The following is a 72089-nucleotide window of genomic DNA, read 5'->3' on the forward strand; positions in this document are numbered from 1 at the left end:
ATTTCTTTCAATATATTTTCAGTGTATATCTTATACAGCATAATTAATCAATGTATTATTTTAATAATCCCATTAAATATGCTTCATCTTCATGTACTTAAGCTTTGCATATTTTTATATGTTTTAATTAAAAATTTAATATTTCTTTAAAAATCTTTCATATAAATAGTAATATGTCACTTCTGACTCTGGCCTTTTCTTCTGATAATTTATATCTGTTTTAGGTTTACTATTAGATGATGTCATTTGTTTATGGGGGTTTTCTTTTGAGGTAGGTTCTTTCTATGAGGCCAGGGCTGGCTGGGAACAAACTCACTCATGCCTCCATCTGAGTGCTGTAATTATAGTCATGTACCACTATATCTAGTTTATGTGTAAATACAAACACAGCCATTTCCATATCCCTAGGTTAAACTTGGGATAGTATTCAATACATAATTTTATGTTTGTCTGACAATTTATTGGGATGATCTTATAAATTTACAATCCAATGCTAGAGCAATGAAAATAAACACAAACTCATAGAATATCTTTTAAGGTTATACTACACTATTTTGCTTTTGTGTTTGATAAAATGATGAAGTAAATTTTATCCTGAACATACTATTATAGATATTTTTCTGCCTCATGCTATTGTAGCACCTTTTCCTCAACTTAATTTACATTTACAGATAGTACTTTTATTAGTTTGTATATATTAGACGGAATAAAATACAGAGGACAGTATCCAATATAAAATACTAATAACAATAAATTAAGAAGACATGATTAGTTTATTTCAGCAATATATATATACATATATATATATTTTAGAATTATGAACAGTGAACTAGGCAAACTTGGTATCTTTAAAGATAAATAATATTTGTGGTATATGTGTATCGATGTACGTATGTGTGTATATGTGTGTGTGCATGTGTGTGTATGTGTGTTTATATATGTGTGTGTGTGACCTTCTGTTCTTGTGTGTTTTATTGACAAACACAGAGAGAATATAGATGCAAGAATAAGTGCAACAGCTTTGTTTGCCAAGCTAGCTCATTTTCCTGATTAACTTAGATATGTAGTAAGTGTAAACTAAATTTTCTCATTAATATAATATAATTTATTTACTTACTCTTAATGAGACATTAGATTAATGGAAACTTCCCAAGGTGAAGTCAGTACACACTCTCATAATTATAACTGTGAACCTATCTAATTGGACTGTTAATAAGATAAGTTAATGATTTACATAACTTTTTCTCACTATTTTCTTGAGAAAATTTACTTTTAAAAGTCTATATAGAGTTTTTTTTTTTAAAGTTCTGTGGCTGGTCTTTGCCCACATTCCCAAATATAAATAAATAGGTTGTTGATAGATACAAATGCCTTTAGAAATAAATTTTTGATAAAACAGAGAAAGCAGGTAAACGAAGAGTTCAAGGTAGGTTGATATTCTCTTTTAACTACAGAAAGATGAACTTCTCTTTAATATACATTAACGTTGTTGTATTAATTCTGCATTTTCAAATTGACAAAGCTCTATGTTTTTTTAGCTACATAAAACCTGATTTCACCTCCTTTGATAACCACAAGCAGTCCTCACCCACTAGCTCAATACCTGTCTTTAGTTTTTCTAAACTGGGATCTAGCTGAATCTAGCAAACTTGTCTCGCTATCTTCCGCTGATTGTATCACTTCTCACAGGGTTTTCATGGATTGATAACTGTCACATCTATGATATATTTTTTTTTAAAGATGTTACTTTCTGGAATTCTAGGCAAACTTTGCATTTCAAGAAATGCAGTCAGTGCATGATGGATGACACTTCTAAAGTGACATTGAGATTGGCAATGTGTCAAAATGCAGAGGAGGTGTTTGACAGGTGAGCAGTGTGGATGTGCAGTAATGCTAGAGTGAAGCAGGAGTAAAGAGAGGTTTTTAATACTTCTGAGATTGAAACTCGGATCAGCTGAACCCAAAGGGAGTTGTATTATATTCTTACCAGTTTGCAAGCACAGCTGTGTGATAGTCGTTGGCCACATTGCATGAACAGTGGCGTTCAGACACTTCTCACGTTTCAGCTCATGAACTAGCCGACTGAACTACTTTAGTGGTGTGAGCTCTATCTTATACCTGAAGCACTCATGACCTGGTGTAAAATACTTTATCTCTCCTCTTATTTGAACTCATAGACATCACCTTAGTCACAGTCCAAACCTACCCATTTGACTCTCTGCATTAATGTATACAAATAGCCTCCAACTTATAACTTAAGTAGGAAATAAGAAAAGCCATCCTCACCATTTGTCTGTTCTTCAATTTCTATAACTATTTGTTTGGTTGACAAGTTTATCTCTGGCAAATCTCTCACGCTCATCTTTGGTCACATCCTCACGGACACTGTTTTAAGTTGGAAAATTAACATCTATGTTCTAAACTAGCTTTCTGACTCTTCTATTTCCCAAATTTCTATAACTCATTTCTATTCTTTATATTTCCAATATTTTTGACAAAGCACAGAAACAGTATTGGTAAATTCTGTATAAAATAATGGAAACAACATTGAATTGTCCGTTGCTAAATTCACAATACTCCAGGAGAATAGGGAAGGTTGACAACATTGCCTCAACTAACCATGGGACAATACACTGTTTTCCAAAGGAAGACTTTAGCTGCAAATACCATGAACCACCAAAACACTCCATTGGCAACATTTGAACCACAGTTGCCTGGGGATCAAAATCAACAGCAACCTAAAATCCTCATTTACCAAGTTAATTAATCTGTTTAACTTCATTATTTTTCAGGAAAATGAATTTGGAGTTGGTTTAGAGAAAATTGTTATCATCCTGTGTGTCTTCAGTGCACATGAGAATTAAATTAAATAACTACTAGGCAGTGGCTTTTCCCTTTTACGACCTGGGAATCAATGAGAGAAACAACATGTATATCAAACAAAAATTCTTAAACACATAATCTAAGAGAAAGGAGATAAGAGATGGGAAATCTAAGAAGTGTTTTTTTTTAAGCTTCCTTGATTATTCAGTTGCTGATTTTTCTATTTGCATATTTATTTGTCTAAATGGAAAACGTTTATAGCCAATGAAAACAATTACATTGTTGGGAAGAGTTAAAATAATTCTAGTAAGTGCTAGGTAAGAATTAAATTAAATGCTGTCAATGTTAAGTACTTGAAGAGTGGCATAGCTTTTGAAGTTTTGTTACCTACAGAGAGCTAGTTATATATCTTTGTGACACTGAATAATAAAATTCAACAAAGTTGTCACAGGACAGTAGTACAGTGCTTCTTTCTATCACTCAGCTTCAGTTTATTTTACATTTAACTTCTTGACATTAGCTCAGGAAAGACTTTTTTGTCTGCAGGCATTACTGGATGTGTCGTTACAATGGGAGGTATTTTCTTAGCCAGATGTGAAGTGAAGATAACTGTGCCCTGTCCTCAACCTTTACCTCTCCTACTCATGACTGCAAATTAGTCTCTCTAAAGAAAAATGTCAAGAAAATGGCATGGGTTTTTTTTCCAGTATTAAGACTATATATAACTCTGAACATTGAAAATAAATAGGCTGTGAATAATTTGTTGCATCCCCTCCCCCACCAAAGACCAATAGCAAATATGCTTAGTGTTTCCCCGCTCTTCTAATGCCAATTCATAATCATGCAGCACGTCTCCTGTAGTGTCGAGACTGTATTGGTAATTTTTGTCAATGTGTAATCAATCACCTAAGAAAGGTAATTTAATTTCTGTCTTATGGTTGTAGTTCACTGACAGTGCTACTGTGTAGAATGGTTGAGGCCAAGGATTCAACTCTCTGTGCTACAAACAAACAAGAAAAGTATCCTTTACTATGTTTTTAAAAATTGTCTTTTTCCCAATAGGATGTCCTCCCCTCTGTCCCAGTTTCTTGGTTAGTGAAGACTTTCAGAGGCAGGATAGCAGGCTACCAAGAAGAGACTTGATACCCTATGAGCATATACAGGGGGAGGAAGTCCCCCTCAGTCACAGCCATAGGGGAAGGGAGAAAGGGGAAAATGAGAGGGAGGGAGAAATGGGAGGATACAAGGGATGAGATAACCATTGAGATGTAATATGAATAAATTAATACAAAAATTGTCTTTTTGAAAATCTGAGGATTAAAAACTGTGATGTCATAGAATTTTGCATGTAATGGGGACTTCTTTGAATAAGGATGTCAGCAAAGAATCCATAAAAGATACCAGTTGGACTGGCATCTGTATGACAAGAACAAAAGATTGGTCTGAAAGCTCACAAAAAGGGCATCATATCCAAAGAGGGGCAGGGCAGACTGGGAAGTGGGAATGCATCTGAGGTGGCAGAAGAGAAACAAAGAGAATAGAGCAGTTTTTCCACTTCAAATGTAGCTTCAAGATTAAGCAGACCATAGTAATGTAGCCCATATGGTCTTTTTCTGCTCTCACATGTTAATGTACCATTGTGTTCTCTATAGATTAAAAACACAGTTATTACAATGAATTTTCAAATTAAGAATGATCCTTAGATATCATGTATCTTGGCATCTGTCTTAAGTAAAGACTGTAGCATTGCTTACAAGAGAAATATCTTCAGTTACAACGATGAGTACCCTAATATGTTACATGCCGTTTTATCAGAATCATAGGACATACATTTCCACTTAATAACATACAAATGATGTTTCATATCAAAGGAAATCAACTCTTTCTATTGGTTCTTTTAAACCATATGAACTTAATCTTATATGAGGGCTTATCAGAGAAGACTGTGTTTTATTTCAGACTGTCTTTTTGTCTTCCCTCTAGGAACTTGCAGGCATGTGGTATTTGACTTACTGCACAACTTTCATGGCCATCACTTGGAGCAGACCTTCCCTTGGAGATGTTGAGAAGCCTATCAGTAATGGATGGAGTACAGTGGGGATTAAATCAGTCAGTGACTTGCAGGATGTTATTGTAAGTCAATATGTAAGGTTCATCAGTGCAGTATTGAAAGCAACAGAAATTGACTTACAGGCCCAGGTGCACTTCAGCATTGCACCACAGCTCCATATGTCAATATGGAGAAATGAAAGCTAAGAACATTAATTGGCTTTGCCAAGACTACAAAACACCGGAATGACAGACCCAGTAAAAGAGCCTATGTTGTCTCATTCCCAAAACTCTTCTCAGAGTCCTATATGATGTTACCTCTAGCTCAAAACTCCCTGTTTGGGAGGTAGCAGGCTCAGTACAATGCATTCTATTGTGCTTCTTAGATAATTAATGGCTGAGAATGCTGTCTCTGATCTTTCTAAGATGTTAAACTGTTTCTCTGTGAGTGAGTTCTTGGCCATGAATCTATGTCCTGTACTTGCCTATATTTCTCGCCCCATTGACTTCACGGTGAGATGGAATACAGGAAAGATGTAAAGCCTCTGCCCTTTTTTCCATTAGTGACAATATTTTTCCAGTTCACTTACAGATTTAAGCATAGGCTCTTTGTTAGCCAATTCATCTAACACTTCACTCACACAGAGCCCGAGACATACAAATGCCTCCTAAATCTTCACCTTCTTATTCTATTAGTTTCAGAGAAAAGGGAATGTGATATTTCGCCTGGTATATCTTTTTGTCATGAAAGACATATAAGTTCTGAAAAACTCATTGATACAATAGGCTGCCAAGGATTATAGGTTAAACCCTACCCTATTCATTTAAATGAATGAGTAACTACTTTTTAACCCCATTGCTCATGAACTGGGCTTTATTATATGAAACAAGATCACTTTGGTGATATGGTGTAATATTTTGAAAAATGCAAATAATGACAGATAAGTCTTCCAGTCAATAGCCTAGTATGATATATTTAATTTTTCTACCCCATCCTGAAGGCAATTGGAAATTGAAGTTTTCCAATGCTAATACAAGGACAACATTCTTTGTTAAATTTTTTTAAATTAATTAATTTATTTATTCACTTTACATCCCAATCATAGCCCCCTCCCTTCTTTTCTTCCTGTCCCACCCTCTTTCCCTCTTTCTCAATACCCCCATCCCTATTGCTCAGAAAAAGGAGAGCCTACCCTAGCTCATCAAGATGCATCGGGACTGAGTACCTCACCTGTGGCCTGGTGAGACAGCCCTGCCTTTGGGAAGTGGTCAAAAAGCAACAGACTCCTTGTCAGAGACAGTCCCTGCTCTTCTCTCCTTACTAGGGGACTCACATGAAGCCTGAGCTGCCTACCTGCTCCATCTGTGTATGTGGCCTTGGTCCAGTCTACTCATGGTTCTTGGTTGGTGCTTCAGTCTCTGCAAGCCCATCTGGGCCCTGGTTACTTGACTTTCTTGGTCTTCTTGGGGAGATGCTGTTCCTCCAGGTCCTTGTATCCATCCTTTCACTTATCTATAAGATGCCCTAGGCTTTGCCCAGTGTTTGGCTGTGAGTCTCAGCATCTGTTTGGATCCCCTGCTGGGTGGAGCCTCTCAGAGGACAGCTGTGATAGGGTCCCATCTGCAAGCAATGCAGAAGCATATCAGAGTATCATTAATAGTGTCAGAGGTTGGTTCTCTCCCATGGGGTGGATCTCAGGTTGGGTTACGCATTATTTGGACCTTCCCTCAATCTCTGCTCTATCTTTATCTTGTAGGCAGAGTAAATTTTGGATGAAGTTTTTGTGGGTGGGTTGGTGTTCCCCTCCCTTCCCTAGGAGTCCTATCTAGTTACAGGTTGTTCTCTTCAACCTCCATGACCCCTGCTACTAGGAGTCACCTCCATATCCTCCCAGAAGCTTACCTTGTCCTAGGTCTTCAACTTGTCACAGAGATGCCTCTTCCTATGGATTCTTTTCTCTCTGCAGGCCAGGAGAGAAAGGACAGCATTCTTGTTATAATGTATCTTGATTTTTTTTTTAAAGTGTATGTCAGGGCACAAAGGAGAAAAAAAATGCACCAGCAGATCTGCAAGCAAATGTCCTTGGTGAATTATTTATCAGACAACTGAGGTTTCATCACAGATAGCTAAGTAAGGTACTAACACTAAATATGGTGAGAGAATCCTGAAAGATATATTCCTACTGGGTGTGATTTTTTAAAAACATTTGTGTGATTTATCACAACATTTTTTTCATTTAAATATGCATGATAAATTCAGTTTCCATTTTAAAAATTAGACCATTCTAGATGCATTTATTTTTCAAGCATTTCGTCCAGTTTCTATTTCTTCAAACAATATGACTTAAAATCAGAGTTAACAGGTAGATTTCCTTATAGTTTCATTTCATTCATGTAATTTAGTTAATAGACTTCTACAGAATGCATGAAGTTGATTAAGTTTTTCAGAATATGCCCTTGTGGTTATTAATGTCCTTTGGCTGGTCTTATTGGGGAATACTTGGCATGACCATATGCATATGTTAAAAGAAGCAACCTATACTTTAAAGGATTTTTTTTCCTCTATTGGTTGATGAACAATTTTTGAGGAATGAAGTTTATCAGGAAGCCTTTTCTCTCATTCTAGAATCCCTCTTTCAAATCAGGGCAATTTCCTGTGTGTGATGGCATCTAGGACAAGAGAAACCCTTGTCTTTGACAGTAGAGGACATTTACGTGAGTTGTACAATAATGAAACTGCCAAGTTTGTTGTGTCTATAAAAAATTATCATCCTGAGTGAGGTAACCCAGACCCAGAAAGACATATGGTATAAACTCACTTATAAGTGGACAATAGCCCAACATAGATGTCCTCTGAGAGATTCTATCCAACAGGGTATCAGGATAGATGCTGGGACTTGCTGCTGGACTCTGGTTGGAGTTCTGAGAGTGGTATGGATGAATTTCTTTGAAACAACGTGTGGCAGTTTAACTCTGTCTGTTTATGTAGACAAGGCTGACCTTGAACTCAGAGTCTGCCTGCCTTTGCCTCCTGAGTACTTCAACTAAATGTGGTGTCACCACACCTGGTTGATATGATTTATATTAAAAATATTGAGGGCTGCAGAGATGGCTCAGAGATTAAGAGCACTGATTGCTCTTCCAAAGGTCCTGAGTTCAATTCCCTGCACCCACATGGTGGCTCACAACCATCTGTAATGTGATCTGATGCCCTATCCTGGCCTGCAGGTGCACATGCAGCCAGAGCACTATATACCTAATAATAAATAAATAATAAATCTTAAAAAAAACAGATTGGACATATAGCACACATACACATAGGAACACCAGAATAGTTTTTATTAATGCTTAAAATATCCTGAGAGCATTAAATAGTCCTATTTCTCCTATAGAAATAGAAACAATCATTGTTAGTCTCCCAACCAAAAAAGCCAAGGGTCAGATGGTTTCAGGGCAGAATTCTACCAGACCTTCAAAAAGAGCTAATACCGATACTCTTCAAGCTACTCCAAAAGATAGAAATAGATGGAACACTACCAAATTCATTCTATGAGGCCACAGTCACATTGATACCTAAATCCTACAAAGACCCAACAAAAAAAGAAAATTTCAGACCAATTTTTCTTATGAACATTGATGCAAAACTACTCAATAGAATACTCGCAAAACCAATATATGAACATATCAAAGATATCATTCACCATAACCAGGTAGGCTTCATTCCAGGGTTGCAGGGATGGTTTAATATACAGAAATCCATCAATGTAATCCACCATATAAACAAACTAAAAAGAAAACCCACATGATCATCTCCTTAGATGCAGAAAAAGCATTTGACAAAATCCAACACCCATTTATGTTAAAGTTCTGGAGAGATTGGAAATACAAGGCACAGACCTAAACATAATAAAGGCTATATAGAGCAAGCCAATAACCAACATCAAATTAAATGGAGAGATACTCAAGGAAATTCCTCTAAAATTGGGGACCAGACAAGGCTGCCCACTCTCTCCATATCTCTTCAATGTAGTTCTTGAACTTCTAGCCAGAGCAATAAGATATCAAAAGGAGATCAAGGGTATCCAAATGGAAAAGGAGGAAGTCAAATTACCCCTATTTGCAGATGATATGATAGTGTATATAAGTGACCCCCAAAATTCCACCAGAGAACTGCTACAGCTGATAAACACCTTCCGCAAATTGGCTGGATACAAAATTAACTCAAATAAGTCAGTAGCCTTCCTATATACAAATGACAAACACTCAGAGGAAGAAATTAGGAAAACTACACCCTTCATGATAGCCACAAGCAATATAAAATATCTAGGAGTAATTCTAACCAAGCAAGTGAGGGATTTGTTTGAAAAAAAAAAAAAACCTTTAAATCTCTGAAAAAAGAGATTGAAGATGACATCAGAAGATAGAAGTATCTTCCTTGTTCGTGGATCAGGAGAATTAACATAGTAAAAATGGCCATCTTACCAAGAGCAATGTACAGATTCAATGCAATCCCTATAAAAATACCTACAACCAACTCTTCATCTGACAAAGGTCTAATATCCAAAATATATAAAGAACTCAAGAAATTAAACACCATCAAACCAAATAACCCAATAGAGAAATGGGGCACAGAGCTAAACATAGAATTCTCAACAGAGGAATATCAAATGGCTGAGAAACACTTAAAGAAATTCTTGACCTCCTTAGTCATCAGAGAAATGCAAATCAAAACGACACTGAGATTCCATCTTACACCCATCAGAATGGCTAAGATCAATAACTCAACTGACACCTCATGCTGACGAGGGTGTGGAGAAAGAGGAACACTCCTGCATTGCTGGTAGGAATGCAAACTAGTACAACCACTTTGGAAAGCTATCTGGTGCTTTCTCAGAAAAATGGGAATAGGGCTTCCTCAAGACCCAGCTATTCCACTCCTTGGAATATACCCAGAGGATGCACTACCACACAACAGGGACAGATGCTCAACCATGTTCATAGCTGCCTTATTTATAATAGCCAGAACTTGGAAACAACCTACGTGTCCCTCAATAGAAGACTGGATAAAGAAACTGTGGTACATTTACACTATGGAATACTACCCAGCTATTAAAAACAAGGAATTTCCAAAATTTGTGGACAAATGGATTGAACTAGAAATTGTCATAATGAGTGAGTTCACACAGAAGCAAAAAGAGCTAAATGGTATATACTCACTTATATCGAGACACTAGTCCAAGGGGTACGTCCCCATGAAAAACTGTACCTACCAGGATAGTGGGTAAGAGGGGAGGACATCCTACTGAAACTTTAGGTGTGAGAAGCCTGGGAGAAAGAGGAAATAGAAGGATCCAGCGGATCCTGGAAAACTACAGGCGAGTCTGGGCCCTGGGGTCCTCCGCAAACTGTGGCAACAGCCAAGGAAAAAATAGGCAGTAAACCTCGAACCCCTACCCGGACTAGCCGATGGACATTCTCCACTGTTGAGTGGAGAAGGAGATCTAACTTTCACACAAACTCTGGTGCCCCATATTTGAACATGTCCCTTGGATGGAGATGCCTGGTGGCACTCAGAGGAAAGATAATAGGTCACCAAGGAGAGACTTGATACCGTATGAGCATATTCAGGGGGAGGAGGTCCCCCTCAGACACAGACTTAGGGGAGGGGAGGGGAGTAGGGGGGAAGAGGGAGGAAGGGAGGAATGGGAGGATACATGGGATGGGCTAACAACTGAGATGTAATATGAATAAATTAATTTAAAAAAAAAACCAAACCAAAACAACAACAACAACAAAAATACCTACAAATATTTTGAAGATATTGAAAGATCAATTCTCAACTTCATATGGAGAAACAAAAAGCCCAGAATGGCAAAAACAATCCTATACAATAAAAGATTCTCCAGAGGACTCTCCATACCCGATCTCAAGCTGTACTGTAGAGCGACAGTAATTAAAACAGCACGGTATTGGCACAGCAATAGGCTGGTGGATCAATGGAATCAAATTGAAGACACAGAAATGAATCTACACAAAAATGGGCACTTGATTTTTGACAAAGAAGCCAAATCTATTCAATGGAAAAAGAATAGCATCTTCAACAAATGGTGCTGGTCTAACTGGATGTCTACATGTAGAAAAATGCAAGTGGACCCATATTTGTCATTATACACAAACTCAAGTCCAAGTGGATTAAAGACCTCAACATAAAACCAGAGGCATTAAATCAAGTAGAAGAAAAAGTGGGGAAGATCCTGGAACACAGTGGCACAGGAGACAACTTCCTGAATAGAACACCAATAGCTCTGGCTTTAAGGCCAACAATTAGTAAATGGGATCTCATGAGGCTGAGAAGCTTCTGTAAGGCAGGAGACACTGCCAAGAGAACAAAGCGACAGCCTACAGACTGGGAAAAGATCTTCACCAACCCTACATCTGACAAAGGTCTAATATCCAAAATATATAAAGAACTCAAGAAATTAAACACCACTAAACCAAATAACCTAATTGAAAAATGGGGCTCAGAACTAAACAGCGAATTCTCAACAAAGGAATATCGAATGGCTGAGAAACACTTAAAGAAATAAGTATATACTTATTTATATACTTAGTCATCAGAGAAATGCAAATCAAAACGACTCTGAGATTCCACCTTACACCTGTCAGAATGGCTAAGATAAAAAATTCAAGTGACACCACATGCCAGCGAGGATGTGGAGAAAGAGGAACACTCCTTCATTGCTGGTGGGAATGCAAACTAGTACAACCACTTTGGAAGTCTATCTGGCGCTGTCTCTGGAATCGGGGAATAGGGCTACCTCAAGACCCAGATATTGGAATATACCCAGAAGATGCTCCAGCACACAACAAGGACATATGCTTAATCATGTTCATAGCGGCCTTATTCATAATAGCCAGAACATGGAAACAGCCTGTGTCCATCAGTAGAAGAATGGATAAAGAAACTGTGGTACATTTACACTATGGAATACTACTCAGCTATTAAAAACAAGGAATTCCTGAAATTTGTGGACAAATGGATTGAACTAGAAATGATCATAATGAGTGAGTTAACCCAGAAGCAGAAATAGTCAAATGGTATATACTTATTTATATCTAGACACTAGCCCAAGGGACATGTCCCATGAATGTCTCCTACTTACCAGAAAAGTGGGACAGAGGGGAGGACATCCTATTGGGACTCTGGGGGAGAGAAGCATGGGAGAATGGGGAAATAGAAGGATCCAGAGGGTCCTAGAATCCTGCAAGAAGAACATTATGATGGGCAGATCTGGGCCCAGGGGTCCTCCTCAAACTATGGCACCAGCCAAGGACAATACATGCAGGGTGCAGTAAACTTTGAACCCCTACCCAGATCTAGCCAATGGACAGGACATTCTCCATAGTTGCGTGGAGAGTGGGGACTGACTTTCACATGAACTCTGGTGCCCAATATTTTACCATGACCCCTGGATGGGGAGGCCTAGTGGCACTCAGCGGAAGGACAGCAGGCTACCAAGAAGAAACTTGATACCCTATGAGCATATACAGTGGGAGGAGGTCCCCCTCAGTCACAGTCATAGGGGAAGGGAGTAAGGAGAAAATGAGAGGGAGGGAGGAATGAGAGGATACAAGGGATGGGATAAACATTGAGATGTAATATGAATAAATTAATAAAATATAAAAAATACCCTGAGTGCTTCAATGTTGTTTGAAATGAAAGACAGGAAAGTAAGGCTTTTTGTTCTGTTATCACTAGTCCTTCTTGTTTTTATTTCTTTACCTTTGCCCCTCTTGCTAACTTATACATAACACCTGGTAACATATTACTCAGACTGAAGGTCAAGAGTAGCTCTGGGTCTGCTGTGTAACTGAATTAGTTTTCTTTAACCCAAATAGGTAAAGGCCTCCTGACTATTCAAGCATTTGGAAAGTAAGAGTTTTAGCATGTACAGATGTTAACGGAAGCACTAGGCGTGAATTAGAACATATAAGAGTTGAATCTATCTATCTATCTATCTATCTATCTATCTATCTATCTATCTATCTATCTATCTATCTAGTTTGTGTTCTATGTAGCTTCTAGATTCTTTCAATCGACAGAATGTTAAGTGTGTCAAATGCACCAAAATAGAAACAGGATTTGAACAAATGCATTGTTTTAAAATTCTGAACATTTGCTGCAGAGTGTTCTATTCAATCTAATAGTCTAGGAATCAATGGAGGCCTGTCGTGCCACCTTTCCTTCAAGTGAACACTGTGGAGCTGATACTGTCTTTCACTGCATGGTGTTTATAGTATTTTACACCAGAATAACATATTTAGAATTCTGGCAATCTCTAGATGGGGCATAGGCATCTTTTATCATCATTGTTTACCATATCCAGTGACTTTATTGATGCACAAAACAGAATGCTGTTCTCTACTCTGCTCAAAGATTACAGGTTGGTCTTTCCTTTGTAATATAACATTCTTTCTTTAAAATGATTTCTTAAAAATTATGTGTATGCATTTGTGCACTTGTCTGCAGGCGCCCATGGTATTAGATGCCCTGGAAATGGAGTTACAGAAGGGACCTGGCTTGGGTACTGGGATCCGAATTTGGGTTCCCTGGAATAACTGACTATGTTCTTAACTGCTGAACCATCTCTCTAAACACTTCTTAAATCTTCCTTCTTTTGGGCAGCTATGGCTGCTATTGCTGGTAATAACTGCTTCAGTCTAGTCTTGCGTACACAGGTGGCATTTCGGTTCCCTATAGGAATCTCAGAGAACAGGTTGCAATGTTTAACAAGATTTTTACTGACATCTTGGGGGAAAATAGAAGAGAAATATAACATTAAGAACTTCCAAAAGGATACTCAACAGAGCTACTGCACTCAAGCCAGGACCAATATTACTCTCCTGGACCTAAGTGGATAATCTGACACATGAAAGTAAAAAGTAAGTATTTTCATGGTCTTAATTAATGGAATTAAGTGTTTGTTGACTCTGCACATTCAAATGGTTTCCTAGAGTTTGGGGAATGAGATTCTCTCAGCATCTATGCACGAACTTGCATGAGAGCTCTACTCCGTTTTCTATGGTAAAATGCTGACTAAATATAACTTGAGTAAAAGGTTTTTTTAAGCTACACTTCCTGGTAAGAGTCCATTACTGAAGGAGTCAGGGCAGGATTTGAACCCAGGAGCTTGGCTGCCTCAGATAACTCTAGGCAGCGTCAAGCATCACTAGGACACTTGGGATTCACTTTGCTGCCTTGAGAAAAGTAACACTGAGAATTATTCCTAGCGAAGGGGTTCCAAGAACTCTCCCTTCAAAGTTAGCAAAATAAAAGTTTTCCTCCTCGTCCAAAGAATTGGTTCCTGGAGCAGTGATTCTTACACTATTATTTTTTATTGTAGTGTCTGTTATGCCTTGTTACTTCTGAGCACAGGACAGTGCCTTATATAAGGCAGGAGTTACAGACTCTTCCTGGTTTTCTTTCTTTCCCATTTTCTTTCTCTGACCTGGCCTACTCTAGCAGCCCATAAATATGGTACTCACTGCGAACCCCCCAGCTACGGGGCCACCCTGCTCTTGCAGCTGTTGTCTCACTAATTCCATCATTCCATAAATCCCCTTGGATCTGTTAGTTCCACACCCCTAGCATTATCCTTCCTATGAAGAAGGAGAAGTGCTAGTTTAAATGGGTGCACATTCTGCAGTCATCTCACAGGAAAATTGTTCTCAGGACAGTTCTAGAGGACCTCTCTCTGGATGAACAAGTAGGCAAGAAAATTGGAAGCCTATAGATCTGAGCTCCCCCAGAGTTAGGAGTTCTGCTTCTGAGGTTGCCTTGGGTGTACTGGATGAAAGTCAAACAACAGCTGAGCCCGGAGCAGCTGGCAATCTAAATTGGATTGATAATAACTGAGACCTTGGAAAACACAGGAATCTTATTTTATATAATGGTTTGTTGTAAGGCAATGTTATTTGTGGTTTCATAATACCTAGCGCAGTATTGGTACACAGTAAAATGCAAATAGTTCTCCTTAATGAATTATGTGTTTATGGGGTTTCAGACTTACACGTTAAGACTTTATTCACTAAACTTTTCTTACTTTAATTATGTAACAGAAAGAAGAGGGGATAACTTGAATAGATAGCTTCAATATTGTTTTCTGACTTCCTTGTAAGTTGTGCCATTTTATCTTTATGTATGTGGGTTGTCTAAGAGGTGATGTTTTAGTACTAGAGAAAGGTTAGCTAATATCTTCTCAAAGGGAAGAAGAACACTGGATGAAGTCAGCAGCACATGAAAACCATAATGAAAGTAAAGAAAATAGCTTAGCCAAATCAACAGTGACTGTTGAAGAGCAATAGCAAATATCAGCTTCCTGTTCCTATGGTAATGATCGAAGAGAAACAATTTAGAAAGAGGAGATATATATTGTTTCACAGTTTCAGAGGTTTTAGCTGAAGGCTGGTTGGCTCCAGGTTTGTAGGCCTTTGATATTATGGAGGAAGAGAAAATGGGACCAAGTTGCTCATTGTATGATGAGGTAATACAGGGGTGGGGATACAGAATAGAGAAAGGAAGGGCTAGGGAAGATACATAATTCAAATTCCATCCCCTGTGACCTGCATGTTCAGACCTACACTGTAAGTGTTCTTTTCATTTTCTTTGATGAAGGCATGAGATGAGAGCCATACCCAAGCTTTACCAATACACAGCTTGGACTGAAAACCCCGAGTGTTTCTAGCTAGCTATCCCTAGCGGCTACTCTGCACTTCTCACTGAATTGTTCTGCCTGGGAAAACTGCCTCTGAACGCTACAAACCGAACTGTACAAACTCATATGTGCTCAACTGAACTGTTTGGAACTGCACTGAACTGTACTGTACTCAGAACCCTACTGTATTCTCTCCAAGAACTCTTCTCTCTTCCCTCCCTCTCCCTCTCCCTCTCCCTCTCCCTCTCCCCCTCCCCCTCCCCTTCCCCCTCCCCCCCCTCTCTCTCTGTGTTTGTGTGTGTGTGTGCTGATTTTAAGTAGCTTCTCTCTCCTGTCTGTTCTTAGGAGAATTGAGTATATTCTATCTCTAACTCTCCTTCTGTCAAATCTTTCTCTAGTTTTTCACTTTGCCTGCTCCTCAGTTAGACTTTATTGTTTGGGATTAAAGATGTGTAATAATTTCCAGCCAGAGGGATTAAATGTGTGTACTAAGGGGGTGTGTATGTTTCCAATGGATCACACAGACCTAGGTCTTTGGCTGTAATCCCTTGCCAGAGCAGCCATGTTGCTAGATTAAAAATCCTCTACATTATATCCCATGTTTCCACCACTCTCAATAGTCAATTCCAATCCTGACTCATTTCTTCTTGTTTGGCTTTTTAGTAATTTTTTGGGAACTGCATACAAGTTCATATGTTTGCCAGCAAACCTTTTACCTCCTGACACGTTACTAACCCTATTTTCAAATCTGTTAAAGACATTTTGTATTGGATAAAGATAGAGAGAGTAAATGAAAAAACACCTTGCTAAATATTATAAAACTCTTAAAGCTTTTCAAGGAATTTGTGTATTGATTTTATAGCTAACCATATTGACTAATAACACAATGCCATTTTTATTCTGTCATACCAGAAACATAGAAGTGCATACCTTTTATCCATTTCAGAGTCACTGTCATAATGTAAAATGTATTTCAAAAAAATCTACTAGTTTTATCTTAAAAAGAAAAGTAGGAAAAAAAGGAAGTGACTGAAATATAATGCAACCGACAATTGCTCGGGAAACAGATTCTGAGCATAGAATTTTCTTGTGAAGGGCAATGTTCTAAGTCATTTTCAAACATTTGATAGAAGCTCTGAATTCCCTCTGAGAATCATTGAGGAAAATCTAATTAATGAGAAGAACTGAAATTCAGTACCTGCATAAGAAAATAAAACTAGTCCTTCATATGTATTGTGTGTATATGTGAGAACATATATCTTGTATTGATGTTGTTACCACTGTAGGGCATATCACAATCATATGCATGTCTTGTAAACCAGCTACAGAATGGGAGCCTACTGTTATTTAAACTTTGGTGACAAATATCATTTGATATTGGGTGACAAATATCAAATCAGGTGACAAATTATCTCCTGGTTTGTTTGCAAAAAGGGAAAGACATGCTTGCTTGGCAGAAATGTGGCGGCGAGCTACTAGCACCCGCTGTCTGTGCACAACAAGCCTTGAACTCTTCCTTCTGTGAGGCTGCCACCTTTCATTGAGAAGAATCTGTACCAAATTTACAGTGATGCGCCTGTAGGCAAAACGCAAAGGCGTTTTGTACTTCGAAGGTGACAGTTTATTAAATATCCATAATTTCACAAAGTACACATGCATTGCCAGGCCTAATCATGTTTCAGGGAAGCCCTACCAATACACAGCTGACTCCATGAGAAAGTCCATATTGATTTCTCCAGTTCTGAATTGATTTTATGTGTCACACTAAGGGTACCATTGATGATTCAATTTGGTTATATGAACGCAGTCAGCTTACTTATCCTAAATACTGACATCATGGTTAATTGGGTGCCTCTCCTACTATTTTAGTATGCTTTCTGCTCATACTCGGTGTCATCTGTTGCCATTTTCTTTGATGGTATTCTTTTGGTGAGCTACTCATACACCTATATTTCAGAGAAGAATAGAGTACATTTATATGTCAGAAGACCTAATGCATTATGTAATATCCAATCGTATCAAGTTAATAGCACCCAGAGGCTCATGTGTATTGGTTACTCCAAGAGTGCTTTTATTAGAGACAAAATTGAAATTTTATTGTATCAGTAAAAAACATTGTGAATTGCTACAAGAAATGCTTTCTAGGTTAAAGTGGTACACTCAGTGTGGAAGATGTCCATCTAAATTGCTGAGAACAGGAGGCATTTGATATTTGAAATCCTTATAATCTACATAGTGGCTCACTGCCCTGAACAAGCAGTCTCTTCGGGCCCTAACCTTTATTTTACTTTCCATTTCCTGACCTCTGCTCACACTTCTTTACACATTCCCCAAAAATGACCAGCTCAGACATCAGCTGAGTTGCTTTTCTCTCTCATGAAATCCTGGCTATGTTCTCTCAGGCTTATGTCTGTGGATTGTCCTCATATTTCCTCATTTAAGAAAAGAACTTTGTCTGTCTATCATCTATCTATCTATCTATCTATCTATCTATCTATCTATCTATCTATCTTTTTATTCACTTTTCTTCAAAAGCTCCACACTTTGCTCTACTTTGTGTTTTGTTCTGTTGTCTATTTGTTTTGGTTTCTACTGACTGTGATGACCAATTAAGTGACCCATCAACATCTTTAAAGGGCAAAAGTTAGAAAACTCCAACCTAACGCTGAAGATCACAATTCTATCAACCAGAGTGCCCTTGAACTCCCAGTTTGATTGGCATACTGTTTATATTATAGTTTGCATAGAAATAACTATGAATTCGTTATTTTGAAGGTTTTATATAGCTGCCACAATAGAAGTAAAATATAATTCTGTACTTTAATGTGGTGTGTATGTGTGTGTGTGTGTGTGTGTGTGTGTGTGTGTGTGTGTGTGTGTGTGTAGCTACTGATGGGACCCAGGGATTCTTGTGAGATAAACAAGGGTGCTAGCTCTGACTTTCATCTCTAAATCTCTTTGTCACATTTTTCTCTGAACCCTTTTTTACTTCCACAAACATTGTGTACTGCAGACACATACACATACATGTACACACACACATACATATGTAACTCAGTAGATGATACATAAGAAAGCGGCTCAAATGTCCCCTTGATGGAGAGGCCCGATGGCATTAGGAGGAAGGATAGCAGACTACCAAGAAGAAACTTGATACCCTAGCATCATACTCAAGGGGAGGAGGTCCCCATCAGTCACAGTCATAGGGAAGGGGAATGGGGTGAAAGCGGGAGGGAGGGAGGAATGGGAGGATGCACGGGATGGGATAGCAATTGAGATGTATTTTATTTTTCAATTAAAAAAAGAAAGCGGCTCATATGATTCAGTGTGGAAGAGAGCTGCAACCAAACAGAACTCTGGAGACCAGAACTGGCTGTGCCTCAGCCTCTGAAACACTCATTTGTAAAAAACGAGAAAAGGCCTGTATTACTTGACAGCAGTAGATTTTAACTGCTTTTGCTTTAATACTGTTGAATGCTATTATGTTTCAGTTACATTGGCATTATAAATTGATCCCCACGGATCTGTCTTTTCAAAGGTAGCATCATCTTTTTCAAGTCTGGATTAATGCCGTGGAATTTGCTCTTTGATGTTAATAATTAAAAAAGAACAAACGGTCCTCCTGGATCTCCCTTCAGTGTAATTTCGATTTAGTTTCTTTGTCCGTTGTAGATCATTGTTAATATTTGTGTCTGCAGTGAAACTTTCTGCGATGTGTGACTCATTTCTGAACTGATAGGAATCATGGTTACTGTGTGTCTGCTGAGTCTCTGGAGTCACCAGTCTTTCTATAGGGATATTTTGAAATGAGTAGTGATCTACATGCTGGTATATTCAGTTTCATTCAGTCTTGAAATATAAATTACACAGAAATGCTTTGAATAACACCATATAGAATCAAAGCAAAAAAAAAAAAAACCTCAAGGTTTTCTGTTCTGTTTTCCCTTTGTTTCTTTTTTTTTAGACATAATAACAGATAGATAGCTCATCTTCAAATTTGACACAGTAACAAAACAACAGTAAAGAAGTAGGTTATTTATTAATTCTATAGTTATGATTTGGGGCAGCTCAGCTTCTAGGTTTATTTTAGAAAAAAATCAGACAATCATAAAATCCTGAAATAAGTACATCACCTTTGAAAGAGTATACATGAGTTCTCATCTGTAAATGATAAAGATTATTTTATCCCATTGAAAAATAGTGTGATTGTTATTAATAGAATTCAGAATCATTTGCTATATTTCAAAATCCCAATACTACAAAACTGCTACAGCTGCCATGAAAACTGGAACAGCTTGCTGCAGATCATCAGGAGTAGCAGAAGTTTTTTAAAAACTTCTGTATACATAAGGGTCTGATTTAAAGACCACACCCACTTTACGGACATCAAGGGCCAGAGATTCTAAGTCTGTTAGGTAAACTGGCACACTAGCATGCAACTTAAACATATCTTTCTCTATGGTAGATGTCTGTGACCTTATCAGTAGAAAGGAATATGTGGAGCATTTACACAATAGAATATTATTCATCTATTAAGAAAAATGATCATGACATTGGAAGGTGAATGTATAGAGCTGAATTAACACTTTATAGGTCTAATTTTGAACAACAAGCACACTGGGCAGTTGATGTGTAAGTTGGGGGGAACAGTAGGATCAAAATAGTGATTTAGTGGGAGTTTAGGTTTATGCCACAACTCCAAATTCTCAAAAGTCCCCCAACTAACTGCAAGAGTAGATGTGCTCTGAACAATTTCTGTTGAATAGCTTCGACACTGATGTTACATTCTTGGAGTTTAAGCAGCTGTAGAGCTTGAAATCTGGGAATCATTTTCCCTCTCTGCTCTCTTAATATCTCATGGCTTATCTAAAGAACAAAGCTTGCTATCTCGCCTAAAATACCTGTTCCATCTGCTGGCTTTTTCTGCAGTCTCAGTACAAGCTATGCTAACTTCTCATGTGGTTGGATTATTATGGAAACTTCATATATAATATTTATAACATTCTCCCACTGTAACTCCTTCTAAGTCATTCCTGATTCAACACCCATAGTGATTTTTGCATAAATAATTCAATGCCTTCCTATTGGTCACAAAACTGAGTCAAATTTCATCTACCTTTTGTCTGTTCTTTATCACTGTCCTTAACTTTGCAGTATTTCTGTTTTCTCGCTCATCTCTAAACCTCTATCCTTCAGCCAGAATAAAGTCACATCATCTGGTGCAGTTTTGTTCTTTCTTGGATCTGATATGGAGCACATATAGCCAGGATGCTTCTCTGTCAAACTTCTTATGTATATTTTAGGTCCCAATTTAACTATCACATTGGACAGGAAGAGATTATTCACCACTAAATCACAAAAGGGGTGAGGAGGGGAGGGTGGGAAAGAAACATTCTTTTAAGGAACCCTAGAAAACTTTTAGCCCAAAATATACATAACCTCTATTTCTCCTCCGATATGTCTCTCATCGCTCTGGAGTTAGATTTTGTCAGACTATGTCTACTGCTAAAATGCAAACTCTGTAAAAAGAACGCACGTGTCAGTTTTCACCACTACCTTAATCTCAGCACACCAGTCCTAAACCTGACATGTAGTAGACATTCAGTGGGACTGAAGTGATGGGCTGAGGGACTCAAATGTGAGGTCTCTTCTAATATCAATTTCTATTAGACCAAGGGTAAATGGCAAGGCAACCCCCAACCCCATCTAAGTGCTCCTTCATTGTGTTATATTTCCTTTGCTATCTTCTATTTCCACCTTACGTTTCTGTACTTTTCTACACACAAGCGTTTTCTGTATTTTTGTCACAAGAACCAGGTCACCACTTGTATTTTTTTTTTCACTTTATGTGACACAAAGAGACGCTTGAAAGATGCTGATGTGTTGTATAAACTGACTACTGGGACAAATTGAAGCTGAAACACACTGACCAAATGAACAGAAAAGAAGAGAGTAAAGCGCAGAGCTCTCTCACACAGTGAATGCTTCAGGGCAGCAGTGGCTGCTGCCATCAAGTTTGTGACAGCTGACAGAGCAGGTAGCTGTCATTCCAGGATTTCTCTACAAAGATGGCTGGTTTTGAGGCAGTGTGGTTGCGTGTGCATTTTAAAGGAAGGTATGTCTACTCATACATCAATGCCATAACTAGCATGTGCCAAGGAAGTAGAGCTTATTCTTCCGGACAATGAACGTGAAATATGATTGAAAATGAGGGACGCATGAAAAGGGGGCTGTACATAGAAAACATTCGCAGAAGACAGTACCTTTGCTGTGACTACGATAAAAATTTTAGACACATGTGATCATTTTCTCCTAAGAGTTAAGCTCAAAAATTAAAAAAAAAACATAGGTCATGAATTTCAAAACAGGTTTACCTTTAAATTTATAGAAAGCCTTTGAGGATGGAACTTGTGTGTTAAATGTATATAGTCTGTATTCGTCTAGCTTAGAATATAAAATGTTATAATAGATTTATCTTGTATGTCTGTTGTGTTCCTTTGACCAATGTATATAATGAACATACAAAACCTTCTGTAGGCTTTGTGTAAAATTCTCCAAATGATATTGAAAGCCATGATGCTGAGGTGAGTGCGAAGAAGATCTCTTGCTGCCCCACAGAGAAAACTCTGTAGATTATAGGCAGACTTAACACCTATGGTGGAATGTCATACCAGATATGGAAGGTTTTGATAAGCAAAATAGAGAATACTGAAGTATATTTTTGCAGTTAGAAATCATAGAATGGCAATTAAAAATTTTTTTTCAAAGAACTAGAACATTGCCTGGAGTAAGATTAAGATCACCTTTGACCTATCAGTTTTGAAGTCAATACACACACACACACACACACACACACACACACACACACACACACACACACACACACAATGCAGTGTGGATATAAAAGCAGTTATTCCAGAAATTATTCCTGCCTTAAACATTAGAGTAGTTTGAATAAAAATGGTCTCTATAGACTCATATATTTGAGTGCTTGGTCACCTGCTGGTGAAACAGTTTGGGGAGGAGGGTGTGGGTGGCCTTGTTGGAGGAGGTGTGTCACTGGGAATGGGCTTTGAGGTTTCAAAGGGCCCTTACCATTTCTGTTGACTCTCCTTTGGCCTTGTGCTCATGGACAAAGATGTAAGCTCTTGGCTACTGATGTAGCGTCATCATGCTGTCTTCTGCTCCCATGTTCTCCACCATGGTGGTCATGGACTCTAACCCTCCAGCATTTTGAGCTCATCAGTTGCTTTGGTTGTGGAGTTTTATTACAGCAGTTGAAAAGTAGCTGATACAACTTGCTAGTGGTGTCATGGAATACTTCTAGCTTTTTTTGTTTGGTGCTGCAATCTTTGGAAATGTTTTGGAGTAGCGTATTTACTTATGTAAAGATCTTACTGTTTCTTTTGACACTTGAATAAGCTAAGACTAGAAACTATGTTTTTACAGTTTTCTGGCTGTGCTTGTCTGAATTTCTGGTCCTATCTAACATGTTCTTCCTCTTTCACCTAATCAATTACTCTCCTGGATCATCCTCATGATGCCATTCTGTGCTCTCATGTCTCTCCCTGACCATGGCGCCCTTTGGTCATAGCACGTAAACCACCTCTCATCCAGCAATCCTGTCAACCTCTGTGTCCATGCTCCGCTTACTCTCCTTTGTAGTACTCAGCACTATCTGAAGTATTGCTGATATAAAATTATCCAAATGGGATTAATTTTGATGGATTGAAGGTGATTGCTTTTGTAAAGTGACATATACTCATTACTGAAAATGTATTTGAGTCCAAAGTGATGTTTGGTGCGTATATGGTACAGGCAGGGAATGAAGCATCTGGGCACACCTTCCCTACACAGCAGTGCTTGGTATGTAATTGGAGTGGTAGAAAAGGCTCAGAAAGTGAAGCAAGTGCTTCTGTAATATGATTTGTTTGGGCTCATTAAACATCTGCTCACTGCATCATCTTTAACATTTAGATATAAGAAGAAATGAAGAATTTTCTCTTAAAGCGTACCTGAATATTGAAAATTCTGTGTGGTATTCTAATTTTTCTATAAACATACACATTAGATACAGTTGTCAACATTTGTTTTTCTTTTTAAAAATCACAGATATATGCCTTAAAACTGATTATAAAACTTATTTGCGTAAAATCATTAACACCTAGAATAATAGGTGCTTCTGAATAGAGCTCCCATAATGTCCCTCTTTAAATCATACATATATACATATATTCAGAAAACTATGTTTTGAAATAAGGATTTCTTAAAATAAACTACATCTGTAATAAGTATATATGTTATAAAATAAAAGTATCACTCCTAGTTATCTTAAAACCATGGCTATGTTTCAATCCTTACAAAGCTTTGATACAGTGTGCCAGGGAAGGAAGCCAATTTAAAAAAAAATGGTTTGAGTTAAATGCACATACGTTAGATACTGCATCGCACGCTATTTAAATGCATCCAAATGCATCTGTCTTATTTTAAAGACTGCAGTTGCGAATACTAAGGGTGCATTGAGAATGTTTATTACCTACCAATTTCCTTTTTATCTTGAGAGACAGTACTCGATATGATAAATTATCTTCCTGGTAAAAAATCTATTCCAGAAAGCCCTCTGAAATGAGCTCTTGTTAAACTAGGAGATCTTTAAAATGAATACATTTTATAATGAGAAAAAGAAATTGGAAGGTGAAGCATTGGAATAAAATGTCTAATGCTAAAGGAAAAAAGCTGGAATCTGGTAATATGGAAGGTTGTGAAATTCTATATTTATCCATCTCTCATAATATATATATATATATTACAGGTAACTTGAAATATCATGCTCAGAAAATACTTTCCTATATGTAACAATAGTATTTTTATTTATATGATTAACTGTGTTTTTGTTGATTGCTTTTAAGTATTTGTAAAAATCTGATGCTGCAAATGAGTTTACAGGAAAACTTGATTTGTGTATCAGACTTTGCAAATTGAGGGTGTTCAGGTTGAAAGTTAATTTCTGAGTGGAAAAAGGGGGCGCACACCTTTAATACAGCATCTGGGAGCAGAGACAGGCAGATTTCTGTAATTTTTGAGGCCAGCCTGATCTAAATTGTGAGTTCCAGGAAAGCCGGAAATATATTGAGAGGTTCTGTCTCAAAAACAAAACAAGCAATCACAAACAAGCAAACAAAAAAGAATTGGTGAAAAACGTTCATTTCCTACCAGCCCTTGGAACTCATGTGTAAGAACATGCCTTTGTAAAATTTGCTTATGTACAGATTTCCTGAGGGGAACAAAGCACTCTACATATGGCACACACAGAGAACAAGGTGTGTCCATTTTCCCCTTCTTGCTTCCTTCTCTTTCTTTCTTCTGTGCTCTCCTTCCCTCTAAGAGACATGGTCTTTCTGGCAAAGTTACCTTTAAAGTGATGCAAGGACTTTGTCTCCATCTTCTTGAGTCATATGCGGAGGAATTTGTCTAGAGAAGGGGCCCCTGAGTGGATGTATTATGACAAGCTCCTCTCACTTGAAGGCTTCATCTTAACAGCTCCCTCGGAAGCAGAAAACAGCAGCTGAGGGCAGCGCTACCAGCCCAGGCAGCAATCTAGCAGCTGTTAGTGGACTGTCCTCCTCATATAGATGTCCATGTGATTTTCTTAGCCAGGGACACATCTGTGGGACATTATGAATCTGCCAGAAGATTAAGGACTTCATTTGCACTTAGTGAAATGTCTGAGGGGACTATCTGAAGTGTGATAGTCTTTGTAGGTTTTACAAGAAGACATTTTCAGAAGCAGGAAATGTCATGCATGGGAAAAGACTAGCTCTACATTTAAATAACACACACAGTACAAGAAGAAGAGGAGGAGGAGGAGGAAGAGGTGGAGGAGGAGGAAGAGGAGAAGGAGGAGGAAGAGGAGAAAGAGGAAGAGGAAGAATTTATTTTAGGACCAAAATAGACCTACATGTTAAAAAGTGACATAAATAACATCTGTGTAAGGACTAATAGCATGGCTTTTAACAGAGAGTTACGAATCCATACTCTTTCTACATTACAAGTCATTGTACCATTTGTAGATTCTATATGTAAATCAATACAGATATGTTCATACTTACATATGCCTAAAGTTTATTAGTGGCATATATTTAAAAGAAATATTTTAAAGAGGGGTTTATTGTGGCTTATTTAGTCTTGGGGGTGTCAGATCAACACTGATGCAATAAAGCCCAGTAGCTAACTTCATCATGGAAAAGGGGAGAGAAGGGAAGGTGATGAGAGAAAAAAAAAGGAGGGTAGAGATGTGTGCAATGACACGTTCCTGTTCTCTTCTTTAATTCCTTCCAGGATCCCACTATGGGTTGGTGCTGTTTAAACACAGGGCAGGACATCTCACCTCTCAGTGAATTTCCTTAGAAATACCCACACCGATCACCCAGAGGTGAAATTTCCTACAAAAAATAATCAAATAATGGAATTTTAAAATCTTGCATGTAATTTCCAATCCAACATAGTTGACTATCACACGCAAGTACATTCTAAAATAGCAACACACTTGAAATATTCTATACATGTACACTATGAATGTAAAGGATGTTTACATAGAGATTTTACTTTTAAAATATTGAAGGGGCTAAGAGCACTGGCTGCTCTTTCACAGGACCAGGATTCAGTTCCCAGAACCAATGTGATGGCACACAACGATCTGTAACTAGTGCTCTGACACTCCCTCCTGGATGTGGAACACAGACACACATGCAATCAAAAAAGAGATAACATAAAACAAATATAAAAGTAATAATATATATTTAAAGTAATGCACTTTCAGAGAGAAGAAAAACTAGATCTTAAAGGGCCTATCTTTGATTCTCCAAATTGCCACAGTGACTGAATTTAACAGTTAGTTAACTTAGTGCATTCATTCAGTTATTGTTTATGTGTATGTGTAGGTATTCCTGCGAATGTTCTGGTTCATCTACTCATGTGTCCTCGTGTGCTTAGACCAGAAATCAGTGTCAGACATTTTTCATAGTTCTTCAATCTTGAACATGGTCTCTCACTGATTGGCTAGACTCTCTGGTCAGCAAGTTACAGAGATATGCCTTGTGTGTGCCGCAGTTACCCCACTCATAGTATCTGAATTTAATACTTTGTCTCTAATATAAAATAACAGAACCAGTTCCCAATACATTTTGTACATTAAAAATATATTTTAAATTAAAATTTTAAAGTAGAATGGTCAATTGCAATTATAATATGAAAAATGTACTATCATGACTGATTGTTTTAGACATTGTAATACATACACAAATACTATGATTTAATTTATGTGTGGGTTTTGATAATTCAAGACAGCATATATAATGCTTTAAGGGAAGTTAGAACAGTAACGGACAACTTAATACCGTGTGTGTGTGTGTGTGTGTGTGTGTGTGTGTGTGTGTGTGTGTGTATTAAAATTTTAAAGTAGGTTTAAAGTGTATGCCTTTGAAATCAGCATATTGGATATTAAGACAGAAAGACTCAGAATTTGCAGCCAACCTGGGCTTCATGATAAAACCTCTCTTAGGAGGAAGAACAGGAGGAGGAAGATGAGGAGAGATGACAATAGAATACATGAAGAATAAACCCGCAGAAATAAAGGTCATTTACCTGAATGGGAAGTCATGGTTGGTTGCTTAATTTTTAAATAAATGCTACTTTTGAGACTCCATTTTCAGAAAACAGGCATTGAGTAGCAGTTATCCGTTGACCCTTTCTGCAAAGGGATCTATGACCTTCAGTTTGGGTAAGCACACAGGAAAAATTGGGATACTAGATTTTCAGTGACCTTTTGGATACAGAATTTGACATAAAATTGCTATGCAGATGCAGAAGGTTAGTCAATAAACAGAACACAAGCCCTTCTTAAAATGGACTCACTGGATCCATGCTGGTCTGGCTTAGCCTCGTTTCCCCGAGTCCTTCATTGACAAATTTAGATGCTGGGGAAACCAACATTTCTTTTTATTTGAATTTTATTTTATTTTTGGAGATTATACTGTAATCATAACATTTCTCCCTCCTCTTTCCTCTCTCCAGTCGCTCCCATATTTCCCTCTCTGCTCTTCTTCAAAGTCAAGGTCTCTTTTCTCAATAGTTATATTGCACGCATATATGTTAAGTATATGTGCATTTATATATGAACTGGAATTCCAATGGTGTGCTCTTCCCTGGGGAAAAACTCCTCTCCTACCCCCTGCTTTGCTCTCTTGCAGATAATTCTCTGTGTAGGCTTGAGGCCACCTGAGGTTGTTTTTTTTTCCTTACCCATTTTGACATATTCATTGGTGTCATCCATGCTCAGCTCACATTTGGGTGCTTATGTTGGTGGGATTAATGGCTGTAGCTTCTGATGTTACTAAGAGTTACAATCTCACAACAAGTTCCCTATGCTCTGGGTCCTACAATCGTTATGATCCCTTCTCTGTAATGTTCCCATAGCCTTAGGTGTGGGGGTGTTTCATAGGCTGTAGGCTTATGAACTGGGGCTGGACTCCACAAATCTACCTCTGATTGACTGTAGTTCTCTGTGGTCGTATCTACTAGTTTCAAAGGGTCGTTTCCTTGCAAAGGGGTGAAGATTACACATATTTGTGGAACTAAGGACAAATATTTATAGATTAGTAAATTAGTTACATATGCTTCTCCAATAACTATGACCCAACTAGCACCATGTAGTTAGGTACCTTTACACAAACACAGACACATGCGTGTACACACACACACACACACACACACACACACACACACACACACACACACACACAGAGTCTCATTTCACTAGCACCAAGTAGTTATCTACCTTTCCAGTAGTAAGTATGGCCTTCCTCATGTTGAGTGGGTCTTAAGTCCATTTAGAGAGCTCTTGGTTACCACTAAGATATGTGTCACTACTATATCCTTAGTGTTGTTGTGTTACGCTTGTTTTTAATGTGGGTTTCAGGCTTCATAGCCCTGTAGGACTGTTTCTTGCTTCCCTCCTTTGGAAGCTCAGGGGTTTCTGGGTCCTACTTGTAAAATACATAATGTCTTTAGCAATAGGGACTTACCGTTCATGTGTAAGGGGTAACCAAAGACAGAAATAAGTTGTATGTCTGAGAAGTCTCTTGGCCAACAACGGAAAGAGGGCTTCTCATGTCTTGGGGTTCTTTGTTAGGTGGGCTTTGACTTTTGGAGGGAGCACCTTCAACCCAGGTGAGAAAAAAAATCATTATGCTACATATGTGTATTTAAACATAGAATTGTGTATTACAGGTTTTTGTGTGATAGTTACACATGATCCCTTGTGTTTTTAAAAGATACATTTATTTTATTTTACCTACTTCCTCTATCCTTCTGTATCTTCCTGTTTCCATAAGGCCTCTTTTCTTTTCCATATCCCTTATTATTTTTCCCATCTGATCACTTATATCCTTCTACTGCCCGATCTACGGCTCTACAACACTCCTCTCCCAATCCTGCCAATGGCCACATTCTACTTTCCTGGTTTCTGTCGTTCCAATAGGCTATGTACTTTAATCTGAAGATTTAGAACCAGAAACGAATGTCCAGTGTGATTCAACATGCAACATTTATCTTTTGGGGTCTGGATTACCTCACTCAATAGGACCTTTCCACATTCCACCCTTTTACCTGAAAGCTTTATGCCTTCATTTTGCTTTCCAGCTGAATACTTTATTCCATAGTGTATATACAGCATATATTCATTATATGCTTATTGGTTGTAGGACCGTTAGGTTGTTTCCATTTCAAAGCTATTGGGAATAGAGCAGCAATGAACTGGCTAAGCAGTATCTGTGGAGAACGATGTTAATTCCTCTGGGCAAGGTGTTAGGGATAGCCAGGTCAGATGGCAGATTTAATTTTAGCCTTTGACCTACTGAGGAGAATTTAGAAGAAGGGAAGATAGGTCCTTTAAACTCTACCTTCAAGGGAAGACAGCTTTGTCAGTAAAGTGCTTGCCTTGCAAAGACAAAGACCTGAAGTTATTCCCTGTAATCCATTTGCCTTAAAGCTTCTGGTTTAGAGTTTACTCAGGGAACCAGACATAGGTCATTTAGAACAATGCCATACATTCTCTGTATTTGTTCATTCCCTATTCTCATAGCCGTTCCACCTTATTTTTCTATAGCTCAAAACACTTCCATAGTGCACCTTCTAGTAATAATTAAAACTATGTTGTTTCCATTAAAATAGGTAGTTGGTGTTACTGACTATTTTGAACAATAAACACTAGGGCCTAAAGTTATAAAAGGGACAATGTTCAATAAATAAATAAATTAGTTTGAGGTAGTGTGGGCATTTTACTTTTTTTTTTTCACTCTGGGATATTTTAATAGGCTGAGTGTTTCTTCTTAAACAGTAACTCAATTTCTCAGCTTATTTCATAAACACACACACACATGCAGAAGCATGTATGCTCTGTTCATGTTGAGTGTGATTTCAATAAAATTATGAAAATGCTGTAAATTATCTTCTAACTCAAAAGGAATGATTTGTGAATTTATATAAATAAAAAAATAAGCCTCATAATAGCTAGATGTTTCATAGTTACAGTATGACTTCTTTTTGTTTATGTTGACAGCCTAATGCCTTGAGAATTCTAGCCTTACATACTACAATTTGTCTCTTCTTTGAAATATGCTATGTTCTCAATTGTTCCCTCCTGGTTAACAGTCATTTTATGAGTGAAACAGTGTGTTTAACTATCCCAAGATGGCATCAATCTGAGAATTTTCAGTCTTTTGAACATATAATCTTTTGAAACTAGGTGTAAGATTGTGGGCATTTTTTAATACACTCAGTAAATCATAATACCTTAATAATTTTCAAATATATTTTTGAAATCATTATAGTTTTATAGCAATATTATCTGCTCTAAAGATCTCCCTTTTCTCTTAAACTAATTGATTGAATTATTTCACTACATATTTTATAGGAACCTTTAAAATAAAGCAAGATTGCTTTAAAATCTGGTACGTTAAATCAAAGAGTTGACATCCACACTGAGATCCGGCAAGCTCTGGGTTTATCTAAGCCTGTCAAGCATATTGTAAAGCCCTAAGATTTAAAACCCAGGATACATTTGTTTTCTCACAGTTTGGTGGCAAAGACAGTAAGAATATCAACAACGTGTACTCTTTTCCTTTTCTTAAGGTAGCATTCAGTAAAACATAGGAGTCATCAGACAAGCTGAATCACTGACCTCACTTTCTTCTTCTTTGCCCTTAGCTACCATGTAAGATGATTTCATGTGTTAATTTGTATGAATGATAATATAAATTATTATGGAGTTTGTACATAACTAGTCTGCAGTCTAGCCCAAAATAGGTGTCCCTATGAGTTACATGCTGCAAATAGAGTGTTTTAACTTTCATATTTCCCAAAGTATATTTTGACCACGGCGAGGGATACAGAGGAGGAGGGGAATAGGGTGGAAGAGAGAGGGAGGGAGGGAACAGGAAGATGAAAATATGGGGGTTACAATTGGGATGTAATATGGATAAGTGATAACAATAATATTGCAGGATATTTGGAAGATATAAATATTCAGTCTCTAACAGTACCCCTGGATGGAACACAAAATGTAAACCATTCAGTAAAGACATTCTTACCTCTCAAGTCATCAGAAATAAAGAAAAAAAAAAAAACGATTGTTCTATAATGTGCGGACATCATGTGTAGGTGTGTGACCAAGGACTGAGAACATTGCTGAAGGCTGTTCTGTGCCTTTTAAATTCATCCTTGAATTCTAAATGTAGCCAAACTAACTATATGGATTGCCATTCTCATCAGTCCCAGAGAAAATAGTGATCATAAGAAGTGTGCTTTTACACTGTGATAAATATGTTAAATAGTCAATTTAAGATTCAAAGTATATTTAAAATATGCTAATTTCCTCTAAAATATCTATTCTTTTTTTAAAAAAAGTAATTTCCTCAATCATTTGCCAAACTTAAGTAATACAATTAGGCTGACCAAGTCAGAGTGACCACTCTGCCCTCTTGAATAAAGGTGACCTAGAGGAGATTCATCAAAAGGACAGCAGGACACAGGCTGGTCAGAAGGCAGCAGCCTTGATCTTCGTGATTGCTGTCCTTCTGTCCCCATCTCACACCAATGCCCTTAGAAATAACACATTTTGATCTGTCTGCTCTAACCGCATCGCTGTTGATTTAATTGGTTAGCATCCATTGATATCACTCCTTATTCATGGTCCTTGCGGTAGGATGGTTCTGTTGGTGTGAGCTTTTAGCATCAATGGTCCTTTTATTTGTATAAAAGGAAAACTCTTTCAACATTATTTATATATCTGCCTCCTCCCTGCCTCAAAGCACAGTCTGTAGCCGCGCAGCCCTCCTCCATTCTAACAGCCTTCATGTGAGTACAGGAGCGTCACGGTTTTCATCTCTTGCACTGCTCACAGCTCAACATCAGGGTGCATTTCTATATAGATTCATAAACAATTACACTTGCTCATCCACTCGCACATAAGTTCAAGAGTTTTCTTTTCTGTCAACAGTATAATAATTATTGTAACATAATAATTGTCATAGCTTTTACTACCTAGGTCACATGTTTTGTTAAGCTTATATAAGAAGTCCCTTAGTCAGAGATTAGTCAAGCCTAGTTCCTGTCTGTGAGAAAATGGCAAGACAAAAAAAAAATACTTTTTACCCTTTAGAGAATATTTAGCAACAATAGTCTTCTAGGCAAGCAGTTTCAGAAGCAAGTAATTTTTAGAGTTCTTTAGTAACAGTCACCAAAGTGTGTTTCTCAGATTACTGATTTGTGAGTAGTTGACATACTACGTGATGATAAATCTCAGGCCAAGGATGTTTAGAAAAATGTTGTATTAAACATGGTAATCTCAGTGAATACTAAACTTTACTATGCTTATGTTAAATGGACACCGTAAGTTACAATTCCCAGAAGTATGCTAGTATTAAATTATGAGTTTGCAGTAGTAAATATAGAATATACCATTATTCAAAAACACTTACAACCCCCCATTTTTTAAAAGATAATGAGTCATGACTGGAGAGAAATGAAAATAAGGAAGAACAGAAAGGTGCCAAGAAAGATGGAAGGAAAGAAGGCATATGGGAGCATATGTTGCTTTTTAATGTTAAAAAAAAATGGAACATATTCTCTGAATAGAATCTTCTCAGCATTTTTTTCCTGCTTTCATATCTACCTGTTACATTATGTACTTACAACTGTTGATGTAGGAGAGGTGTAGGAGGCTCAAAGACACAGGTTTGGGAAGGCATTTATAACTAGACTGTCATCTCAGAAGAGATACTGAAGGCCAAAGTAAATAACGGAGATTCACATATGTTAACTCTGCACCAGTTAGAGGTCAGACCTGGTCAGGTGCCTTAGTGAGCACAAAGCTGTTAGTCAGCAGTAGTCTTAGGATGAGGAGCTTTGGTGAAACATCGTAATGGCATGTGCAACTTTAAATAGAGAGACACTGATGAATTGGATTACTAATATAACAAAATCATAATGGTTTCTTTGTTTGTTTAATGTAAGAGCCACCGAAGCTCTGCATGCTTCTTTTAGGAAAATGTTAGTAGGCACCCAAAAAGAACCAGCAGGTAGTGTGGGCCAGAACCAACCAGAGTCCAAGCGTGTTCTTTCCCTTAGTGATTCTATCTCTAACCTACTTCCTCAGTTGTGTTGTCACCTCCATTGGCCAAGCTCATTTGGATACTTCATCTTTCATATTTATTTTTATTTCCAATCTAGAAGTTAGAGGCTGTGGACCCCCTCATTTATCTTGTTCAATTTTCCATTGTATCACCCCATATTTTCTTCCAAATTCTAATACAGATCATGTTGCTCCTGGGTTCATCTGTAGGTCATCTGTCTAAACTACAAGGTGAAGGCTAAGCCCCTGTGCTAAGTGGTATTTTTACAATTCAGCTGCTTCATGACTCTGTGCATTCACATTTGCTCTTCCTTCCCCTAAACCCTCTGCACATCTGTGCTCTAGACAGGCTGCTAAAACCACCAGGTTTTATGGAAATGCAAAGGAGTAAAGGATCTCTAAGGTATATATTTAACCTCTCTAACACACTTGTCAATTAAATGCTTATTTAAAAATCTGAAGAACATTTTCGGGTTCCATTATGTTCTTTGGAAAAAAACTTCATAATATTCTCAATAAATTTAAATTAAAATAGTTTTCTTACTTCTAGGAAATAAAATGAAACTATCATTAACAAGTTATTCTACCTAACAGACATGGAGAATTTGAAAACAGCAAGGACTTTAAGTGTTTAATGAGGACTATGAAATGTGAAATACCAAGTTAAGTGGTTCTTAATAATAATTATGACTAACACAGTATGCTTGCAATTGATATTTTATTGTGCCATAAATCTTGCAACCACTTTCCTGCATAAATATTAAAGCATGGTATAAAGTACTTGCTGAAAGTGATTACACTTAAACTCTTTTCTGAGAGGATTTTACTGAGTTTAAGTCACACAAAGGATTTAAGCTCATTAACTAGAAACAAAACTAACAACAACAAACCTACAAAATCCAAAAGCCAATCACATCTGAAAACCAAGTTTTCAGGAGGATCAACTCTTCCTGACACTTCATTGTCCTATTCACTATTGCATATTTCCTATCTGTGGTGAACCACAGATCCATTGGTCCTGAGCTGATTACAATATACAGGACTATAAGTGTAAATTAATTACAGTGAATCAAGAGCACTACAGAATGTTAAATTGATGATAATCCTCAGTTCATCAACACAGAATGTAAGGAATAGGCACTTTGTGGTCCCTTTTTGATGGCAACTCAAAGAGCATCCTCTTCATTTCAGGCATCTTGGCTCAGACTTTCTTCTTCTCTAACACAGAACATTCTTCTTCCCAGCAACGTCACAGTGAAAGGACAGGAGCTGACATATAAGCATTTCTTTCACTGGAACTGCTATCTTGCCGGGATGCCCCAGCATGACCGAGGCAAAGAAAAACGTCTTCCAAGCATTTCAAAAATGTGGAATTGTTTTGCTGGCCATATGCACGTGAACACATAGGAAACGCAGAATGCACACATGAGGAGAACAGGCAGTGTTCGGAACACAAGGCAAACTGCCAGAGTCCACAACACCACTTGCCATGCTCACTGCATTACTGTCACCAGAACCAGAAAGGGGGCCTTGCCCAGAGAGTGAATATAGATATTGCATCTACTACATTTTCTAACAGAGGGAGCTCTGGAAAAGCCTAAGAACTAGGCTCCCTGGCTCTCCTGAAGAGTGAGTTTGCTTCCCTCAGAGTCACACATTGTAAGAATGATTAGAAAGCAGTCAGACTTGTGGCAATTGATTCTTATGAGTCCACAGTATTATATAAATGTTGTAAAAGACTTGCTACCCTATGAGCATATACAGGGGGAAGAGGTCCCCCTCAGTCACAGTCATAGGGGAGGGGAGTAAGGGGAAAATGGGAGGGAGGGAGGAGTGGGAAGATACAAGGGAGGGGACAACAATTGAGATGTAATATGAGTAAATTAATAAAATACATTTAAAAATACGACTTTTGCACATGGAGGAGTCCATACTTGGAACTCTAAATGTGGTTGAAATCAGGTAGGTGACTGGGAGATCATGGGTGCACACAGCAACACATTGCCTTTGTTCCTTTAAATGGACTTGTCTACTGCCTTCTGAATATTAATGTTCCTAAACATAGATTAGAGCTGCTCCCATGACCCTTTTGCACAGGGTCATGATTAACCCATTCCTCCCTGAGGAGATGTGGACTGTGGCTACTAGAAGGGGGTCATTTTCTTTAATGTTGTCATCTTTGAGAGACCAGTCAATGCAAAAGGAATGGAGAACACCCAACAGATAATTTGGGAAAGGAGCACAGAAGCATAATATCACATATACATATGTAGAAAATTGCTAAGAAATAGAAAAGAAACGGACATAAAGTATGAATTTTAAAATTCGATGCTTTGATCTTAACTAAACTTGTATGACCCTTTCCCAAAGGGATGTTTAAAACACACACTCTTTGTCATTTTTTTTTTTCATTTTGGAAGCTGCTAACCTGCACTTCTGTTTCCCTCAGGTAATTAAGTTTTATTCTTTCTCAAGTCTCTGATGGGGTTGAAGACCAGATAGCTTAGTCTTACAATTAAGCTTAGTTGTTTAGGGGTTAAGATGTTTTTTTAGATCAAGCAAGATATTTTAAGTTAATAGAGGTGAGATATGATAGATATTGATCTTCAGTCAGAAATTTAGACGCAACAAGATAGGAAAGATGTTTACTTCAAGTTTGCCAAATACAAATAGCCAAAACACTATGAATATAACCGTTATATAATTCCTGATTGTTTCATGGTTCTACCTGCTGTATGTAGCCTATTTTATTTATGTATAATAATATAAATGTATCTGTAAAAAAAAGAAACATAATAAAAATGGAAAAATAACCACACTCTGTACTCTAGCTCATTAGGTGATCTTTTTAGTAGTAACACTTCATATTATTCTTGCTGAAAATGTTTGTGCTGATATTGACTCTTATAGGAAAGTGTGACTCAAGCATTCAGTTCTATTTCTGTTAAACTCATCACCAAGAGAACTGAGTGTTGATTATACAGGGAGAGCTGGCTTCAAATCAGTACACACCATGTGCATGGATAATTCCCTTTGCATATCTGATCAGTTTATTTCTCTTTGCCAGTTTTTTCATTGAGGTTTTTTTCCCCCTATTTCCTCCACTAATCACTACCAAGTTGTCCATAGATTGGTTTTACTTCTTTCTTATCTCTTGTATTCAGGAAGCAAGAAAAATGTTAAGGGAAGATGGACAGATTAAAAAGATAAACTGCAGATCAAGGGGTAGGACCAACGTCGCAAGAAGTATAATGAAGATGGAAGTGAGGAGATTCAGCTAAATTGTTTTATCCCTGATAAGAAAAACAAAAACAAACAGAAAATACTAATTTAGCTCACCAGTTCCCTAACCTATATGCCTGATATGCACTATCAGATGGATGACCTATCCCTTTGTCTTGTTTGGAGCATAGATCATATATTGCTTTATTCCCCACACTTTTCCAATCCCCAGAAACAAGCCACTGCTTCACACCCCCCATCAGGTAAATCACATCAGCAATTATCATGGATGACTGTTTCCTAGTACTTATGGAATTTACTTTACCTCATCTCTGTTGAGTGTCTGTCTCCTTCAAATAAAAGGTAACCTCTGTGTGGTCAGGCTCTGTGCTCTTGCCTGTCCTCAGTTCCCATGCACTGCTAACCTCTAAGGCTCTTTTTTTTTCCCATAAAGAATTATAATTCAGACAGCAAGCAGAACAGCTAGGAAATGACTTAACAGTTATATAAATCTCACAAACCCTAAGCAATACACTTGTTCAGAAATAAGAGAATTGACATCACTAAGAGGAGTTGGGGAAGACGTCATAAAGAATATATGAGCATCAACATGGCCAAGAGGAGAAAGAGCTTTTACATGGGAGGAAGTGGCCTAGGTAGACACAGGGCCAATGATTAGCTTTAAATATATTAAAAGTTTAATGTGTTCTTGTCCCACCATTCATTTCTAGTTTCTTGAATATAAGAGTATCATTTCAAACTACATTATTGACAATATTTCTTTCTGACTTTATTTATTGTGGATATGCCACAGCATGTGCTTGTGTGGGTACATGAAGGTCAGAGGGCAGCTCGGTTTTCTCCCTACGCCAGGTAGGCTCTAAAGACGGAACTCAGGTTGTAAGCTTGGCAGTTAAGTGCCTTTACTGTCTGAGCCATCTCACCTGGCCCTGCTCCTAAGTTTTTATAGGTAAGGACAAGTCCAGGCTTTAGAACAGCTCAGCCTTCTGGAAGAATGGGACTTGAAGGCATCACTTGCCTCTGGGCTGAAGTGTGGCACTCGATAAGCCTGTGGTCAATGAAGTGCTGTCTGTCTGACAGGTCAGATGAAGCAGCTACAATGGGAGCAGCTGTTCAGTTTGTGTGAACTATGACTTTCACAGCAGGAGTTTTCAGGCTAGGCTGGATTTCCTTTGAGAAACCTTAAGCACATTTTCATGAGGATGTCTCCATGGCCTGGCCTAAGTCTTTCTCACTGTCACTGCAGGCAAGCATATACACATTGCCGTCTCTCATCTTTTGATTTAAAAGTCAACTGTCAGTTCATCACTGTCTTCACCTGATTTAAAAAAAAAAATACCAACACACTGGAGTCAGTTTTTTTCCATTGGGTAGTTGGAGAAAAAAGTCAAGGCAGATGGGTATTAAATTTTAATGTTAGGGGAAGTGGCACCATGTTTTTGTTGTTTTTTGTTTTTTTGGTTTTTTTTTTTCCTGGCTGATTTAACAATGTCCTGTATGTTTTCAAGTCTGTGTGTGGTGCGTGGGTGCTCAAGTGTTTTTATTGTTGTTGTTTGGTTTTTGTTGTGTTTCTTGGTATTATTGATATTGTTTTTTCAATTTGTTTCTTCCTTTCTTTTATTGTCATATGGAAAGGAGCCTGTGCTCTTCCATACCGTACAATGTTGGTATAGAGCGGGATATTGTGAAAGAGCTAATGTAAAGGATACTTGACTGATGGACAAATTCCCTAGTATGAATTCAAGCACTACTGATGGTAAATGCAGAGACCCAAGCATTACAAACATATGAAAACCAAGAAAAGCTAAGGGCAAGAAGACTTTAGTTTATTTAGCAATCAGAATGTGGACTGAAGATACTATGTTTTGGGTTCCCTGTGAGATATTAAGTAAGTGCCTATATAGTTTGAAAGTATGTTGCAGGGAGTACACGTGACAGAAGTTGAAGACATCACTTGTGTGTAGAATGCATAATCTTAACATGAAGTTAAGGATATAACTTTTTATGAACATCAGTGTCTTCCTAAAAATGGTAAGATGTTATTGTTGTTCTTGTTGTTTTTGTTTTTCTAGACAGGGTTTCTCTGTGTAGCCTTAGCTGTCCTGGACTCACTTTGTAGACCAGGCTGTCCTCGAACTCACAGAGATCTGCCTGCCTCTGTTTTCTTGACTGCTGGGACTACAAGTGTGCTCCACTGTGCTTGGCTAGATTTTTTAAATAATAAAGGTCCAATAAAATTATACAAATAAGATAATACACTTACTATTAGATTCATAGTTTCATCCAAATCTATCCTCAATATGTGTGTAATTTTACACATATTTTGGTGCTCATATTCAGCATATATTTCTATAAATGTAGCTACAACCTAATATTAAAATTTGCTTTGTCTCAGGCAGGTTGGATAGTGAGTATGAAAAAGAAAAGAATGACAGTATTTTGTAAGATTTCAAATCTATTTACAGACATTTTGTTAGAGTTGTGTTTAATAAAGTAGCTGGGGCAATGATTGTTTCTGCTTGTGTTAAATGTATGTGATGAAAGCTGGGTCAAATAAGAAGCCAGACTTTTGCTCCTGGTTTTGTAAATCAGAACTTAGAACAAAACCAATTTTATATTCAGTTTGGGGTGAATAGCTTGTTATTATAAATGATAAAATATTCAATCATAAACAATTCATACTTTTATTGAATGTCAGATAATTCTTAAACTTTGGATCTGATAACTAGACTGAGAAGAATTAGAATGATTTCTATAATTCAGAAGGAAATAAGCACAATTTTTAAATTGTGAAAAAAGGTTTAGAGTAAGTTATAGAACTGTATTTTACTGCCTATTTGTTTGTTCGTTTAATGAATCCTTTATTCATTCTCAATTTCATTGTGCTTGTTAACAAGACATTTGGTTACATTATTAAATTAGTTAGTTTATTCAGTCTGTTAGGAATAGCTGATGGCTTCAGTTTGAATTTAGGCCATAATGTTCCATGTCTTAATTTATAAAAGGCTATTATAAAAGAAAATGTATTGTAATGAAAGGTTGTGAGGGTTACTGGCCTAGAGTTCACACCAACTATAAAATATATTATATTTGACCTTGAATTCCAGTTCATTTTCTGAATATTTTTCTCTTTTCATATTTCAGTTATTTCCGAAGAATGTATTTCCTCAAACATTTTGCTATTCTTTTGTCATCTCAAACAGAGTAATTATTTAACTTCCTAGATGTATATAATTTGAATTCCATCACTTTTACTAAGAGAACGCCAAGCATTAAGGAGCTACTGCGTGCAGTATTTGGGATCTAGGATGTCACATCATGGGATAACTATCTCATACAGGAATACTTAAAGAAAAACCACAGCACATACTGGATACTGCCAGAATGTTCCATTTATCTGGGAGATAAGTTTATATGCTTTATCTTATCTAACGTTCAAGTAGATGCTATGAGCTGAAAATTATTTTTCTATTACAAAGTCCAGTTTTAAAATTTGGCTAATGAGACCGAAAAGGCAGCTGTCTGAGAAGGCTGCAATGCATTGCATTGTTCCTATGGTAGACATGCCGCACTGACTAGATCCTTCCCTGTAATGCTCTCTGGTCATAGGATTCTCTCCACTTTACCTAAATTGGCACTTGTGGAGTTGCACAAGTGCATTGCTAGTGCAATAGCACTAGATAGCCCTAAAGCTACTGTCCTGAAAAACAAACTCTTGACCCTGAAATCTAACCCTTTTACCAGCACCCACGAACCTGCTGAATGCTAATTTGTTAGACTACAGATAAAGCAAACTTTTAGAACCCTCACACGTCTTGTGAGACTTAAAGTCAAGAGATGTCAGTTCTGCCTCTCTGTGCCCAGCAGATCATTGCTCTGAACTCACACGAGGTGTGGTTCTTTTTGCCTTTGTTATTTGGCAAAAGTTGGATGTGCTGGGGGGATGTGCTTGCTTTGGGCAGAGAGATGAATCCGGCATGGCCACTCACTTATTTTTCATGGCTCTTTTCATAGGTTTGCAGGCTTGTTTAATTTCCCTCCAGATGAGAGGAGAGAAATCAGCTTTCTTTGTTAATGTGTAATCATGAGTCTTTTAGAAATCTGGAACTTGTTTTAAAAATATTTGTTGTCTACACTGTGTGTGTATGTGCATGCGCTCATGTGCTTACATGCATGCAAGAGTGGGGGCGGTACAGGCATGCACATAGTACGGCACATGTGTTTTTGTGGAGTTAATTTTTTTTCTCTTTATCTTTTTATGGGTACCAAGAATGGAACTCAGGCAGCCAGTCTTCTGTAACAAGTGCCATTACCTGCTGAACCATCTTATGGGCTCAAGATTTTTTTTAATATTAGAAATTTCAGTGTTGTATCATTTTTTTCTCGTGTCCTTGTGAGACAATGGAAATCACTGAAAATTATAACTCATTGAAAATAGAAGTTAAGGGGGAGGAGTTCCCCCTCAGTCACAGTCATAGGGGAGGGGAGTAGGGGGAAAGCGGGAGGGAGGGAAAAATGGGAGGATACAAGGGATGGGATAACAATTGAGATGTAATATGAATAAATTAATAAAATATATATTAATAAAAATTAAAAATTAAAAACAGAAAATAGAAGTTAGCCAATCCTTAATGCCATACAATTCTAAGAACCAGAAACTGCCACATAGTCATAGTGCTTTCTCGTTATTTTTATTCACATAAGCACCATTTTCTAAACAGATTGTGGATTCATACATTATGCTTCTTTATGCATTTTCTCCATATTCTTCAGAGACACGTTTATTCTACTATCTGAATGGTCTTGAACCAACTCTGCTTCTCGGCATCATGGATTTCGAGGTTGCAGTGTATATTGCCCCACCTAGTACTTTACTTCTAATGAGCTTTTTCTTATTGATTTTACAATAGTCAATCTCATGTGCTATAATTTTCTATTTTTCACACCATCACTTCTAATAGTCTGTGGAATTTCTTTGCCATTTTGCTCTTTAATATTTTCTTTTATTGAGTTTCAGAGAAGCATTATATTTAAAAAATAATAATTTCCTCAAATCTTCCATGCTAGGTATACCATTATGTAGGGAATAATTCTCTTTCATCATCATAAAAGCATTGCCAAAGATAGTTTTATACTGCTGCTTTGAAAGAGTCTTTTGAAATACAATGTTTTCATGACCACATATAATTTCCTGTAGCCTTTTTCTAAAAGGCTAACTGTTATCTTTTATCTCACTTACTTAGTACAATGTTTCACATTTACATGATAGTTTTTAATTTTCTTCTTACACTTCACGTAGTTATAGAGTTCTGTGTAGCACCAGAACCATTGATTCATGTACTGATAAGCAACACTCCATTCTTCATCATCCTCTGTTATTTTCCTTTTCACTCAAAGAGTGGGAAAAGAGTCAAAGAATGATCATTTGAACCACGTTGAATATGAATCCAGGTTTGCTTTCTAAAGATAGCTCTAAAGCTTAGGCAGCAGGTAAGTAGTTATTAATTCTAAAGATGGCAACCAGAACCAAATCAAAATATTGGGAATAAATATTGGGAATATTTCTATAAGAGAAACAAGATGCCAGGAAGCTTAGAAAATGTTTGAACTTAGTTTAGGATCCAAGAAGCTGTCATCATTATCATTTAACATGGATGTAATGTCCTGCCAATGCAATGGGACTCTGCCTAATAAATGCCAAAACTATAAATGGAAGCAAGAAGAACAGACAAAAGTAATTATTTGCAATAATACCATGATATTTGTGAAAGTGCATCTCAGTTGGAGGTCTTAGAAATAGCTTCTACAAATGGGACTGCAATTATTATTATTATTATTATTATTATTATTATTATTATTATTATTAAAGATAGTGGATGTAGTTCACTACAGATATGAGTTTCTATGTTACTATTAGGGAGTTGGACTCTTAACTTTTAATTTTGCTCCACATTCCATAGCATGAGATAAGTTTTTGCTTTTGTTTTTCGAGACAAAAATCTCATTTAGCACAGGGCGGCCTCAATTTCACCATGTAACCAAAGCTGGATTTGAATTCCCAGTTGTTTCGACTCCACAGCAAGGTTGTTTATGGTTTCAAGATACTTCCTGGACCACAAACATCCCTCCAGGCAATAAAGCTCAGGACATAGGTTATAATAAGAAGAAGTTGAAAGAAAAAAAGAACAAAAGAGGGCAGAAGTACGGGAGAGAACAGAGAAATCACCGCCAGGAGAATCTGTTCTAATTTCTATTTCAAGGCTTTCCTTGGGAGAATCCGCCTTCAAATGCTATGAGCTCACCTTCATGCAGACTATGACTCTTGACTCTTGATCCTTGCACCACAACACGGGGCCGAGACACTGTTTGTTAAGTTATGTTGATGCGTCCAACAGAGTCAAGAATGTGTCAGGTAGATGAGAAAGACTGTAAGTAAAGTGTGTAGTCTCTGCCACAATTATATATTAGAAAACTCAAGAGTTCTTAGACTGAGTTCTTAGAAATAACAGGGATAGCTATATCTAAAAAAGGATACAGGATTCAATATGTGCTAGACGCTATCCGTACCACAGAAGTTGTGATATAGAAACAACACCAAGCACAAATGAGAAGAAATATGGAGGAACTATACTGAAAGGAAACATATGCTGTTTTAATTTTCTTCATACATGTCTCTTCAACAATGTGAAGCTACAATAATTACAGGCACATAATATACTCTCATCTCAAGAATAAAATCTTATTAAAAAGTTAATTATTTTCAAATTAACTAGTTTAATAGAGAAATAATGAAATTCTAATATTTCCTTCTTAGATCAATTCATGAAATTATCTACCCAGATAATAGAACAAAATATTAATATGTTTTTGAAGTGGTAAAATGTATAGTTTTGTTTTCTACCAGAGGGAAAAATCTCATCTGATAACATTAAAGTAATTATAATTATGAAATAACAAAGGTCTATGGATTAGAGGCCAGCTTAATACAAGAGAAAAAATAGGAGTAAACAAAAGCATATGTGTTTTGTATATGTATTTATTTTCCAGAGAAAGAAGAATAGCATATGGATGTGTATATGAACATACACATTCATGGACATATGTACACACACACTCACACAAACACATAATTATTAATTATTAGGGGTTAATTTACATGAGTATGAAAAGCATGAAATCACATAATCTGTAATCTAGAAACATGGCAAAGCTGTCTGTCTATTTTAAAATCCTGACTGCCATGGATCTAATTGTATAGACCATAGACTATTCTGTGCAGACAGAGCCATATGTTCTAGATTTAGTAACGATTCAGAGAGCAAACTAAAACTTCCATTTCTTTAGTCTCTTCAGACCAGTGAACATCTTATCAAAGTATAAAGCACACTTTGTCAGGAAGCTGATCAACTACAGTGGCCATTTCTTTGGAAATATCTTCACAGACACACTGAGAAGCCATGCTTCAACAGATAGCTGGGCAGCTCATCACGCTAGAAAGCCTGGCACATAAAATTAATAGTTATACAACTTCTTGTGTACTTCTTACATGTGATGGTTAATCTTGATTGCTAACTTGATGGGACTTAGAATTGCCATGGTAGTAAACCTCTGTGAATTGCTGGGAGAGGTCTTCTACATTAGCTAAGGAGACCCCTACACGTAGGCAACATAGTTCTATGGTCTCAGTTCCAAGACTATGGCCAAAGAAGAATACGATCTGATCATGAACAGTGATCTTTCTCTTCTTCCTGAACTAACAGGCAATATGACTGCTGCCTCAAGACCCAATCATAATGGACGACACCCAGAAACTGTGAACCAAGAGATGCTTTCTCTGTTAGGTTACTCTTGTCAGGGTAGATTGCCACAGCAACAGAAGTAACTCACTCAAAATTAGAATGAAGAAATGGGGACATTGTTCTAATAAAGGTAAGGCTGTGATTACATGCCTAATGGAACTGGCTTGTAAGAAGAATGTGGGAAAACTTAGAACATTCAGCTAGAGAAGCTCAGAGGTTAATGAGTCACTCTTATGGAAATGTGGGTAGGCAGAAGACACAAATGTAGACAATAAAGGCCCAGCTCATGAGGTTTCAAAAGGGAACAAGGACTTTATTAGTGACCAAAGTAGTGGTTATTTGTATAATATTCTGTTAAAGAATTTAGCTGCATTCTTCCTGTGTCCTAAAAACCTAAGTGAGATTGAAAAAAAAGAAGAAGAAATAGGATAATTTCATTGGTAGAAGGAATTTCAAGAGGGTACCATGCATGCTATGGATGCTCTTAATCATATCTCCAGCAAGAAAGAACAAAAACATATGAAAAAATAGGAATTTTTGAGAGGAGAATTTTATTACGAAGTTTAAAGTTGCCAAGAACAAGAGAGCAGACAAATTATCTGTAATTGTTAAAAAGAAGACTGAAAGGCCTTGTTTTCTTTGCTGGGATAATAGAAAACGTTCCCTGAATGTAAGATTCCTCTCATCAAAGGCTTCAACTTAAGACAATATGGATTTGTTTGTGAGGAGACAGCTTGAGCTAAGAATATTGTAAAAGGTCTTTAACATACCTGGGTAGCAGCGCTGGTCCAACTTCAACTCCAGTTCCACCACTGGCACCACCTGTGTCTTGTGTTGCTGGTACTTTGAACCTGCCTGTAGCTTGATGTTTTCCGTGGCCTTTCAAACAACTTAGTCTATGAATCTTGAACTCAACAGTATCCAATATCAAGGGTGTATCCATAATGTAGCTAGATTATTTGCCAAATATAAACAAGAAAATCCTATAACATGATTGCCAACAGAGTTCTCACTTGGCTCTGACACTTTATCAACCAAATCTCTCAAGTCCATATTTCTGCTGGCATTCCAGTCTCAAAAACTGACCTTGTAAGCTCTTTTGGAATTATAGCATAATCTCTAGGCCACAGCTTTGTACTTTCCTGCATCCTCCCCACAAATCCGTTCCAAAGACCTGTGAAGTTTATCACAGCAACAACTTAGCCTTCTCCTTTCCAATTTTCTGTATTAGTTACTTGTTAGTTGCTGGGACAAAAGAACCAAGGAAAGCAACTTCCTGAAGGTAGAGTGTATTCTGGCCAGAGTCTGAGAGTGCACTTTATCATAGAGAGGAGAGGTGATAAGGTTGTACTTGCAGGAGTGTGAGACAGATGGACACACACATCCACCAACAGCAGGCAGCGAGGGATGGAGTTAGGCCTCTCCCATCTCTATACTTTTCCTCTTATTCAGAGCTTCCAGTTTGTGTGTTATACTGAACATATACAGGACAAATCTTCTTTCCTCAGCTAAACTTCTTTGGAAATGTCATTACAAGCATAGCCAGCATTGTCTCTCCCAAGTTATTCAACGTTTAGTCAAGTTGACAACAGAAATTGTCATCCATTATAATCACATAGTGGGAGATCCAAGATGGCGGCGAGCAGTGTGGACCGTGTTTGAAAGCTCCAGCGAACAATTCAGGGAATTGCACAGATTTCTGAGCCAGGAACACCAAGGTCCCCACACCACGGCAGCAGAAGTGCTCCACGGTTCGGAGGGACCAGGGTGCGGAGGACCTGCCTCCCCCTGCACACGGGAGGAACGAGGACTTTCTCGGATCAGAGCGGCGGCGGCTTTTGGGACAGCAGTGCTACCAGCGGCTCCCCCAGTGGCTCGGGCACCAGCGACGGCGGTTCCAGCGGCGACAGAGGCGGTGGCTGAGGTTTGCAGCTCAGAGCCTTCCAGTGGAGGCGATTAGTGCGGTGGACGGGCGAGGGGACTCTGGGCAGGATTTGGGTCGCGTGGCCTTGAGACCCAGGCTGGACTCAGCGGACGGTTCGGCCCCGGAGCCCTGGGTTTGCTCAGTGAGCGGTGCTGTGGAGAGGCGGGCTCAGCTCGGCGGGCAATTCTGCCCGAGGCGCAGCTCCTCTACTGTAACACAGGCTGGGCGGGGTGCCCGCTTCTACCCTGGGCTCTGGCTCAGCACAGACACAGTTTTCCTGCTGTGACACGAGCTGGGAGGAGTTCTCAGTTATAATCTGGGTGCTTGCTCAGGGCTGTGGCAGTTTTCCTGCTGTGACACAGGCTGGGCGGAGCTCTCAGTTATATTCTGGGAGCTTGCTCAGTGCTACGGCAGTTTTCCTGCTGTGACGCGGGCTGGGCGGAGCTCTCAGTTATACTCTGAGTGCTTGCTCAGGGCTGCAGCAGTTTTCCTGCTGTGACACGGACTGGGCGGAGCGCTCAGATATACCCTGGGTGTGTGCTCAGCGCAGACTTGGTTTTCCTGCTGTGACGCAAACTGGGCAGGGCGCTCACTTCCACCCTGGGTGCTTGCTCAGTACAGTCGCAATTCTCCTGCTGTGGCGGACGGTTCAGGCCCTGAGAAACTAGCTGAGCTCCACGCGTGGTTCAGGCCCAGTATCCCTGGCTGGACTTGGCAGGGGACCCAAAAGGTTGTGGATACCTTGGCCTGACCAAACGATCATTCAGAGACACAGAATGATTGCAGGACCCACAGCAAAGGGGAGCTGAGGATCACTGGCGGTGAGAGCCTAAAACGACAGGGCTAACCTCCCGCCATTCACACAAGTGAAGTATCAGGGCTTCCAGCCTACGGAAATCGTGAGAAAACAAGTGAATCTATCACCAGACTCCCTCCACTCAACTCTGGAAGTTACCAAAAAAAAATGTCTAAGGGACAGCGTAAAAGCATACGCAAAAAACCCCAAAACAACATGGAGTCTCCAGTTCCCAGCTATCCCAAAGAAAACAATCCGGAGAACTCACATACAATGGAAACACAAGAAAATGACCTCAAATCCCTGGTAATGAGGATGGTAATGGAGGAAGCAATTAAAATTAGAAATCAGATGCAGGAAGAAGCAATGAAGCAGGTGCGAGACATAAAAGAAACACATAGAGTGGAACTGGAAAATTTTCAGGAAAATATAAACAACCAAATGAAAGAAATAAAAAAATCTGTTCAAGATATGAAGATGAAAATGGATTCAATGATAAACACACAGACAGAAGAAAAACGAGAACGTGAGGTCTCAGAGAAGAAGGCGAATGACACAGTGCTGAGCTTTTCTAACAGAATCCAAGAGATGGAAGAACGAATCTCAAATCTAGAAGATACAATCTCAGATCTTGAAGCAACCATTAAAGAAAATGCCAAATCTGGAAAACTCCTGACACAAAACATCCAAGAAATTAAGGACACCATGAAAAGAAGAAATCTGAGGATAATAGGCATTGAAGAAAGAGAAGATATCAGACTCCAAGGCCCAGAAACTATTCTGAACAAAATCATAGAAGAGAATTTCCCCAATCTAAAGAAAGGGATGCCTATAAATATACAAGAGGCATACAGAACACCAAATAGAATTGACCAGAAAAGAAAAACTGCCCGTCACATAATAATCAAAACACAAAACATACAGAACAAAGAAAAAATATTAAAAGCTGCAAGGGAAAAGGGCCAAATAACATTTAATGGCAAACCTATCAGAATTACACCAGACTTCTCAGCAGAGACCATCAAAGCCAGAAGGGCCTGGACAGAAATCCTGCAAACCCTAAGAGACCACAGATGCCAGGCCAGACTACTTTACCCAGCAAAACTATCAATAAACATTGATGGAGAAAACAAAATATTTCATGACAAAACCAAATTCAAACAGTACCTATCCACAAATCCAGCTTTACAGAAGATACTAGAAGGAAAACTCCATCCCAAAGGGTCAAGCTACAACCAAAACTACTCAGGAAATAGATAACTATACCATGGCAAAAACACAACTACACAAACGCTCAACTGGAACCAACATCAAAATTAAGACTCTTAATAGTAACTGGTCGTTAATATCTCTCAACATCAATGGTCTCAATTCTCCAATAAAAAGACACAGACTAACTGAATGGGTGCATAAACAGGATCCAACATTCTTCTGCATTCAAGAAACACATCTCACCCATAATGATAGGCATTACCTCAGGATAAAAGGTTGGAAAAAAATATTCCAAGCAAATGGTCACGAGAAGCAAGCAGGCGTAGCCATTTTAATATCGAACAAAATAGACTTTCAACCAAGATTAATCAAAAGGGATGAGGATGGACACTTCATACTCATCAAAGGTAAAGTCAACCAAGATGACATCACAATTCTGAACATCTATGCTCCCAATACAAGGGCACCCACATTTGTAAAAGATCTGCTAAAAAGGCTTAAACCACACATCGATCCCCACACAATAATAGTGGGAGACTTCAACACCCCACTCTCACTGAAGGACAAGTCATCGAAACAGAAACTAAGCCAAGAAATAACATCATTAACCAATGCCATGGGTCAAATGGATCTAACAGATATCTATAGAACCTTTCACCCAAACAAGAAAGAATATACCTTCTTCTCTGCACCCCATGGAACCTTCTCCAAAATTGATCACATCATAGTTCACAAAGAAAGCCTCAACAGATACAAGAGGACTGAAATAATACCTTGTATCCTATCAGATCATCATGGGCTTAGACTGCAATTCAACAACAACAGAAATAACAAAAAGCCTACACGTATGTGGAAATTAAACAACTCTCTGCTAAATGACACCTGGGTCAGGGAAGAAATAAAGAAAGAAATCAAGGAGTTTCTGAAATTCAATGAAAATGAAGGAACAACATACCCAAATTTGTGGGATACATTGAAAGCAGTGCTAAGAGGAAAATTCATAGCACTAAGTGCCTTTAAAAAGAAATTGGAAGCATCACACATAAACACCTTAACGACACAACTGGAAGCCCTAGAAAAAAAAAGAAACAGAAACACCCAAAAGGAGTAGACGTCTGGAAATAATCAAACTCAGGGGTGAAATTAACAAAATAGAAACTAAAAAAACAGTCCAAAGAATCAACAAAACCAAGAGCTGGTTCTTTGAGAAAGTCAACAAGATAGACAGACCATTAGCCAAACTAACTAAAAGGCAGAGAGACAGTATTGAAGTCAACAAAATCAGGAATGAAAAGGGAGACATAACAACAGACACTGAAGAAATACAAAGAATCATAAGATCCTACTTTGAAGGCATATATGCCACAAAATTTGAAAATCTAAGGGAAATGGACGATTTTCTTGATCAATTTCACTTGCCAAAGTTGAGTGAAGAACAGATAAACAAGCTAAATGGCCCTATTTCCCCTACAGAAATTGAAGTAATCATTGATAGTCTCCCAACCAAAAAAAGCCCAGGGCCAGATGGCTTCAGTGCAGAATTCTACCAGACCTTCAAGGGCGAGCTAATACCGATACTCTTCAAGCTACTCCAAAAGATAGAAAGGGATGGAACATTACCAAACTCATTCTATGAGGCCATAGTCTCATTGATACCTAAACCTCACAAAGACTCAACAAAGAAAGAGAATTTCAGACCAATTTCTCTGATGAACATCGATGCAAAAATTCTAAATAAAATACTTGCGAAACGAATACAAGAGCACATTAAAGATATCATTCATCATGACCAAGTAGGCTTCATGCCGGGCATGCAGGGATGGTTTAATATACGGAAATCCATCAACGTAATCCACCACATAAACAAACTGAAAATAAAAAACCACATAATCATCTCTTTGGATGCAGAAAAAGCATTTGATAAAATCCAACACCCATTCATGTTTAAAGTTTTAGAGAGATCGGGAATACAAGGCACTTTCCTCAACATAATAAAGGCTATATATAGGAAGCCAATAGCCAAAATCAAAGTAAATGGTGAGATACTCAAGGAAATTCCTCTAAAATCAGGAACAAGGCAAGGCTGCCCACTCTCTCCATATCTTTTCAATATAGTACTCGAAGTTCTAGCCAGAGCAATAAGACAACATAAGGAGATCAAGGGTATTCAAATGGGAAAGGAAGAAGTCAAATTATCCCTATTTGCAGATGATATGATAGTCTACATAAGTGACCCTCAAAATTCCACCAGAGAACTCCTACAGATGATAAACACCTTCAGCAAATTGGCTGGATACAAAATTAACTCAAAAAAGTCTGTAGCCTTCCTATACACAAATGACAAGCTTGCAGAGGAAGAAATTAGGAAAACTACACCCTTCACATTAGCTACAAGCAATATAAAGTACTTAGGAGTTACTCTAACTAAGCAAGTGAAGGACCTGTTTGAAAAAAATTTCAAAACCCTAAAGAAAGAGATTGAAGATGACATGAGAAGATGGAACGATCTACCTTGCTCATGGATAGGGAGAATTAACATAATAAAAATGGCCATCCTACCAAAAGCAATCTACAGATTCAATGCAATCCCTATCAAAATACCTACACAATTTTTTAAAGACATTGAAAGTTCAATTCTGAACTTCATATGGAAAAACAAAAAACCCAGAATAGCTAAAACAATCTTGTACAATAAAAAGTGCTCTGGAGGAGTCTCCATACCTGATCTCAAACTGTACTTTAAAGCAATAGTAATTAAAACAGCATGGTACTGGCACAGCGACAGGCTGGTTGATCAGTGGAATCGAATCGAAGACCCAGATATGAATCCACACACATATGGTCATTTGATTTTTGACAAAGAAGCTAAATCCATTCGATGGAAAAGGGATAGCATCTTCAACAAATGGTGCTGGTCTAACTGGATGTCTATGTGTAAAAAAATGCAACTGGACCCATATTTGTCACCTTGTACAAAACTCAAATCCAAGTGGATTAAAGACCTCAACATAAAACCAGAGACACTAAGTCACTTAGAAGAAAAAATGGGAAAGAGCTTGGAACATATTGGCACAGGAGACAACTTCCTGAACAGAACACCAACAGCCCAGACATTAATGTCAACAATTAATAAATGGGACCTCATGAGGCTGAGAAGCTTCTGTAAGGCAGGAGACACTGTAAAGAGAACAAAGCGACAGTCTACAGACTGGGAAAAGATCTTCACCAACCCTAAGTCTGACAAAGGTCTAATATCCAAAATATATAAGGAACTCAAGAAATTAAATACCACCAAACCAAATAACCCAATCGAGAAATGGGGCATGGAACTAAACAGAGAATTCTCAACAGAGGAATATCAAATGGCTGAGAAACACTTAAAGAAATGCTCAACCTCCTTAGTCATCAGGGAAATGCAAATCAAAACAACTCTGAGATTCCATCTTACACCCATCAGAATGGCTAAGATCAAAAATTCAAGCGACACCACATGCTGGCGAGGATGTGGGGAGAGAGGAACACTCCTTCATTGCTGGTGGGAATGCAAACTAGTACAACCACTTTGGAAATCTATCTGGTGCTATCTCAGAAAAATGGGAATAGGGCTTCCTCAAGACCCAGCTATTCCACTCCTTGGAATATATCCAGAAGATGCTCCAGCACACAACAAGAAAATTTGCTCAACCATGTTCATAGCAGCCTTATTCATAATAGCCAGAACATGGAAACAGCCGAAGTGTCCCTCAATAGAAGAATGGATAAAGAAACTGTGGTACATATACACTATGGAATACTATTCAGCTATTAAAAACAAGGACTTCCCGAAATTTGTGGATAAATGGATTGAGCTAGAAATGATCATAATGAGTGAGTTAACCCAGAAGCAGAAAGACTCAAATGGTATATACTCACTTATATCTGCATATTAGCCCAAGGGGCATGTCCCACGAAAGCCTTCACTTACCAGGAAACTGAGACAGAGGAGAGGACATTCTAGTGGGATTCTAGATGAGAGAATCATGGGAGAAAGGCAAAGTAGAAGGACCCAGAGGGTCCTAGAAGCCTACAAGTAGAACATTATGATAGGCAGATTTGGGCACAGGGGTCCCGCTCAAACTAAGGCACCAGCCAAGGACAATACAGGCAGTAAACCTTAAACCCCTACCCAGATCTAGCCAATGGACGGAACACTCTCCACAGTAGAGTGGAGAGTGGGATATTACTTTCTCACATACTCTGGTGCCTCACCTTTGACCATGTCCCCTGGAGGGGGAGACCTGATGGCACTCAGAGGAAGGACAGCAGGTTACCAAGAAGAGACTTGATACCCTATGAACATATAGAGGGGGAGGTAATCCCCCTCAGGAACAGTCATAGGGGAGGGGAGTAAGGGGAAAATGGGAGGGAGGGAAGAACGGGAGGATACAAGGGAAGGGATAACCATCGAGATGTAACAAGAATAAATTAATAAAAAAAAATAGAAATAAAAAAAAAAATAAAATAAAATAAAAATAAAAATAAAAAAATAAAAAAAAATAAAAAATAAAATAAAATAAAAATGCAAAAAAAAAATAATCACATAGTGATGCTGTAGGCAAGTTAGTTTATGTAGATATCCTCTATGATATGTTATGCACAACGGCAAAATCATAAGCATGCCTTTCTTAGAACATAGCCTCATCATGAAATGACCCTTGCCCATAGAAGCACTTGACTTTACAAAAAGCCTCATTCTTAACTTATGATAAACTTAGAATTGACAGGTATTACAGTATTTTTGACATATTTGAGGTGAAAATACTGATAATATGCACAAAACTTCCCTACTATACAATAATCTAGTAGCAATTGTCTTGATGAACAAATGAAACACAAGGTATTGAAGCTTGATCATCTACTTTATTACCTCTCAGTTTTGGTTACTATACTCTTATAGGTGTGTCAGCTTAATATATGTTATTACTTTGTTGGTATCTATGAGACTTTTGTAGCTCACCGGTTTCTCTCACTCCTCATGTACCTCCTGTGCGCACACTTAATTTCAACAATGTAAAATGTGTCTTACTTTCCTGAGAATCATTACATTTTGGAAAAGAAGATCACCTTTAAATCTGATTGCATATGCATGGATCTTTAAAAGGTCTGACCTTACTTAAACAAATGTTACCTTACTGGAGCTATTGATCTCAAGAAGGATCAATTATGATAAAACTACTATGTCCAAAAGAGATATCTTGTCTTTGGAAATGAATATGGAATGATTCTTTTGAATTCTAATAATATGTGTGTGCCATTAGAGAGATGAAATATCTGCTCTCTGCCCCAGAGCCAATACTGAGATGCGTATGATGAAATTGACTTGGTGGTAATTAGTTTCCTGCTCCTTTCTCTGTTATGAATATTCATGGTACAAATAGATATTATATCACAGATAGTTCTTTCTCTTTCAGAAGGCATTTTTATAGGGATACCTGTTTATCTTTTAGGAAGTTTTAGTAACAATTTTCATGACTCAAACAAATAATTCCTTTGTTCTAGCTAAGGGTACTCCAAAGCCTAAGTTGATCACTCCACTAGATACATCCTCTTTGAGCATGTTCGATAATGGATACTCTTTCTACCTAGGGAAATTATTTGTTGCTTGAAATGAGAATTATTTATTTGAGGTCTGTCTTCTCTACTATAAAAGCAAGGAAAAACTCCTAATTTCGCCCCCACATCTTTCTGTTGAAAGTAAACTTGGGCAGTGCACACAAATAAATAATTCTAAATAAATGTAAATAAAACAATGGGGTATTCCTTTGCCTCTTCTATATTTTAGTTTAGGTAATTTTTATATAAATACTTTAATTCACAAATTTAAATATTTTATCTTTGTCTCTTTTTAAAAACTTCACTCTTTTCATGTTGAATGTCTGTTTTTAAAACTGAAGCTTGGCCCTGGAGAGATGGCTCAGAGGTTAAGAGCACTGAGTGCTCTTCCAGAGGTCCTGAGTTCAATTCCCAGATAACACATGGTGACTCACAACTATTTATAATGAGATCTGATGCCCTCTTTTGGTCAGCAGGTGTACAGGAGGCAGAGCAGTGTTACAAGTAATAAATATATATAAATCTTTAAAAATATAACATGAAAGTTTGTTATATATAATGAATTCTGCAATTAGTAGTCTGTCAAAGTACATAATAATGAGCTTGAAATCGAGAAAAGGAAAGCCTTTCCTGAGTTTCTGCCATATAAAGAACTAGTCAGTGATTTTAATAGAAGTGAACAGGGAATGTCATAATGCCCTTGATTTGATTAATGGATGTTTGTTGTTGTTGTTGTTGTTGTTGTTGTTGTTTTCTTGGCTCTTGTATTTGTTTTTATAAGTTGCTGTTGCAAAATACCACAGATTTCCATGGCTTAAGCAACAGAAATTTATATTCTGTTTGGAAGTCAGAAGGCAGGTTAAAGTGCAGGCACAGCTATTTTCTTTTGAAATCTCTAGGCCCTGCACAGACATTTCCTGTTAGTGTCTTCTGGTGATTTTTTCCTCTATCTTTGTTTGTGCTGCAATCTCCTATTTTAATTAACATCCCAATCATAGCCTCCTCCTCCACCTTCTCTCCATCTTCCCCCTATCCCCTTCCTCAGAAAAGGGGAGCCCTCTCTACCAATCCACCTCAGCACACATCAAGTTGCATCATGACCAAGTGCATCCTCTTCCCCAGTGTCCTGGCACGGCAGTCCCACTAGGGGGCAGTAATCAAATAGCAGGCAACAGAGTGTATGTCAGAGACTGTCCCCACTCCCCAGGGGACCCACATGAAGTCCAAGCTGACCATTGGTTACATATATATAGGGGGCCGAGGTCCAGTCCATACATAGTCCTTGGTTGGTGCTTGAGTCTCTGAAAGCCACTCTGGGCCCTGGTTAGTAGGCACTGTTGGTCTTGTGAAGCTCTTGTCCCCCTCTAGGTCCATCTATCCTTCTCTCCCACTTTTCCACAAAGCTCCCTTTGCTTTTCCCAGTGTTTGGCTGTGAATCTCAACATCTGTGTTCATCTGCTGATGGGTGGAGCCTCCCAGAGGACAACTATGCTAGGCTCCTGGTTTTAAATGAGAGTTGTCACACTGGATTGGGGACTATCCATGTGATATCACTTAATTTTAAACACCATATTTTATCAATTAATTTCTCAGTTAGTGGCCAGAGTAGCGGGTTTTATATGACGTTTTTATACATGCATTTCAATATTCTTTCTTCTTTTTTTCTTTTTTAAAATAAATTTTATTAATTTATTCATACTGTATCTCAATTGTTATCCCATCCCTTGTATCCTCCCATTCCTCCCTCCCTCCCATTTCCCCCTTATTCCCCTCCCCTATGACTGTGATTGAGGGGGATTACCTCCCCCTGTATATGCTCATAGGGTGTCAAGTCTCTTCTTGGTAACCTGCTGTCCTTCCTCTGAGTGCCGCCAGGTCAAATATGAGGCACCAGAGTTCGTGTGAAAGTCAGTCCCCACTCTCCACTCAACTGTGGAGAATGTCCTGTCCATTGGCTAAATCTGGGTAGGGGTTTGAAGTTTACTGCACATATTGTCCTATTCTTTGTTCTTGCTCATCCCTCTTCTGAACAGGCCTTCCCCACACCCTTGTTCTGTCATGTAGTCTCCCTCCTCACTCTAACTCTGAATAGTCCCTCTTTCTGCATTCATGTCACATATATTTCATTGTCCTCCCTTCTTACCTTTAAAATCTCCTATTCCTGCATTATGATCACATCCGAAAGAGAGACAGACAGACAGACAGAAAGACAGCAAACACACACACACACACACACACACACACACACACACACACACACACACACACACACACACCTAGATTCTACATACCAAAGGAAATGTGTTATTTGGCTTCTACTTCTATCCAATTTTACTTAACATGACTTCTAGAGTCATTTTTTAAATGTATGTTTTGTTTCTTTCTATTTACATTCTATACTTGTAAATATGATCATTTTGAAGTATTGCAGGCTAGAATATTCGAAGTTCAGAGATATGCATTTCACCCCTTAAAAGACATGAGGCAAGAAATTAATATCTCTGCCAGGAATTCGCAAAATCTTAAGAGTAGGAAAAACTAGGATGGGGATGCAAATGCTGACCAAGACAGAAAGAATAGAGTTATAAACCACACAAACACAGACTAAGGATGACATTCAGGTTCAATCCCTTGGAAGACAACTTTTTGGGTAACATATTTGAAGGTAGGAATTGATCTGAAGAGCTAAATATGCAAATTTAAATTTTTAATCTCAACCTCAAAGGGTGATTTTGGGGACTCAGTTCCTTAGTGGGGGTTTTTACACATTAGAAAGAGGCACAGAGGATTATGTTTTGCCTTATTTTGGGGGCAGTGTGATGGTTGTGTTTCCTACTGTCTGGGCTTTGGGAACCTCCTAGATTGATATTGGATGCCTATCCGAGTACTTTTTACTACTCAAAATGTTTACAGGCAAGAAGCCATCTGAGATGTCTAATAGCAGTGTACGAAGGGCTGTGCTGGGAACATAAGTGCATTTCCACTTTCCATCCTATAGGTTAAGATTGTATGATTCTTTTAAAAAGATTTAAAAAAAAAGATTTTTTTATTAATGATTGTATGATTCTTGGTGAGCAAAACTGGTTATAAGTGAAAAGGAGAGCCACTCTTAGGCTGCTTTAGAGACACTAAGAGACATAGGACATTGCCAGCAAATGGCAAGTTAAAAACTCCTTAACATACTGTACAAGAAAAAGTGAATTGTGAATACCCACCTAGTCCTCATGACAGTACACATGAAGTATGTCTTTACAAATAAGTAATACCCAATTAAAGAAAGAGAGAAACATACTTTAAATGTAATTTGAAATTCACACTGTTGCCTGTAATAGGAATTTTAATTGTGTGAATGAAATTAAGCTCATAACATAAAAGAAGCAGAGAGATAAAAAAAAGTTTTTGAGAATTAGAAGATGATTTTTGAGGTCTTCCTTTGATTTGCTTTATGTTTAGGAACGAATGAGAATAATACTAATTTCAGAACCATATTCAGTCACACACACACACCTGCACCCTTTTTTTTTTTGTTTGAAGAATTCTGGAGATGTAGTAGTGTGTTTGTGAGGATCCTTCTGTGAAAAAAAAATTATGTAAGAAACATTTAGAGCTAACATATTTTAAAATGGTGGTAAAGAAGCCAACTTTCCAAGTTTCTGTGTATTTTTGAGGCTGTTATCATTCTTGACACAACACCTACTATGCTGTGGCTGAAAACTGGGTCTTCATCAATAGCCATGCCTGGGCCTTGATGGGCTTTCTTTTCTGGGAGCAGCCAGCAGAATAGTTCGGAGGTGAAGGTACAGCACCTATGCTAAATTCTTCCAAGTCATCGCTTCAGTTAGAAGCCCTCTGCTTTTTTCCTTCTATAAACAAAGTCTCCACATATCCTTCTACCTCTTACCTGGTACGCCTGAGAGTTCATCAGAAAGCACATTCTTTTCTTCTACCCAAATGATCCAGGCTGGCTTCACTTGGCCCCTTTAAGGACGGTGGTGTATATAATCTTGTACAGGGCTAAATCTAGCCTGTCATTTGCTCAACAGTTTTCTCTTTCTGTGTAACTATATTTTTAATTTTTTTCGCAAATATCAGTCTTCTCTCCCCCTTCTCTCTATTAGACTTATTTTTAAAGAAAGAAAAACCCATAATATCAATCCACCTATACAACATCTAGTATCATCTACTATATGGGTGAAAATTTTTATCATATAGAACAATCCCATATTTTTATACCAGAATTTGCCATCAAGAGCCATTCTGACATCTCAAATACCTGCTTAAGTGCAAATGAAAACTAGAGTGGGGCAGGAAGAAACCACTTACAGGCAATATGCCTTGGAGTCAGCATGTATGTTAGACATGGGGTAGGTGTACTGCAGTTGAATGTTAGGGAAAAAAAGGATGTTAATTATACAGTTAATAAGTCAGTAGGTATAACAAACAAATTTAGAAACCAATAAAATAGCTACTAAATTTATCTCTAGATCATTTTACTTTCATCTTAAAATTAATCTGTGAGCAAAATTTATCTATTTTATAATCTACAAAAGGATTTTTTAATCATCTCCGTGAATTTGTCTTGTTCACCATTATATTATTAGGATAAGCAGCTATTTGCACATAGTAAAAGCTTGCTAAATATTTACATTTTCTCTCAGAAGCCACTTGGATTAAGTGAAGAATTTCCATATTAATTTGTTCTAGAGTCTATTGAATATTTAAACAGTATCAGATGATTATGTTGATGAAATTGAGTATTTTGTTTTACATATCAATGTATAGTATCAACTCAGGTGTTAGAAAAAGTAAGCTGGAACTATATGTACAGGCGTAAGACTGGGAAGATGGCACAGTAATCAACAGAAATTATTGTTTCATTGTTCATACACTGGTCTTCAGCTTGATTCTTTTTTGCAGGACAGTATGTTTTTGAAGTATGTCACATTACAGATTGTCAAGTTTCGATGACCCAAACTATGTTTACAAATTCTACAATGCCAATCTTATCCAAATATGGATAACTTCAGTTTGATTCTTATCATCCACATGGCAGCTCATATGTATCTATAACTCAGTTCCAGGGCATCTCATGGGCACTGCACTCACATGGGGCACACACACACACACTCACACACATACACACACACACACACACACACACACACATATATGTGAAACCAAAACACCTACACACATAGAATAAAATAAATAAATAACTTTAAAAGAGGTGCAAAGTGTATGTGTAAATTTTATTTATAAATGAAAAGCTATGGCTATTGTACATCAATTATAATTTCCATGTTTTAATTTTTTATTTTTGGTTTTTGTTTTGTTTTGTTTTGTTTGAGACAGGGTTTTCCTGTATAGCCTTGGCTGTCCTGAACTCATTTGGTAGAACAGGCTGGCCTCAAACTCACAGAGATCCAGCTGCTTCTGCCTCCCTGAGTGCTGGGATTATAGGCATGCACCACTGCCCAGGCTAATTTCCACATTTGAAGAAAAGATAACAATGTTCTTCTCCAGAGGTTACTAAGCCGTGATTTCTTCCTGGTATTTTTGAAGCATCAATAATCACGGCTTAGTTTTGTAATGAATCTTGGAAAGGGTCCAGGGTGAGCACTCATTTCTTAAACACATAAAATGGTGAGTGGAGAAATTTACCTAGGTCCCCATGTTGCCGAACCAGGATGCTTAAGAAGAGCTAGGAGCCTGGACTCCTTATCTTTCATCCAGTCTTCACCCTCAGTGCTTCTTGCCTTTTGAATGATGCTATTTTTCTTGCCTCAATTCAGCTCATTTTTTCTCCCCTTGACAGTCCTATGCATAATTCTTTCCATGGCACATCATCTCTGATGAATTTACAACGGGATATCTTGATGGTTTATAGCCAGTCACAAACATTTAAGGCAAATGCACTTGGTAATGCTTTGTCAGTTTTCCAATAAAAGAAAAGACAGCCACTGAGGTATGTACCGGTTCTATTAAAAACAGGGCAGAGGAACTATCAAGTTTTAAACTACGTTTGATGGCTAATATTAAGAAGCCTTGTCAGAACAAAGAAAATTCAAACTCTGATTGATTCGTGTTGTTTGCTACATCATTGTCTGCTGCCGTGGACTAAGGGTCTCCTAGTAATGCTGTTTGTGTTACCACAGTCTGTCAAAATGCCATCATGAGCTGCAGTTCTGCTGCCCCATCACAGAAACAAAGTGCTGAAAGTGCTAGGAGTGCCTCAGAGCACAACATTTTTGCAATAATGGAAAAAAACTATGTTACAAAGGAGTACAATTTGTTTCCAGAGCTTTCTCTGTTGGCCTAATTGTTTTTTTTTTAAGACGCCATATTCTAATATCTTTCCACTTTACCCTCTTAATCAATTAATCTCTAACCCTGAGTCTAAAATGTGAACAAAGTGGAGATTGGGTAAATGTGTTCAATTGGTTTGTTCATAATTTTGTTTCTGGAAAACATGATAATAAGGAACACTGAACCCTACATGTTTCGCTGTTCTAAGCTTTTACATTATTTTCCCCTTAATGATCTATGGAAATTTAAGTAAACAAAATCCCGATGAACAGACAGTGCTTAAGCTATAGGCCAAGTATATCTGTCCCAATACTTACTTTCTAAATTGTATATACTTTTCTTTATTTAATAGGCTCTCATTTTCTTTCCTTGTAATTTTCATGTTGAATTTATGTGAGCAAGTAAGTGTCAAAGGAACTAATCTCTTTTTTTTAAGGATATTATTTAGCAGAGTAGATTGCACAACAGTACTGGACCTCACTCAATTAAATTCTATCAGTGACAAATATCATTGTGTTCAATCAAATCAAATTGGTCTTACTGAAAATTCATCTTGCCTTCCAGTATTTAATATTCATGAACTGTGATGCAGAGTAAGCTAGCTGCCTACCCTCTCCAGAACTTTGAATATGTCTACAAATACACTATCTTCAGGCAAAAAGCGCATCAACCACATGCAATTGCTCTTTCAATCTTAAAAGGTACAAATATAATCATAGAATGTAATCAACTACTGTGTGGAAAGTGAGTTTAATCAAACCCCTTACAGAGTTGGCTCTGTAATACTCACTGTGCACCTGGTTTGAACTTGTTGGGATACAAGATTTTCATTTTGATAAAGAAATTCCACATGAACCAAGATGTTTGTTTTGTTTTGATTTGTTATCTCATGTGGCCCAGGCTCACCTCTAATTTGCTGTGTAGCCTAAGTTGATCTAGAACTCCTATTCCTCCTGCCTCCACTTATCAAGTCTTGGATCACAGAAATGTGCATCTACTTTTCTCATTTGCACTGAAGCAGCTATTTGAGATATCACAATGAACCTTGATGGCAAATTCTGGTATAAAAATATGATTGTTCTATGTGATAAAAATTCGCGTCAAGGTACTAGATGATGAAATACATCTAACATATTGTGTAGGTGGATTGATATTATGTAACTGTTTATTTTTTTTTCCTTTAAAATGAGTGTAATAGAGAGAAGGGGGAGAGAAGAGTGACTTTTGTGAAAGGGAGAACTGCTGAGTAAATGACAGGCTAGATAGAGTCCTGTACAGATCTCTGAAGACGGTTGCCTTTCTCCCTGATAGGCTGCAACAGAGTCTTAGGCCATTTGCAATTCCTTTGTTAGTGTTTGGGATGAGCTGATCCAGACAGGAGATCCTTGTTATTTTCTACTTTATGGTAGACTCCAAACTTTCTATTGAAAAACTGTGTACAGCCTTCTTAGAGAAACATCTTGCTGAATTATGTCGTCTAGTTTGTTTTATAGTTGAGGAAGTGTGGGTTCATTCCAGATTTTACTTCCAGTCACAATCCAATACTGAGAGAAGGAAAAGTCCAGGCAAGAATTTAAACAACAGAAGCAGAAATGACAGAAAAATGATACTGACAGGTTCATTCCCTTTGGCTTGTGCTCAGATAGTTTTCCTAAACAACCAAGAACTGTTTTTATGTAGTTCTGCTTAGCGACAGAACTGCTCAATGTGGCCTGGACCCCTCCACATCAATCATCAAGTAAGGCAGTAACCCACTGCATGCCAAATCAGACCTGGTCACGTGCCAGTCTAATGTGGATAATCTATCCACTGAAAACCCCCACTTCCCGGGTAATGATTGATGCTATCAGGTTGCCAATAAAAATGAACTAGGACTCCATGTTTGTTCTTGGGCAGGTAATCTTTTCAGTTATACCTCTCACTTCAACAAAGATGAGAAACTTCAACTACGCTGCAGAATGATAATTTTCAGTGACTAGAACTGGAATGGAATCTCAATCCCAAAAGCTCTGATACTACTATAATAAAAAATGACAATCATTAAAACACTAGCTGGTTTTAATTGGAATTTAGAGTAATGTAAAAATGCTACACAATTTTCTTTAAATTAATATTTTCAATAACTTATGAAGACAAATATTGTTATTTATAGAGTAAGTAATCTGCTCAAGCATAGAGCTGTCACTTAAAATTAGCTTTTTGACTTAAATTCGCTAGTTTTCTTTCACACTGTGATAATATGTATGCCAGTTAGTTTATCTTAGTGATAGATTCAATTTCTTTAGCAAAATAGTGATGTTTTCTTCTTCCTGAGCACATGCAAATTATGCTTATTTATATAAATATCCATTTATCACTATCTCTGTCTTAAGTATAATTTAGATCCCAATTGTCCTATAAACATCAAGCCTATAATGCTCTTGGGAGTGCCATGGAATCTCTAGGAGGGGCCTTGTTAGAATTCAGGTTATTGGTGAAGTGTCCTTGGGTGGATATTAAGAGCCTTCCACCTCACTCTCTCTCTCTCTGCTTCTTAGAAGCCAGGAAGGGAGCAGATTCTTCAGCTGTATGCTCCTGGTCCACCCCAGGCAGAAAAGAGATGGCAGTAAGCAACTCCACTGAAACCACCAGTCAAAGTGAGCCCTTTGCTCTTCCAAGTTTATCATCTGGGTATTTTGTCACAGATGTTGTACCTGTATGCTACAATGAACAATGGAAACAAGAGTGCAAGAACTTAAAATCTCTTTTGACTCCATTGATATTTTGCTTATTTTATATCTGACAAAGTCAATTAAATAGCTTAAGATGAAGTCTTTTATCATTTTCTGTGTCCTCACAAAATGGCTGAATTATAAAGATGTTATCATTACCAGGTTATGAATCCCTACAAAATCATGTTTCATTCATACTAATAATAATGCAAACCATTATTATAAAGATAAGAAAGGTGGAGGATAAGGGGGATAAATAATTTATCATATGACTAGTGATAGAACTGATGAGTTTGTTGAACTGTGGAGTTTGTGCTGTTTTTAATAATTAGACCTTTTCTACAACAGAAGGCTGATATGGTAGCCCCAGGGTTCCTGCCCCTAACTTCTATATCCCTTAAGTGTAAGTGTGGTCTCTGTTTCTATTTATGTAGCACTGCTTATGAGCTTCTTGGAGATATATTTAAGGCTCAATATGGTTAAGGCTTGAAATGATTGTGAGTTAGTCATTTGAGAGAGCTGGGTCTTGTAACACAGGCCTATAACCCTAACTTCTTGGGAAGTTGAGACAGGAGAGGTCAAGTTCTAGACCAACTTGGGGAACTTAGTGACACCCTATCTCAAAACTGAAAAAGAAAAAGATGGTGTAGAACATATCTCAGTGACAAATCATTTCCTGAGGATGCTCAATGTCCTAGTTCCAAGCTCCAATATATTAAAAACAAATCTTGAATAAGGTGATGCAGCAACGCAAATGCCTGTCAGGTGAGATTGGATGCCTCCTAGGCCAAAGGTTCTCCTTTGGGAAATAAGCTGTGATTGGTCCTCACTGGGAAAAGTGAGATGTTAGATACAGGGGCAAGGAGAGCAATCTTAGACACAGCTCTGAAGACATTGAGTGCAGAGTTTTGCTGAGCTCAGCCAACAGATAAGAATGTATGTAGAGACAGAAGCACGCTGCTGAATATGTATAATGTGAGTTTATTTGCATTCCCGTTATCTGTACAAAGTTTAGTTTACTGAGTTACTTTTTTTGTTGTCTATCTTTTAAATTAAACTTTTATCGTACTGGAGGCTGGAGACATGGCTCAGGAGTTAAGAGCGCTTACTGCTTTTCCTCGGTTTGACTCCCAACACCCACAAGGCAGCTCACACCTATCAGAAACTCCAGTCCTAGGGATCCAATGCCCTCCTCTGGCCTCCACAGACCCTGCATATATGTGGTGCACAGGCACATAAATAGGCAAAACACCCATGAGGGATCGAGCCATGGGTAGAGATCCAAGAAAGATCAGGAAGAAGGAGCTGGGTCCAAAGGAAAGCTACAAAGTGCAAGTACCAGTGGAATGTTTGCTGGTAAGACAAAATAGCATAGAGTGTTAGCAATAGACTTAAACTGCTCAAGGTTGTGTTGTAAAGCTTTCTATTTTTATTTTTACTTTTATTTTGTTCACTTTACATCCCAATTGTAGCTCCCTCCCTCATCAACTCCAGGTTCCCCTTCCCTCCCTCATCCCTCTCCCCCCTTCCCTGGTCCTCAGAAAGGGGGAGCCTTTCTCCTCTATCACCTGATCTTAGCATATCAAGTCTCAGCTGGACTGCCTACATCTCCATCCCGTGTCCTGGCAAGGCCGTTCTGCCAGGAGGAAGTGATCAATATGTGGACACCAGATCCATGTCAGAAGTGGTCCCTACTCCTCATATTATGGAACCCACAAGGAGACTGTGCTGCCTATCTACTACATCTGAGCAGGGGGTCTAGGTCCTCACCATGCATTGTCCTTGATTGGTGTTTATTTTTAAACAAATATAAGAGTCTCATCTATTTGTATGATAGCTGGTTTAAGAAATAAGCTAAGAGGAACAAACATGGTTTTATAAAAATAACTTCAACACACATGAAGTAAGAAACAATGAAAAAGTTAAAATAAAATATAAAATAATGTTTTACATACATGTATAAAACTAGATTCCTGTTATGTTTGCCTCTGTCTGTTCTGCTTACAGTATGCTGTGTGGTGATGTCTAGTTCCACATTCCTGAACAATGACATCATTTTAATATTCATTATAGCTGCAGAGGACTCCCTTGCATGCGTGTATATATCACATCTTATTTTATACCTTTATTGGTTGATGAATGCTTAACCATGGCTCCATTATGAGTAGTTCTGCATTAAGTGTCAATGAACGAGCATGTCTGTGTTATGTTGCCTTACATTTTTGCTGTATACAGTCAGTGGTGGAATACTTACATCATATGCTTGTTTCACTTGTGCAGTTTTTTTTATGAATTTCCATCTGATCTATATCAGATTTTTTTTTTTTTGTACTCACTCAGATACTTGTAAGCACTTGGCATTGCTTGTTTTTTCTAAGGATAGTCATATAGACTTGGATATTTCCCTGATGATTTCAAGATGTCAAATACTTTTTATATGCCAAACATGTTTTTATATGGTTATTGTCTGTTAAAATTTCATGCTTTAAAAGCTTCCTGTTGAGTTAATCTACCCACTTATTGGTTGGATGCTTTGGTTTTTTGACATTTAGTTTTTTAAATTCCTCATCAAGTCTAGATAGTAATCCTTTCTCAGATGCATACTTGGAAAAGACAGTGTAAAATTACTCTTTTTTTGGCCTCTCTCTTTAATATGCTCACTGTTTCCATTGCAACGCAAAAGATTTTTAATTTCATATGATACCCTTTCAGTTCTTTAGATTATTTCTTGAGATTTTATGATTATATTCAAAACATGTTTGTCTCTACTTACATTTTTGTAAACTTTAATTTCTATTTTATGTATATGGCTATTTTGTCTGTGTGCCCTCTTCATATTTAACATCCTTCGACACCGAAGAGGGTGTCAGGCCCTACGGCAGTAGAGTTACAGCTGATTGTGAGCCACCATAAAAACACTAAACTGAAAGACACAATATATGTGTAAAGGGCCTGGTGTAGACCTGTGCAGGCCCTGCGCATGCTACTTCAGTATCTGTGAGTTCACATGGGCTTTGCTCTTCTTGGTGTTCTTCATCCTTTCTGGCTCGCACAATATTTTTGTTGGTATCTGTACTTCCTGTTCTAGTTCCTAAAATTTCATTTCCAAATATTATTCAGTTTGGATTTTCTTTTCTTTTCTTTTCAAATAATTTTTTCCTTTTTATTAATTCATTAATATTATATCTCAATTGTTATCCCATCCCTTGTATCCTCCCATTCCTCCCTCTCTCCAATTTTCCCCTTACTCCCCTCCCCTATGACTGTGACTGAGGGGGACCTCCTCCCCTTGTATATGCTCATAGGGTATCAAGTCTCTTCTTGGTAGCCTGCTGTCCTTCCTCTGAGTGCCACCAGGCCTCCTCATCAAAGGGATGTGGTCAAATATGGGGCACCAGAGGTCATGTAAAAATCAGTTCCCACTCTCCACACAACTGTAGAGAACGTCCTGTCCATTGGATTTTCTTTTTTGATTCTATTTCCACATTAAAGTCTTGAATAGTTTTACTCATTTCTTTCCAGTGCTTGTGGGGTTTTTTTTTGCAAGTTTTTGTGAGATTCTTCAATATTAAATTCGCACAAAAAAACTCAAAAGCAAACAAACGAAAAATAAATTTTCCTCAACTTTTTTTTTACTTGATTGACATTAAAAAGCCAAAGCAAAGTAGAGCATATGAAATTATTTTTCTCTAGAAAACTCTTGGAGAGCTTTGGAATAACATGCAGGTTTTTTGTTGTTGTTGTTGTTTTTTGTCTATTGCATTAAGACAATCTGAAAACAACAAAAAAAATTATCTTAATATGATCCACTCTTTTTTTTCTTCAAAGCTGTTGCTCTGAGAAATACCCATTTGTGTGGGGTTTTTTTTTTTTTGTTGTTGTTGTTGGTTTGTTTTTATCTATCATCCAACAACAGTTCAGTGTCCCCTGTAATTCTTGTGGAGAACTTTTATTCAATACATTCAAGTTATAAAATGTTGGGGCTACAACCCACGTTTATAAACATTTTATAGATGAGACATTTCTTTTACAATCGTCTCTTGTAGGTAGGGTCAGAAGTCTCTGAGTATGATATAATACAAACTAAGGAAGAACTGAAGCGAACATTCTTTCTAGTCAAAATTGTCCTTTTTAAAGGAAAATCCTGTTTCCTATTTATGAATACATGGAAAACAGCCTAAATATCTGCATTTCATCATATAGTGGATTTTCATTCCTTTCTTTCTTGTCTTTATCAATGTAACCCCTGAGTTACAATGTTTTTCTGTTTAAATCAATAAAGCCCTTTACTTGAAAAAAAAATGATTGGCATTGTAACATTGTCAGTAATAACAATGAAAAGAAGAGGCTCCAAGGGGAAAAAAAGAAAAAGAAAAAAGAAAGAAAGAAAAGAAAAGTTGATATTCTCATAAGTAACTGTTGCAGACCAATTGTAAATGCAATCTAGTTAAGCTTACATTGCATGGCACCTTTCATCCAAATAGATTACTGGGCAGACACTTAACAAATGCGACTATTGTACTCAAGGATTTATAGACTGTTCTTTCTTTCTCTGAAGTTGTTCCCGTGATGAAATGTTATGTCTGCTTCATAAACTTCAGTATAGATTATTTAGACGGGAAACACAAAGGATGTATGGCTCATTTGCGACAACTAATTCAAATGGCAGTGGTTTTGTTAGAAGGCTCATCTTCAAAACGTTGGGATCTGCAGAAGTTTGGGGTGAGGTTTAGTGTACAAGAGGAGTCACTTCTCTTGGAGTCCATCTTCCCTCTGGTAAGCGTGAGTTGATAAGGTTGTCTACTGTCAGTATATCACTGTTTCTCTATTTCATGTGAAATTCCCCCTCATTCAACCGTTCTCCATCAGAAGCATGTGAAATTTTGATTAGTATGCCTGTTATAATTTTGTTCAGCTTTTCTAAGATCCTATCTGGTTTTTGTGTCATCAATTTTAGTAGCATGGTCTTCTTTTCCATCCATTCACAGTAAAATTTTCATTATGGATTCCTTCATCTGTGTTAAATTTAATATTTTTCATAAGGAGCATGCACCTAAGTCACTGTGAGTTAGTAGCTAAAAATGATTCATAAAAAAAAAAGTGTGTTCCCATTGTGTGAAGGTCTATTGATCAGAAATGGAATTGGGAGAATAAGCTGAAAATATATAAGAGATGTAGAATATTCAGAAGTGGCTGGTTTGCTAAGGGTATTAGCTGAAAATATTAAGGAATGAGTGCCACCCATTTGGCAAGAGGATAAAGCCAATAGATGTTGATGAAATGAGTTTTGTGATACTAGTCAATGCTGTGTGGCAACTATGTTGCACTCACTAAATGACCTCAAGAATTTTCCTGTTGGGTATCACCAAGGTAGGAGGGTCAAGTTATATTGAAGCCATGTCACAAAGACTGTCCCTTGTCTATGCCATGTGGTACAAAAAGGAAGAGAGTGTACCCTTTTTTAGACACATTAATTGGTGTATTTGAATATTTAAAAAAGATATTCATGATCCATGATAAAGTTAGGAAAGCAGACTTTATTGGAAGGTCATCTTGGTGGTAAAAAAAAAAAATAGGGGCCACAGCAATTGAGTCACATGTGGCAACAGATAACCCAGGGAAAGGATGAATTTTGCAGCAGACAGAAATCACAAAAATGAAACATCAACAGTGAGATATTTCTTTTTTTAATTATTTTATTTTTATATATACATTTATATTATTACACATATATACAATAGATTACCTATGACAAGAAGAGCTGTGACACAATAAGGGATTTATAGGTTTTATATTCTTAGTGTTTTGGCTATTTGTATTTTTTTACTTTTAATTTTTTTATTAATTTATTCTTGTTACATCTCAATGGTTATCCCATCCCTTGTATCCTCCCATTCTTCCCTCCCTCCCATTTTCCCCTTACTCCCCTCCCCTATGACTGTGACTGAGGAGGACTTCCCCTTTATATGCTCATAGGGTATCAAGTCTCTTCTTGGTAGCCTGCTATCCTCGTTTTGGCTATTTGTATTTGACAGCCTTGAAGAAGACATCTTTCCTATCTTAGTGCATCTACATTTCTGAATGTAAATCAATCTCCATCACATATTATTACATCAGCTTAGAACACCTATCTAGACCTAAAAACATCTTAACCCCTAAACAATTAAGCTTCATTGTAAAACTAAGCTACCTGGTCTTCAACTCCCTCAGAGACTTGAGGAGTAAACTTAATTATTTGAGTATGCTGGGAGTGCAGATTAGTAGCTTTCCAAATGAAAAGATGACCAAGACAGTGTTCTACCTGAACAGTACTTATAGCTAAAAAAAATTTGTTTGTATTATGCAAAGAAAGACAGGGCGAATATGGCAAATAGAGTAGGAAGTGAAGGCACTGAATAGTTCTGCTCAAATGAGATTCTTCAAGAACAAAGAAGGAAGCTCAAGGTGGGTCTAGTTAAATAGAAGATACAGAAAATTACCAGAGTTGGAGCCCAAGGACAGTGTCTTTGTCAGAGTTTCCATGACTAATTGCAATGACAAACAAAAAGGAAGAAAAGTTATTTTAAATTAATAGTCAGAGAAAATAATAGGCTACAGTGGGACTAGACTAGGAGATGCAAATAATATTGTCATAGTCCAGACTACTTTACAGTATGACTTTAGATGTAATTTGGAAACTTTTATAAAGCATAATAATAAGCCAAATTCTTACAGGATGGATCCTTTCTAGTTTCATACCTTTCTGACTTTAAGATTAATTAATTGGCTGTTAATTAAGTAAGCATGCCATTGGATACGGCTCCTAACAAGAGTGACTGAAAAGGATAATATAAGAATACATTGAAATGACAGAGACTTTCACAAAATTAGCTACTTCCCTTGCCTTTCTAGGTAGAAAAAATATTGCTCTCCTATAAATGGCAGTTAAAATTGATATGGGATTAAAATACATAAGTTTCCACAGAGGGAAAACATCAAGATAATTAACTTCATTTTCACCTTGTAACGATGTTAAAACCTTTCCCTTCATTTTGGAAGTCATTTCCTTTAGAGTGTGGCTTCCTTAGGGGATGCAACTTTTTTGTTTTCATGATTCTTATCACATCCATCACTGTGGCCATGATTACCATCATTAATGCTATTACTGCTTGAATAAGCATCAGCTTTTCACATTGACTTACTGCTCACCACACACTTCAGATTTTGACAGTTTATACTAGGCAGGTTACTTCTAAATAGATATGAGGAAAAAATTTTATTCCTCTGGTCCCTATGTAAACACACTTACAAACAGAAAAGTCAGACACAAAGAGCCAGCTATTAATTTGACAGTTCTTTTTAGATACTTAGCCCAAGGAGTAGGGAAAAAAAAGATACCTCTTTGATGAACTCTACACTTCATTTTCTTCTCGCATTAGAATTGTATGTAACTGTCCTGGCAGCAATGGAAATATGCTCAAGAGACTCTTCTACCTAACCTCTTGACTTTCAAACTAGTGAGACAATGGCTCTAAGACATTAGAACTTCTCTGGGGTCTCATGGTGAAAAGAGAAAAGCCTGGGAACCTGGTACCAACCAGAGGGAGAGTTTGTCACCCTGGAAGAGACTTCACACAGCTCTGACAACATGCCATGCCAAGTGAGAGAGACATGAGGCAAGGCAAGGATGGTAAGTTCAACTGAGGGGGCTTAGCTATATCCCCTCACTTCTATTGAAAGCCCCTTTATGAGAACTAGGCAAGGGGCGTTGGGATGGAGAGGGAGGGAGAATGGGACAGGGAGGAGACAAGGGAGGGAGCTACAGTCTGGATATAAAGTAAAAAAAAAAAAAAAATATATATATATATATATATATATATATATATATATATATATATATATATATATATATAACTCTTATGTGAGGGCCCTGAAGATGTCCCTCTTGTTCCTCTCCTTAACACAGGCACTTGAATGAATCTTTTTTTCTTACCTACCACTTGTCTGTTTAATTGCTTTGCAGAGGACGGTGGCTGAATCTAGTTTGTTGTGAGTGCCTGAACCTGCGATATGAAACTAAAAATTCTGGTTATGTTGGGTTCGGGGTGGAAGCCAAGAAAACTCACTTCAAAGACAGAAGCTGAAAATGCAAGCTTTATTTTCTGCACGTGCAGGGAGGTGGCTACTTCGGGATCTGAGCCATGTCGCAAAGGTAGATTGTACCTTTTTGAACCACGGGAACACGCAGCGAAGGGAAATGGGGTGGGCTGTTGCACTGACCAATCATATCTTGACCTGGGGATGAGCAAGGAAGTAAACACGGGTGACTGGGCCTTTCCAGGTCACCTGATTTCAGGACCTTCGGAACTTTTAGAATGATAAAGGAACAAAGGAGTGGGCTGCAAAGAGTTGATTAAGCCAAGACAGGCAAGGCATTTATGACTTGTGTGTCTTAGTATCGATAACGAGATAACAGCAACTTCCTTCTGTACATCTTTTAGTGGTTAACAGACAAGCACGAACCACCTGAAGAAACAGGATGGGAGCTGGTTCTGGTGCCTGGGAATAAAGTTCAACTTTGACCCCTCTTAGCAAGACGGAACTTGCTCCTCAGATGGCTGTATTCAGGAAATTGTCTCCTAACAGTTACATTTCCAGAGGTATTGTTGTCCCGGGTTCTAAGCACTGTACCATGACTTTCCCCATAGTTCTTTTAGTTAAGATCTGATCCAAGCTGATGTTTTTAAGAACTGCCCAATTTTGTTATTTTAGACAGTTTTATTTATTCCTTACGATTTTATTTAACCTAAAATTTTAAGTAATCCCTAAAGGGTCCTTTTATCTTTAATTGTAAGAATTTCATCTATCTTACTGGAAAGAGCTAGGAGGATACTTTATTTGTGTGTGAACTTTTCATTGTCGTTAAAAAAAATCCCTTTGATAACGTAAAAGGAGAAAAGGTGTATTTGTTCATGACTTCAATAATTTCAGGGCCTAGTACTTTGTGCTTGATGAGAATAAAATGGTCTATACGGTGGTGTAGTTATTTACCTTCTAAATGCCAGAAAGTGAAAGCCAGAGAAAAAGCCAAAGGCCCAGCGTATCCTACAACATAACCCCAATGACATGCCAGTTGGAACAAGCTCTTGAATGTTTCTATTGCTTGCTGACATTCCTAACACCCCACATCAGTGGCATCAACACTGAGCTTCCTTCCACACCTCCACACTGAGCTTCGGTGGCTACGGAAC

This window comes from Acomys minous (assembly GCF_964271855.1).
Source record: "Acomys minous genome assembly, chromosome: 15".
In the NCBI taxonomy this organism is placed as follows: domain Eukaryota; kingdom Metazoa; phylum Chordata; class Mammalia; order Rodentia; family Muridae; genus Acomys; species Acomys minous.